The 60,948-nt window shown below is 42.0% G+C and overlaps 2 protein-coding genes and 1 pseudogene across 2 annotated transcripts; all 3 read left to right on the top strand.

Annotated features, from left to right (window-relative positions):
- The first annotated feature begins 229 nt into the window (after positions 1 to 229).
- LOC138611190 (zinc finger protein OZF-like) lies at positions 230 to 17,247 on the top strand (annotated as a pseudogene).
- Positions 17,248 to 20,468: 3,221 nt separating this feature from the next.
- LOC138611152 (zinc finger protein 2-like) lies at positions 20,469 to 35,309 on the top strand. Its single transcript, XM_069684124.1, has 2 exons — positions 20,469 to 20,733; positions 33,474 to 35,309. The coding sequence occupies exons 1-2, from the start codon at positions 20,565 to 20,567 to the stop codon at positions 34,787 to 34,789; spliced, it is 1,485 nt and encodes a 494-aa protein (XP_069540225.1). The 5' UTR covers positions 20,469 to 20,564; the 3' UTR covers positions 34,790 to 35,309.
- A 3,830-nt stretch (positions 35,310 to 39,139) lies between these two features.
- On the top strand, positions 39,140 to 49,852 carry LOC138611114 (zinc finger protein 83-like). Its single transcript, XM_069684051.1, has 8 exons — positions 39,140 to 39,305; positions 41,279 to 41,305; positions 44,988 to 45,007; positions 46,496 to 47,129; positions 47,382 to 47,906; positions 48,225 to 48,322; positions 48,671 to 48,865; positions 49,187 to 49,852. Exons 1-8 carry the CDS (start codon positions 39,140 to 39,142, stop codon positions 49,325 to 49,327), a joined length of 1,806 nt encoding a protein of 601 aa, XP_069540152.1. The 3' UTR covers positions 49,328 to 49,852.
- The last annotated feature ends 11,096 nt before the right edge of the window (positions 49,853 to 60,948 follow it).

Genomic DNA, 60,948 nt, shown 5'->3' with positions numbered 1-60,948 from the left:
TCGCTCCTCGCTCCTCCGAGCAGCGATAAGAGCTTTGAGACGGTCCTCAATATGGCGGCTCCGGAACTACTTCCGGTTCGAGCGAGGAGCGAGGAGCTATCAAATAAGAGACTTGGGAAGCAGCCAGAGACTCGGGAAGCAGCCCTGGTTTCGAAAGCTCTGTCCGGCAGAGCACAGTCAGCAGGCAGCATGTATGGGAGTGCTAGCGTGCTACAGGAGCAGAGTAACCGTAGAAAAGACGTCAGCGTTTAGTTTTCTTTTCCTTCTTTGACTCTTGCATGTGTGGAAAATGTCCGGGTTTCATGATCTTAAAGATTTATTCAGACGGCGGCTGCTCGCTGCGGTTATCAGAGACGAGGCAGGACAAACAACAACATGCGGATACGAAGAGGAGCTCCACCGCCAAAGAAAACAGCTGGATGTGATTTTAACACCTGAAATAAAGCTACGGAGAGCAGGTTTGTTTTCTTTCACTGCTGGAAACGTGTTTCCTGCTAATGTTTCAGGGAGCCGAGCCTTTAGCTAACGTTCATAGACCGAGAGAGAAAATACTTTGTTTACTGGACTTGCAGACTCTTTGGTGATAAAAATCTCGTGGGAACAAGTTATTATCTTGTGCGCCCAATATAATAACTTGTTTGTGTAGCCTGTTTGGTTGTGTGCGGAACCAGAAACTTTTACTTTTGGCTCCAACACTCATTTTAAAGCTCCTGTGAGGATTTTTTCGCTGTTTAAGAAACAGATCACCTTTTGGGATTTCAGGGGCTCCGTGCTTTAGTGGCTGTGGTGTAATGATTATCTGATGGAGCTTCATAGTATTTGTGAAAATCAGTTGTGAAAGTACATTAACTTTTACACACATTCGATTAACTTGTACATAACTACATATTTACAGTTTAAGAAACCGTCTTCTTCTAATACACTTAGGGATGGGTACCTTTCACATTTGAAACGATACGGTACCGATGCCCGGTACCTGGGCATCGGTATCGGTACTCAACGGTACCAATTTTCGGTACTTTTGTGTGTGTTTATGTGGTAATAAATGTTCATTTGTTTAATAATAAAATCTCAAAATGTTTGTATTTAACATATTTATTTCTCAATATATAAACTTAGACAAATATATCAAAACAACATCCAACCGTTTGTATTGTAACATCGCATATGTTTGACAAATTTTTTCAACATGAAAACCCTTAAGTACAACTACGAAGTGTTTTTTCTTAATAATGAAAAATTAAAACCCAGCTCCACGTACTATTATTCCTTTCCTTTCCCCTTTGGAAAAAATGTGTGATGGGGGTCCATGGACAGCAAATAAGTTTAAAACAAATGAACAAAAGAGGATGGAGTAAAAATAAATAAAAGGTATAATATTTTACAAATTGAAGCATTACAAACTACAAATTAAACTTATGAAAGTGAAGCAAACTTCTTTGCTGTTGTTGTGGCAAAAAAGTTCCACAAATTATCTTATCTGCAACTTAATTTCAATCTCCAATAGATAATAAAATCTAAAAAATAGTTAATAAACTTGGTCGAATAAGTCTTCAAATTGAGAAATAAAACTGTCAAAAATAATCTTAGAAAAAATCTGATGCAACAAAAATCTTTATTGATTACAGATAAACTGATACATCAGTAAATCAATGAGTGTCATCCGGATGAGACCACCCACGGGTCAGCCGCTCGGGTCTTATATACTCTAAGCCCCTCCCTCGCTGGGCTTCAGCTTGCCCCAACACCTGTGGCAGCCCCCCGCCCCCCCCCTCGCTCTGGCTCTCTTCCCTCAGTTTGTTTCCTTTCAGTTTTGCCTGACCCATTTCCAACTTTTCTGCAGGACTCTTCCTCACTCCGGCCAATTAGGCGCGTTTATGCACTGTACAACAAAAAGGGAGGGGCTGGGGGGGACACCTGTTTTTCTTGGCCAGCTGCCAACCCTGCACCTGGCTTTTATACTGAGCCCAGCGAGTTTCTCAGCTTAGGATTCTATTTTTAGAGTTTTAACACTTTAGATTATAAAAACTTATAAAACATTAGAATATAAAACCTTAACTATAAAACATTTGACTGTTAAACCTCAACTATAAAAAACTTGACTGTAAAACTTTAACTTTAAGACATTTAACTGTAAAACTTTAACTTTAAGGCTTTAGACTATAGGAAAGTTAACTTTAAGGCATTATAACTAGAAAACTTTAACTTTAAGACATATTAAAACATTTAATTTATAAATCTTATGGTTATATAACTTCAACTCTAAAACCTTTGATTATAAAATTTCAACTAAAACATATAATTATAACACTTTTGATTATATATCATCAACTCCAAAACATTTAATTATAAAGTTTCAACTAAAACATATCATTATAAAACATTTGATTATATAACTTCAACTCTAAAACATTTGATTATAAAGCCTCAAAAATGTTTTCCAACACTGTGAACTACATTTACTGTTTATCTTCGTTCCTTGTTCAGTTCTTTTTCAAGAACACTAACATGTCAACTTTCTCGGGCAAGAGCCGAGCCCGCTCCACACTGACTGTATCCCCTGCTGTGGAGAAAACTCGCTCTGAAGGAGTGGAAGAGGCTTGAACGCACAGATATTTTTTGGCCAAGTTGGCCAGCAAAGGCATCTGATCCCTCTTCTGCCACCACCACAAGAGGGGATGCACTGAGCTGAGGACTGCTGGAAAGCTCTGGTAGATCTGCAGCTCGTTCTTGGCCTTTTCAGCCAACGAAGGTGCACTGATGTCTGCCTCAGTCTGTAGTAGCACTGCCTGGTCTTCATCCTCAAAGAGCTCCAAACAGCCTCATCATGAACCTTGACTTTGAAACGAGGATCTAGAGCAGTAGCCTCCTCAAGGAACTGTCGAAGCTCTTTGTTTGTTTCCTCCTATCAACATTAAACATAAAAAATTGGATAATGCATTTTAAGTGTGAATAATTACACCATTAAGTTGATGATTAACAAAATGATCAATCAATTGAAAGTATCAATTAACTACATACTGAGTAATGATGGGAGAGGTCTGCCCAGACCTTCTCCTTGATGGCTCTCTTGAATGCAGAATCATCATCTTTCACCTCAAACTTGGCCTTCAGTTTGTCCAGGATGGGGAGGATCTGCCCAGCAGTGGCACTCTTATCAGATGAGACTGCAATTGTGGATGTGTAAAGGACCCTCATGGTGTCCACAAAGTCCTCACACTTGCTAATGTCATCATCTGACACTCTCTAATCTGGGAATGAAATCCAAAGCGCAACATGATACAGAATGCTTTATGTCAGCAGAAGTGTAATTTATTTTTTTCTCACTGGTTATATCACAACTTTTTACATCAATGTTCTATACCTGCTGTCTCTGTCCATAGCCTTCTTGATGCGTGGGTCCCTCGAAGCAGCCTGGATGGCAGGGTATTGTTCTATGAACCTCTCCACCATCAGGAAGAGGCTGTTCCATCTGGTTCTCACATCCAGTATGAGGGAATGATCATCAAGGCCTTGGACAAGACAGACAAAACAATTGCCCCAGTGTAACATAGTTGTAAGAATATTAATAATGTAGAAATTGGTGGAATTATTTAAAATCATTTACATGTCTAAAATAGTAAAGATATGACCATCCCATGTGTTTCATTAACCTTCTACCTACCTAGAAGTTTCTGTTTTTCTTTAAGGACAGGCTTGGCAAGACTATTTCTTCTTAGCCACAGCACAACAGCCCGTATCCTCCCTGACCAGTTGGCAATGCTTTTCACACTGTACAGCTTTTGGGCTGCTATGTTCAGGGTATGAGCAAAACACCCCATCTTCATAACGTGCATTTTCTTGACAGCTACATCCATGTTGGCAGCGTTGTCAACGGTAATAGCTACCACTTTGGACTTCACCTCAAAGTCATCTAGGATGCTGTCTATCTCTTCAGCTACAGCAGACCCTGTCTGGGAGACATATACTGCTCTTTTATGGAGGACTTTCTCTCTCAGCTCTGCCTCCACTACATAGTGGACAGTGACTGTGATGTAGTGACTGTGTCTTGAGCCACACTACTCCATGCATCTGCAGTCACTGCAACATGATCTACTGCTTTCAGCTCCTCCTTCACATGAACCTTTTCAACATCATACCAAGCTGGTATTAATGTGTTGCAAAGATCCTTTCTGTTGGGGGGGGTGTACTTTGGATTCAGGGCCCTTGTCATCTCCCTATTACAAATAACAACAATAAAATAATAATAAACATAACTGCTTTTTCATCAGCTTGCTCCATCACATACACATAATCACTAATTTTATGCAGTAATAGTTTACCTAAACCATGGGGTGTCCACTGTGGTACAGGGCAACATGCCTTTAACCACAAATTCAGTCACAGCCCTGTGACACTCATCTGCCCTCTGACGGGAAAAGGCTGTCTCCTTGGCTTTAGTAAAGGGAGTCACTGTTGCAGCTCTCACTCTTACTTTAGGGCGGGTTGACAATGGGTCAGACGGACCTGTTAATGAAAACAAGCATTTACATTTACGTTACAAAGTACGACGAACCGAGCTGATAATGATAACTAATGCAAGTTAAAATGCCAAGCTAACGTCATCTTAAACACTAGGCTTCTTTACCTGGAGCAGATGAAGATGATGATGCCTCACTTGCATCGTCATTGTCGTTGTTGCCATCACCAAATGTTAAGGCCATTTCTTCTCCCATGTTGCTGGCTGCAGACGACGAGTCGCTAACGGATGCAGGCGTGCTAACGGTGCCGAATGCAGGAGTTGTAGCCGTAGATCTGAGGCTGTCGAAAATTGTGCACTCTTTAGCCTTGATAAAAATCTTGTGCTTAACCAGGTGCTTCCTCAGATTGGAAGTATTCCCGCCGCTGGCCTGCACTTCGTGTCACAAATATTGCAGCGAGCGTAATCTGCATCGCATTTAGAAAAGTGGAGCCATACTTTCGAGCACTTTCTATCAGCCATGCTTGCTTTGTTGACTGAACCTGCAGCTACTGACGTCATTACGCTCTTGTGCGTGCAATGCTGTGTTCATGTCCGGCATGGAAAATCGCCTACTCTTCCACTCCCTCACAGTCACAAGGATGCGTTTAGGTACCGAAACATGGTACCGTTTGATTTTAGGTGAATCGGTACTCAGTAGTACCAACGTAATTCGGTCAGTACCTATAAAAGTACCGAATTGGCTACCCATCCCTAACTACACTATGTTATAGATAGATAGTTTACGTTTATCACACATCTGAGCTCAGGAAAAGAGGATTTTATAAAGACACGTAGTTCTCACAGGACAATCATATGATGATCTTATCGACCATGATGCATTGCTGTAGAATAAACTAGCCAACATTACATTAATTAGTTAAAATGAGCAAAACCTTTAACAGAACTTTGGTAAATACACAAACAGCATAGAGCCCAAAATCTTCAATAATCCTACACACTCACAGCGAGACTTTAATAAAGGCGAAACACAAATCTGACATTCCTGAAAACAGAGTAATAAAATATTATTCTATAAGGATTATTTTTAATCTAATAATACGTTTACTATTTCATTCATTCTTATTAGAAGAAAACAGAAACATTTAATGGTTTGTGATAGGGCTGGACAATTAGGCTAATTGAATATTAATCCTGATCATGTTTTTTGCTTCCCGTGATGAAATAATGATGACGTTTACAATGCACCACCTTTAGAAAACTCTGCATCATATCCTCGTTAGAGGTCGACCAATTGATCGTTTTGGCCGATTAATCGGCCCCCGATAGGACTTCGCCTTTTTAATGGAGTCTCCATACGCGACATACAGGTAATGCAGGTACCTGGGATAATTAATTAAAGTTAACTTTATAATACAGCTTTATTCACAAATTATGATAAAAATGGGCTTTTGTTTATAGTATTACATTATTAATGAATTAGACTATCATTAACTTTCACTGCTTTTCTGTCGAGCTCATGCTGCCGTCTCTGTTTAGTTAGCAAGCTCGCTACAATTTGGCTAGCAGTGAGTGCAAGCCTAGCACAATTAATGGGATCATATCTGATCATATGAGGGGCACTTTAGCTGAAAATATAAGTTTGCGTGTGCAACCCTCGAGGATACTCTTAACAACTGTTAGAAAACCATGAAATGCCACTCGTATGTGGAGACCGTGAGAGGGGTGGGTGGGGGCTAAACCTTTGCTGCACCGGGGAACAGCCGACAAGTGGTACGTGATTCATATTATATCTGACTCGTTTCAGTTTAATTCTCCCCTCAAAAGTTAACTCTGGAATATAACGTAACAATATCAGCTCTCCACGATACAAGACAGGCAGGCAGGGTGAAAAATAAATCATTTAACTGTTACTTAAATTACTTACCAATTTGGCGTTCTCTCTCCTAAAAAATCCAACCACGTAACGTCAACTGTCCATTCATGACATGAAATCACACTTTTTATGATCCTCCTCACTCCGGTAACGTGCACAAACACTAATAGTTTGTAAGAGTGGTATTTAAAAATGTAACGGGACGTGCAGCATCTGGCCTGATATACGCCACGGAAGAGCGCATCGCCATGTAAACAAATCCAACACATTTCCAATGATGTAATCCAGCAGATCACACTTCAGGAAACTCTCCGTACTTATTATCAAAGTCGAAGTGGCAAAAAATGGGTTTATTAAAAACCGGCGTTTGCATAAGGCTGCTGTAGGAGTAAAGCACGTCACGGCGTCAACACAAACTGTTGTGAAAGACGTGTAGGTAAAGTTAAAGGAAAAGAGCGAGAGACTGACGCAGGGGCGATACGTTTGCTTTTTATATAAGATTCTTATGGTATATGGTATTCTTCTTTGATGCTAATTGAGTTGTGTCTGCTGAATAAGTGTTTCTGTTTTTTTCTCCCAAATATATGCCAGAAAGCTTCCGTGATGATAACAACCATTCATTTGTAACTTTAGTAAAACTTTTCTTTATCAGAAAGGTTTTATTAAACCAGCAACTTTAAGGAAACAACTGCAGCATCATTTCAATTAAAAAAGGATTAATAAAATGCAACTTAAATCATTCATGTAGATTTAAATTAATATTAAATTAATATATTGCGTGCATGTTTCTTCAGCTCTCTCGCGCTCTGTTTAGATACCGACAAATATATAAAAACACACAAATGTAACATCGCATTTGTCAATCGCAGTGTTTTATTTTGAAAATTGACTGGATTCTCTCGTTGTTTCATGTGTGACTTCCTGCCAGGATTGACGCGATCGCTCGCGGCTCGCGCAAAAAATAGACCAGACGCCGAAACGATCGCTGGTGTGTTCCCGGCGTAAGGATATGTAAGAAAGATAAAGATTGTTCATTTACATAGGTTTCTTTATTTTTCGTGGGGTAGGGAGATATCGGCTGATTAATCGGCTATCGGCTTTTTCCTCCTACAAACTATCGTTATTATATCGGCCTTTAAAAAGGGCTAGTCCTCGTGTATGCCTCTTTGTGGTTTTTCATCACAATCTCAAAATATACTACTCCAAAGTCTCTTAAATTGCATCCATGCATCTCTTACTTGCGTCTTTTCCTTCTGTATTCCCTCCCAATCGGGATGCATGGAGAGACACAAGGAAACCAGACGAGGAGAGATGAAATGAGGGAATTTGTTTTGAGGGGCATCTTAATCTCTGAAGCGTCACATGAAGCAATGTCCGTTTGTGATGGCGGCGTCAGCTGATCACAGCTGGATCGGCGGTCAGTCAGCATTAACAGCTGTTTGTGCACCATAGACTGTATAAAAAGATGGACGACATGGCAGCTCCCTAAAGTGAAGCAAAACCCTCTCTGTCGCCCCCTTTTGACTGACTTCAGTAAAGGTCCTAAAGCCTGCCTCCGCCATGTTAAAGCAATTCTTACCTTTCTGGCATTTTTACACTTTTCTTTTGTAATCATAAAATGCTCCTAATAAGCGTATAGCACAATAAAATGTAAAAGAAATCAACTAGGCGTTGAAACTCATCAATATTTAATTCTCATATATTTCTGATAAAAGTCTGACCAATCATTTTATTCGGTCCGAGTAAATGATTTGCCGAGCTTCCTGTCTGTCATCCGTCGCCGCGTCCCTCCCAGTTGCACCGCTGTCACGGATCGCGAGTCGCGCTCCTCTCTGGCAGAGCAGTAGAGCGGTGAGAGAGAGCAAGGAACGGAGACCTGACAATGACTGACCAAGGCGAGCCGCCACTTCCATCATCAGCTGCCCCCACAGAGAAAATTATCAGGACAAAGACTATTTCACAAAAAGCTGCCTTAAAGAAAGAGCTTGATGCGGCAAGAGGCAAGACTGGAGTCAACATCGGCTCTGCTTTCCAGCAATGGAGGAGGCTAATGCAGCTACATCCGGAGCTAAAAAGAGATGAGATGGTCGCGGAGTTTCTGCTGGACAGGTACTTTTAGTTTGCCTAATCCTAGAACACAACATTACATGTGATAACATCAGTTACCAGTTACTATCGTTCTGTAATATTATGTTATTTGTGCAGGGAAATTTAGCCTAGCGTTAGCGTTAGCACCGGTAGTGTAAACAAACTGACTCCACAGCTTGGTTTGTTTAACGTTACACTACCGGTGACGTTAGCTTCAGCGTTAGCCTCAGTGTTTATTGTGAAGTTGTCATTAACCCAGTTTTAGTATTATAACTCCGGGGTTGCGTTTGACTTGTTTGGTTGTACAGTAACCGGAGCTAGTTCAGCACATTGCTAGAAGACTTCTCCGGCTAATAGATAATGCTGGCTAGCTGACATCTGTGTAAATAAGACCGATCTGTCTATGTTTGTGACTTTTTCCATCCTTGGGAAGAAGTACTATTTACCAGTAGGGAATTTTAAATTGTAATAAGTTGATACATACACTTGCTCCACTTACTGTACATTGTGATAACATCACTCTGTGCCAAAGCAGCCTAAGATCTATATCAAATCTATCCTGTTTGAGTTTATGCAATTTATATCCTGTGTCACGTGTCTATTTTTTTTTACTCTTTGTCAAGGTACACCACTCCCACAGTAATGGAGGACATCCAGCACCAGCCAAGACTTGGTACCCCTGGAACTCATGAAGAGCTGAATGTTACATCTAAAAGATTTGTTTGCATTACTTAACAGTAATCTTGCAAGTGCCATATGTTATTTATTTGCTTTTTTATTGGGACCAAATAACTAATTTCTTAAAGAAGACAGCTGTAAAAAAAAAAAGATAAACTGTGTACGATAATAAATGTTTTTCTAAAAAATTGATTTTAGTAATTCACTGCAGTTCATTCAGATGAAGTGGGAATATGAAAAAAGGGTCATAATGGAAGTAAAGCATAATAAACATTACCTTATGTGAGTAAAAAGACAAATGCAATTATATAATACAAGGTTTTATTGAACAACGTTAATAAGAAAAAATACAAAACTATATGAAAACATATAAAAATATATGTATATATACAATTGTTTTCAAACACAAAATGGCTTAAAATTCACACACACACACACACAAAAAGAACATTTCAAAAGCAGCAACAGACATGTAAACATTTACAAGACACTTTTTTGTGCAAAAAAAAACCTCATTCATGTCAATAGATGTTGTCAAGAGCAATAATGTCAACACAAATATAGAAAAGCTGCTGAACATCTCAGCCATAACAACAACAACAACAGCAGTACTGGTAACAACAATAAGATGAGATCGTCAGGACTGAGTACAGCAGGTCCACGTGCCCTCTGACCTCTGGCTCTTGTTGTGGATCTTGGGGCAGCTTGTCTGCTGGTTCCGGGCCTCTCCTCAGCAGATTCCCCACTCCGCATCACCCCACGGCCCTGCTGCTTCTACCCTGGCAGCCCCTGGAAGGACCTGCCCTTCTCGGGGCTCTTACACCTCCTGTGCTGGTTCCTGCTGTAGGCTGCTGCTGTCGGCCCCTGCCTCTGTCAGAGGTCAGGCAGGGGGAAGAGGGTGGGTCTTTGAAGGGAGGCGGAGTGGTTCTTGTTCAAATTTTAGTGCTGAGGGACATGCCAGAAAGGTAAGAATTGCTTTAACAGATGGGACATGAGTCAAACTATGAAATCAAAATACAGGTCAAATACTACTACAAGTGTTCTTTTTTCCGACAAGTTTACTTAATTAGTTATTTGATGCTGTCAAAATGATGATTGACAGCTCTGTTGACAAATACGGCTCCTGCAGCCAATCAGTTCCGGATTAGCAGAGTAGAGGACAAACGGCAAGAGGAGGCCTAACTAAAACAATCACTACAGTCATTGAAGTTTCCATACCTGTGAACGTTAACCTCAGACCAACACAGAGAAGCTGTTCTGCTGTTAAACACTCCTGCGTCCGGGATCCTTGCAGTGTTTTCGGTAAGTTAAGTGTGTGTTTTGGTTAGCGGAAGTGGCTATGGCGGGTGCCAACCGCCGATCTCTACTGCGCAGACTTTGGCTCCAAAATGACATCACCATTGTAACATGGCAGCAGCTATCACGGGCTATTTTGGCATCAAATCCGTACAAAGAGAGCAGATGGAGACGCATCGTCCATCTATATATACAGGCCTATTATTTCTAATAAGATGAACACTAAGTGTTTTTCTCTCTGTATCCTGTTACCTGTTTAACAAACACCTGCACATTAAGAACAGGCTGCAGTCTGTGTTTATACTGTGTCCTCCTTAGAACCATATGGACCTTTTTTACCGGCACTATTTTTTAATATTATTTGGGCCTATTTATTATTTGCATTTATGATGAATGAAAATCTGATTTCAAATTCATTATTTAGTAATCCTAAATACTTGTATGTAGTCACATAAACTTAGAGTTATTCATTAGGCTAAAAGTTTCAGATAGAAATCACGTTATGCTGATCAAACCTGACTCATTTATCATCAGCCTCTCCTGCTCTCTCTGACTTTAATTTAATTCATAATAAAATATAACATATAACTGATCATAACTAGAGATCTTATGTAAATTAAATATAATATAAATTAATCTGTTTTTGCTACTTTGGATGTTCAGACTTGCAATTAACAGATCCTTTAAGGCACCCTTTAGAGTCTGTTTTAAGGTCCGCCTCCGCCTGTATTCTCTATTAAAACCCTGGTGATGTTGTGAAGTTTCGCATCAGTCCGATCAGCTGCAGTGTGCGCTAAGTAACTGATATCCAATTAGGGGGCGTGTCAGCCAGTAAAAGACTTCTGTGGAGGCCGCTCTCATGAATCCTCGCTCATTGCTCCTCTGAATTCCCTCCTCGCTTCTTTCTGCTCTTCGCAGCATAATATCTTTGGGACTACTGTCTGGAACTACTTCTGGTTTGAGCAAGGATCAAGGATATATCAAAGAAAAGACTTGGGATGCAGGGTCACATTTTTAACGCTGCTTGTGATTACGCTGAAACAGAGAGAGTAAATCACTCCTTAAACCCAAACCCCAATCCATCTAATGCAGCTCGTCATCGGTTGTTTTCAGGAATGTATTTAAACCAACACGACTTATTTGGCAATATGATGACTGTATGAAGGAACACTCAAGACGAAAACGTTGCTACTCTGCATACTTGTCCAGCTTGTACAGCGTGATACCCTGTCCACCCAAATCCAAAAGACAGGCAAAAATTACCATTGCAATTTGCATTGCATTTTGCTTCTAGAAGATGGACCAAATTCAGGTTAAGAACCCAGTTAAGTCCTCTTGATGCAAAATTTGCACATGAGCCAGAATGCAGCACAAAATGGAACTGATTTGAGAAGTCACAAACCTAAGGAGCCAATCCCGTTAATGGACGGGGTGGCGCTATGCATATCATTTTGTGCAACCTATGGCAACCACTTCTGCGATGTGTGAGCCAGCTGCAACTACTACTAACGTTAACTAATTACTACATTTCAAGCTTGCTCAGTTTCAACATGTTGCCACTAAACGATGGCAGAGACGTGTTTTGTTTTCGCAATGGAGGGGGTGGTTGGAAATTTGCATAGTTGGGGGGGGACTTTTTGATGAAAAAAAATAAGTCTCGGAAAACAATGGGCCTTCATACCACTCCATAAAGGGGCATAAGACTGCAGGGCCATGTGCACACACAGGAATCACACAGGATTCAAAGGAGAAGTGTAGAGACGTTGGGAATGCCCTAATTAAAATCTAAAAAGGATTGTGCTCTCAACTTTAAATATAAGAAATACTTTAATTGAAATTAAGTAATTTAGCACTGCTGGAATAGAAACACTATTGGGCTGATTTATTGTATTACATTTAGTAGCTCCTGTCAGTCAGGAAGTTGTAGAACTCTTGACAAGTTGAGCTAGGTGAGTTTCCAGTGGAGGATAATCGGGGTGATGGTGTTGAATGCCGAACTGAAGCCCACAAACAGGAATCTTGTGTATGTCCCTGGAGAGTGTTGCAGGATGTAGTGCAGTGGGACTGCATCTTCCACAGACCTATTTGGCAGTTAGGCAAACTACATGCGGTGCAGCAGGGAGCCAGGGATGTCCTTCAGGTGGCTCAATACCACAATTTCAAAGGAGTACATGACCACAGACATTATGGTGACAGGCCTGTAGTTGTTTAATCCTTTGATGGAGGGTTTCTTGGGGTCCTGGATGATTGAGGAAGGTTTGAAACATGACAGGACTATACACAGCTCCAGAGTTCTGTGGAAGATCTGGGTGAAGACAGGGGGCCGCCTGATCAGCACAGACTCTCACAGATACTTAGTGCAGGTGGTCAGAGGTGTGGGGTGAGGGGTTGGTAGGAGATGCAGGTAGTTCTGAGTTTGTGTGGGTAAGTGGTGTGAAGGAGGGGCGTGATTATCTGCAGTAAAGGCTGTTCAGGTCCTCTGCCAGTTGATTGTTTTCCACAGCGTGGAGGGATGGTTTACTGTAGTGGGTGATGTCTTTCAGGTCTCTCCAAACTGAGGCAGGGTTGTTAGATGAAAAGCAGTTTTTATGGCTCTCAGCCCGCGACAGCCGTGGCCAAAGGAAGTATGTTTTCGGGTTGCCCGTCCATCCCATTCTTGTGAACACGATATCTCTCAAACGCCTTTAGGGAATTTCTTCAAATTTTGCACAGCTGTTAACTTGGAGTCAAGGATGAACTGATTTAGATTTTGGTCATCAAAGGTCAACGTCACTGTGACCTCACAAAACATGTTGCTGGTTATAACTCAAGAACTCTGCCAAAGTGTTTGCGTTCCTCCCACTCAGATACACAGCCATGCACTCAGAAAGGGTCTCTTAAAACTGCTCCATTAAAAGTAGCTCACACAACTGGTCAAAAGTCTAAACCTCAGAAGCTAACAGCCATTGACTGAAAAAAAGTAGGAACCTCACTTGCAAATTCTACATATTTTCTGGCACCCCTGAATTTCTGCTGATACGCCTCAGGCACCAGTTCATACGCCTTTAACACTGCCAGTTTTACTTTAAGATAGTTTTCACTGTCTGAAATAGGCAAAGTAGAAAAAGCCTCCTGAGCCTTCCCAGTCGGCAAACAATGTAGCAGCAGGGTCTGCTCAGAATCACTCCAGTTCCTGTTTCTGGCCAACCTCTCAAAAAGCAAGAAAAAACCCAGCCAAAAAACGTAGACTTATATAGTGCCTTTCACGGGACCCAAGGCCACTTTACAGAGTAAATAACGGACAGACAACAGAACTAAACAAGCAAACAAATACGCAGGAAGAGGTGGTGAATTATAGTTCACAGGCTGTGGTGCACAGATGGGTTTTGAGGGTGTTTTTGAAAAGGGAGGCAGTGTTGTGGATCTCTGCAGGCAGAGAGTTCCAGAAGGTGGGGGCAGCAACACCGAAGGCTCAGTTCCCAACAGTTTGGAGGCGAGAGTGAGGGATGGAGAGCAGGCCTGCATCTGAGGACTGCAGACTCCGGGATGGGGTATAGGGATGGAGGAGGTCCTTTAGGTACTGGGGGCGAGGGAATGGAGAGACTTGTAGGTGAGGAGGAGGGTTTCATAGGTGATGTGGGACTTATAAGGGAGCCAGTGGAGGTGGGTGAGGGTGGGGGTGAAGTGCTGCCAGGGCTTGGTGCAGGTGAGAACCCTGGCGGCTGAGTTTTGGACGTACTGGAGCCTGTCCGGGGCTTTGTTGGGAACCCCGAACAGGACTCCATTGCAGTAATCCAGGCAGATTTGGAATGTATCTGGATCCTTTTCTGAAAAATTTGGAACCAACCTCAAGCACCCAGAGACATCAAAATGTGCAGAGCTTGCTGCACCAGGTTCCAACTCATTACCCGTTTTGACATCATCGATCAAACCCAGCCTGTAAAGCTCTAACTGTTGACATTCACACTCCTGCTGTAACTGGAACTGCAGTTTTGCATTACATTTTAACCTTTCCGTTTCAGCAGCGTGTCCCTGTGCCCGAATAGCTTGTTCCCTTTCTAGAGCCTTTTTACTTTGTTTGTGCTGCAAACTCAACAGCTCCTTTTGCTGCTCAAAAGGGAAAGGTGTTCTAACTCCAGCTACAGGCCTCACAAACTTCAGACTGCTCAGTAACACTAACCGGAGGAGTAACCCTCTGGAAGTCACTCTTTTTGGAGGAAGCAGACAAAACCCCAGACTGATCCAAATTTTCTTTTACTACACACAAGATGTGGTCTTTACGTGCCTGACCAGAAACTTCAATCCCAAAATGCACTGCCAGTTTTACTAACTAATCCTTAGTGCAGGCATCTAACAGGCCCTCTCTAGGATTCTGCAAAAAATCCTCCACAGAAGACATAATCACCCAAATATGAGTAACCAAATCACAATGACTCAAAACTCAACCCTTGCGTAACACTCAAAAATGTAACCTGCCATTAAACCTAAGGCAACAGACCAAAAGCCTAGGCGAAGTCACGGAAGTGTACCCTCAGCAGTCAAAATACTCTGGCCACAATACTGCACAAAAATAAACAAAATAACTAACAGTGAGTGCCGTTCTAATGCCTAACGGGAAAGTAGTTCCTGAGTGCCTGAGTAGGCAGTCTCACAATCACACCAGTTCAGGGACAGACAACCAACCCAAAACCCAAAACAAACACTGTTAATCAGGCAGGTCAGCATCAACTGACAGAACCACAATCCACACTGACTGAAACACTCACTTCACCCTTTAACTGTGTGAGACTCCCTAAACTAATGCTTACCGGTGTAGGTGTGTGTGCGTGTGCGTGTGCGTCAGCATAAAAGAAACAATAAAACCAAACAATTCAGGGTTTAGGCCTGTAGGCATGCTGCTCAGTCACAGACAAACAGAGAGTACACCTGCACAGCAGCCCTTTCATAAGCTTGAACCACACCTACAGGTGTGGCCAAGCAACTTGGACGCCCATCTCTGCTGCACTCCAGGAAGGCAGTGAACTGGAGGGAAACAGGATATGACATTAGGAAGGTTGTCGCAACTCCAATCCTATTTCTTTCATAAATATTACAAAATCATTAACCCAGTATCGTGATTCATATTGAATCGTGAGCTGAGTGTACAGTTACATCTTTACCTGCCGGAGATCAGTCCAGTTGACTGTTGGAAGAAGAATTACATGATATTATCTGCCTTTTGCTGAAGTAACTTTCTCGAGTATAAGAAATAAAACTTCAGTGCTATTTGTTGGTACAGCTTCAATGAAGTCTACATGAACTTCATCACATGAACTGTTTGCACTCTCTGCTGGACATTTTCAGATCCTTCAGAACAGTTTGAATATTTGGAAGGCTGGTTCTAGAAACAATGAAACCTCCTCTATTGTAGCCCAGCTGCATGACTGCTGAATGTTGGTCAATGGTTTCATTTCTTAAATCCACTGCTAACCCTGCATAGAGAAGAGATCAGTGACCCAGCAACAGGTTTCACAGTAATTCGGCCAATTTGTGAGGTTGTTGTAAAAGTGCAGCTGATTTTGAGTTTTATTTACTTTTTTTTGTTTACTGTGTCCTGCAGATGTCCAGCAGCTGTTGGTGAGCAAAGAAGAGAAGGAGTGGAGCCCCAGTCTGGACCAGGATGGTATTAAGCCCCCACACATTAAAGAGGAACAGAAGGAACTCTGGATCAGTCAGGAGGGAGAGCAGCTTCAAGGACTGGAGGAGGCTGATACCAACAAGTTCCCCTTCACTATTGTCTCTGTGAAGAGTGAAGATGATGAAGAGAAACCTCAGTCCTTACATCTGAAACAAACTGAACAGATGGAAAGAGCAGCTAAGGGAGAGGATTGTGTGGGAGCAGAACCAGCCAGGAACTCAGATCCAGAGAGACATTTACAACCAGAGACTGAGGTCAAGACTGAAGACTCTTCTGAACCTGAGACTGACGACAGTGATGATGATTGGAAGGAAACCAGAGAACATCAGACAGGTTTAAACTCTGCAAAGAATGCTGAGAAATCACATAGTTGCTCTGAGTGTGGTAAAATTTTCAAAAGTAAACAGGATCTGACGACACACATGAGAATTCACACAGGAGAGAAACCCTTCAGTTGCTCTGAGTGTGGACAAAGATGTCGACGAAAAGAGCATCTGATCAGACACAAGAAAGTTCACACGGGGGAAAAACCCTTTGATTGTTCTGATTGTGGTAAAAGATTTGCACAAAAGTCTGATCTGACACGTCACATGTCAAGTCACAGAGGTGAGAAACCCTTCAGCTGCTCTGAGTGTGATAAAAGATTTAACAGAAAGTCTAATCTGACACTCCACATGGACAATCACAGAGGGGAGAAATCCTTTAGCTGCTCTGAGTGCAGTAAAAGTTTTAATTATAAACAAAGTCTGACCAAACATATGTCAGTTCACAGAGGAGAGAAACAGTTCATCTGCTCTGTTTGCAGTAAAACATTTAATCAAACAGGGCATCTGAGCTTACACATGAGAATTCACACAGGAGAGAAACCCTTTAGCTGCTCTCAGTGCGGTAAAAGCTTTTACCGAAAAGGGCATCTGAGCTCTCACATGTTGGTTCACACGAAAAAAAAACCGCCTTAGCTGCACTGAGTGTGGTAAGAGATTTAAACAAAAAGAAAATCTGACCAAACATGTCTGTTCACATGGAAGAGAAACACTTAAGCTGCTCTGAGTGTAGTCAAAGATTTGCCCACAAGCCTTATCTGACACATGACATGGAACATCACAGACAGTAGAAACACTACAACTGCAGTGTTTGGGACCAAAGAAACTTGTTGTTGGCGGTCAGGCTTGAGAAGGTCAGACTTCAACCAAACTGAGAAGAAAAGAGAGGCAGAAACAGGAGCTGATGGAGATGACTGTGGAGAAGCAGAACCAGACAGGAACTCTGATCCAGAGAGACATTTACAACCAGAGACTGACGACTATACTGAACCTGAGATTAAGACAGTGATGATGATTGGAAGGAGACCAAAGAACATCAGTCAGGTTTGAACTGAGAAATTGTCATGTTCCTGACAGTGATCAGAGAAGTAATGTTCCTGAGAAACCACTCAGCTGCTCAGAGTGTGGTCATACATTAAGATAGTTGCTTAGTTGTTAATTTTGCAGTTAATGATTTTGACAAAGGGCAGGATTTCTGACAAATTAGTTTGGAGATCTTGGATTCTATTTTTTTCCTTCCTGATACTGATTTTGATGCATAGTCTAGAGAATTGGCCAATACAAGGGTTTACAAAATATTTTTCTGTTGGAGAAACAGATTTTTTGGGGGGTGGGTGAATAATTAATGATGGTATCAGATCAGTGCAATGACTGGTGTACTACCTGATACCTCATGTTTGTTGGTTTTGTATTAATATATTAGTTTATATGTTTGTCACTAAACAAGATGTCATTGCTTTGTTCTAATCCAGTTAACATGAAACAATAAATAAGAAGTGAATGCTACTTTGACAATGTGTCTAGCTGGTGTTAATTTATTGTGTTACTTGGTATTTTTTCTGATACAATGACAAAAATGGAAAACACAAATATATTCAGGTGTTGTGGAGTCTTCAGGCTGCACGAAAGAGACTATAGACACTCAAAATAACACGAGATGGCATTCTTTCTCACATCCGTTTATTTATTGCAAGGTTACAGATGAACTGTCTTGAGAACTGGTGCTACCCAACACAGAGGCCTTGAAGGAAACAGAAGAACAGAAAAAAGATGGCAGAAAAGAAGAAGTGTCCTAACACTATAACTGTTTCATACTCTTATCTAGGTGTCATAGATGGTCCCAATTGTTGCTATTGATGAGGATATTGAGGATATTGTTGATGTCGTTTAGGATATTGGTGATTATGATGATGATATTGACATTGTTGATGATGATTATACATGTATACATAAAAAAGTACGTCTTCACGCCCTGTGTCTATCGGCCTTGGGTCAGTCTGTGTTTGCTTTCCTGCCTCTGTTTCCTCCTTCCAGCCTCCCTGGTTGCCTGGCTCCTCCCACCTCATTGAGGGATTGCCCTCGCCTGCTGTGGCCTTTAAAAGCTTGGGGAATCCAAGATGGCTTTTTCTTTCTCCCTCCTGGAAGGCTGGTGCCTTTTGGGCACCCACTTTGTTTTTTGTTTGGTTTGATTGTGATGATTGATTTACTGTGTGGATCTCCCTTCTTTGTTATGCTCTTCAGCGAGCTGGGCATAACACCAGTGTCCGATCGCACTTGAAGCTGTTGCTTGGCACTTACTGACTTTGTTCTCTCCTGTCTTGATCCTTGCTTGTGTTGTATTAGCTCTTGGATGTATATCGCTTTGGGCAAAAGCATCTGCTTAATGAAACTGTAACATTGTAACAAGTGCTCACTAGAGAGTCATGATCTGGCCAGGTGTGAACAGCTGTTCCTCTCTGCAGCTCGTGCACTTGGGTGCAACTCCCCCCCTCTGTGCTGCGAGTCTTCATCATATTTTTATTTTTTATTTGATGTTTTTTAAAGGCTAATGAAGGTGAATCAGGCTCTGTTTTCATTTGCATACAAAGCAGGAAATTAAGATTTGATCACAAATCAAGGAGATGCATTTGGAGACGCCCAGTAGCTCTGTGGAAAAACGAAAAAAACGATACCTTATGGGTCGAGTGTGAAAATAAAGGCATTATTTACCAGACTAACACTTGATAATGTTTAAAGATATTGGTGAGCCCTATTGTGTCAGATACGGCAAAATCTGAATTCAGTTAAAGCAAAAAATGTTGAGCTCCTTAAATATGAGTTAAGAATATGAACATGATTTTGTTTTTCCCCTGCTGGGAAAGAGGTGGACAGAGCGGGAGATATTACATGGATTTACTCACTGCTTTGCTGAATGCTGAGCCTTTTGGGAAATACAGAATTGGAAGAACAGAAATTTCCTTTTATCTTTTGTGTTAAATTTGGAGATAACTTACCAAGATATCACATGACTGATGATGATCACATGATTATTATTCTACTTTATAGTATATTCAGTATTGTAGAAGCTGCATTATCTTATATCTTTATTCTTATTAGATTTTTTTTCCTGTTTACATTACGTTTAATGTGTTTAACACATATTTTCTCATCTGTATATAGTGAGGGCTAAAGGACTGTATTAACTCTTGATTTACGGCTGGGCCTGATTTCTCACTTCGCTTCAGGTGTGTCTGTTAAACACGGATGCAGGCAACTTCTCTCTTTTAAAGGCTTTAATGAGCTTGAGGCACAGTACAGACACGGGCTGTTACGAAATGTGTGAGTGGTTCTGTAAAGAAAGAAATAATATAAATCCAGTCATATGCATGCATAGAACATTACATATCCATATATACACCTACATATGCATTTTAACATGTACATATACACACATCCATCTACTGTGTACATCCATAACAATCACGAACAGTCTGTGAAATAATAATGTCCTCAAAATACAAAAACGACAATGCTCATTAATGAGTTACTGCTAACAGACACGTGCCTCTAATTAGCTAGCTAATACTAGCACAAGTTGCCCAGGTCACATGAGTGATTAACAATCTAACAGAACAAGAAACAGTAACTTAAAGTGTCCAACTTACAGTTCTCAAGGACGCACGCACACGTCACTTCAGTCCGTTAACCTGTACAAAACAACCGTCCGTCCCCTCTCCTCCACATGTCGCTCGCTGCACTCTGCTGCGCGTGCACGCTCCCGGTCTCAAGCGTGCTCGCGCTATACACATCCAGCCCGCGCAGTACGCTGTCACAGCTGATTGACGGTCTTTTGTACAGTATAAGTTCATTTTTGTTGGCAGCCTGAGATTACTTGCCAACGACTGCTTCAATGTAAATGATTTTCATGTGACAATTAAAAGCCTTTTCCAAAACTCACGATCCATCTAAACCTCAAATACAAATAATGGGCCATGAAAATTAAAGCTCTACTTTTATTCTGAAGGCCGGATGAGTGTACCGGAAGTAGTGTTTTTCTTTCCTGGTCTCGAAGGCTCTCTTCGGTAGAGCACAGTTAGCAGGCAATGCATTGAAGTGCTAGCGTGCTACTGCTACAGGAGCAGAGTCATCGTAGAAAAGACGTCAGCGTTTAGTTTTCTTTTCCTTCTTTGACTCTTGGATGTGTGGAAAATGTCCGGGTTTCAGGATCTTAAAGATTTATTCAGACGGCGCCAGCTCGCTGCGGGTATCCCAGACGAAGCAGGACAAACAACAACATCCGGATACGAAGAGGAGCTCCACCGCCGAAGAAAACTGCTGGATTATATTTTAACACCTGAAAGAGAGCCGCAGAAAGCAGGTTGGTTTTATTTCAACAGCTAGAAACGTGTTTCCTGCTAATGTTTCAGGTAGCCGAGCCTTTAGCTAACCTTCATAGACGCACAGAGCGTGTTAGTCGCAGCTAGCTCCTGCTATGATCTACTACGCTATATTGCTAACCATGGATGGATGGATGTATGGATAGACAGACACCTTTACCTGAAAACAGGCGTTGTCTCTGATTTCAGGAAAAAAACATTTTTAAAGATACGTAGTTCTCACAGGACAATCATATGATGATCTTATAGACCAGGGCCCGTATTACTAAATATACTAAATAGTCTTAAGACAATGCATATTATCAACTTTCACATAGAACTGCAGGGAACTCTCATAATTTAATTGTATTTATTTTTTTAACAAACGTAATTCATATGTTAGTCTAATGTTGTCTATTCAGAAATCAAATGAAAGAGAGATAGGTTTACGTCTTCACTGAAGCTGCTCTCTCTCTCTCCGCCGCCTTCCAGAATTAAGCTCAAGATTTTATCATAATAGGAGGATTCACTTTATATTTTATTGAATGTTTGCTAAATTTTATTTTACGTTTTGCTGAAAAGCAATTGTAGTTAGACTTTTTTCATGGTGAGATTTAAAACAGACAATAATGTTTAAACCAAGCGGCAACCTTCGGTGTTGAAAAATGAAGCCAATGCGGAAGTGCAAAAAACTGCAGTTCCTCGAGTGGCCACTTGAGGCTGGCTCCAGAAAACAAGAAATAACATTACAGCAGGTGGGAAAATGCCAATTTTTACAGCTGAAATAAACACGTTTACAGCCTGGTACAAAAACGGTTTTGTTATAAATAGCTTATTGTATTGTTCACAATAACTGTACGGGGGGTGAATTTTTTTATAACACACCCGTTTTAATCATATTAAGCCTTAAATCATAGGGGCCGGATCACTTGATTGACAGGTGGATCCTGCTGGCTGTCTGCTAGACGTCAACACAGACACAGACAGTGAGCTTAACTCCACCTGTTTGTCTTGTTGGAGACTTTTGGGGATTTTTTCATTCAAAGTTTGGACAAATAATCTCTCTGTGGGATTTATGGAACTTTATTGCTGTGCAAGAAGTCTGAGCTCCAGCTTTTCGGTGAGTTATATGTTAGTGTTATTGTGTTGAAATATTTTTAGCACTAAGTAGCAGGTATACTGTGCTCGCTTTAGTTGCTTGTTAGCCTGTTCAGTGTTTATCAAACATTTATTTATCCGTCGGCCAGTAAATAGGAGTCAGGAGTTGTTGGCTTTTCCCTGGAGAGATTACAGCGGACTGCAGTGATGAGAAGATCGGTTATTTTAAGTTTCCCGTTACGTGTCGGCTCGCAGCTCTCTCACCGGGAGAGAGAGCAGCGAGTCCGCTACTTCTTTATTCTGATAACTAAACACCTGCAAGTCAGTCACCGACAGAATCTCCTCCTGGCAAAGTCAAACTAGCTCATACATTATTTATAGCGTCTATGGCTAATAACTGCTAGGTACGCTGAGGAGCATATAGCCTAGCTTCATAGCCATAGCAGGCTGATTCATGCGGCCCGCCTATAGAGCTCAGCCATAGGCTTTAGCTCGGTCACGCTCCGCCTCTTTGCCTGCCTCTGGATTAGCCGGCTCTGGCATTTCCAAATATTGCGACCCCCAGCGGCGGCGCAATTCGGGCTTCAAAACGCTGCTTCAGAAACCAATGGGTGACGTCACTGAGACTACTCCATTATTTATACAGTCTATGGTTTAAACGCACTGTACACGGACAGGCCTGGAGAGAGAGAGCACGAATATGAACAGATGTGCGGACGTAAGAGGAAAACTGGTAATTTAATGATGAAGCTTGATGTTGCTCTGTGTAACTCTCAGGTTTCTCAATGAAGTGTCTGTCTGTCTGTCTGTCTCTGTTAACAGAGACTCCAGGCTGCGGTTTAGTTCAGAGGCAGCCAGTGTCCATGTTTAATCATCACCATGGTCACAGAACATAAGTCTGTTCAGTCTTGATTGAAAATTCTGTTTTCTCTGTCTGCTTTTTCACTTTAAAGAACACCATGTCAACTTTTCCCTGACTCTTATTTCAGTGTCTCTATAACTCTCCTGTCGGCTGGCTCCTCCATGTGTATCCATATTCTCACACACTCACTTGGTTCAGTCACGATGATTATCTGAAAAACAGATTTGAGTAGCGTCATGTGGGGTGTTTTACAACGAATGCATTGGTCTGTGAGTTTCCCCGGACCCCCCCCCCCCCCCCCCCCCCCATCACTATTGCAAAGACAAAAAAGCTGCACAGGTTAAGATAGAAGCGCTTGTCAAAACTATAAATAGGTCCAGGTCCCAATACGATGGCATCTGGGTCCAGATCCAGGCCGCGGCCTGAATATTACTGACCAAGGTTATAGACCATGATATATTGCTGTAGAATAAACTAGCCAACATTGCAATAATAAGTTAAAATGAGCAAAACCCGACCTGCGGACTGTTGGCTGAGCTCCAGACCTCTGCCCCAAGACAGACAGTCCATAGATAGTCTAAAATGTCCCAAACAGAGCAGAATAATAAGAATAGAAACACAGACGAAGGGCAGATCCTCTGCAGATACAGGCACCAGCTCACACTTCTCCTGGATCATGATGATGATGATTAAGAGGGAATATTTAATATGGAAAATCCTGCTCATGAAGCCTTTTATTACTATTATTCACAGCATCAGTCTGTCAAATGAGCTGGTCTGTGTTTAGTGACTATTATCTTTAGCAGCAGTTGTGTTATACTCACTTCTGTTTAATTTGATCATTTTGGTTTTTAAGTTGTTACAGAAACACTATTTTATTTGAATTTTGTATGTATGCATGTATATTTTGTACTTTTCAGATTTGGAATTTTATTCTTTTAATTTTAGATACATTTTTAACTTGTGTGAATAAATCTGTTAATTATAACCATATAATATCTACAATAAACACAAGTTTAACTACAATATATATCGGTCAATATATCGATATCTGAATGTTTTTACTCCCTAATATCAGAATCGGCATCGGCCCCAAAAATCCAGTATCGGTCAGGCTCTACTAACAGGGCTAGCAAATGATGTGATGCGAGACTGCCTGTTGTCTGTCTCCGCTGGCTTCTCCTTGTTCTTTAAGTGCATGTAGTTAAGCATCAAACTACTGTAGTATTTCTATGATATACAAGTTAAACACCACATATCTTGTACAGCACGTTATCGTCGTCTTTTTTGTGAAAGTACTTCCAGAAGTAGTGTAATGTTACTCGTTACTAATGATGTCAATTACGAGTACTTGAGTATTTGTCCCCATCCCTAGTTGGGCTGCACGATTAATCAAAATAAAATGGCGATCTCGATTCATACTTCTAGTCAATCTAATTTCTAAATGACAACGATCCTGCCGCATTTTCATGCGGGACATCAGCTGTATCAAAACAAGAGCTCCCCCTTTCTCCCTCAACAAATGACAACGCGGTGTTACACCACGTGATGCAGAGCAGCAGTAACTGGCCAAAACAAACCGATGTGAAAGAATGACTGTGAGTAAGGTTGAGTGAGGAAACCTTATATTGCCTTACTGTCCTTACTAAGGTCAAATAAAACGACAAAATGAATCCAGAAGATGGTGCTGAGACCAATAAAATATGGTTTGGAGTACTTTTATCGGTCTGATTCCCATCCTGGCAGAAGGGAGCCAGGGATCCATTGTTTACACCAGGGATCAGCTGATGGGACTCTGACACAGCGGCATTACCGGCAAGTGACATGAAATCCCCAAGGAGCTAAGAAGGGAATACTGGGGCTGCAGAGCCGGTAGGAGGCGATGGCTAAGGAACTGTAGGCTCCATGAACTGTCCATTTGTGTAACCACAGCGTTAACCAGCACCGGAACGAGGTGCCGCTGTTAACGGGAATACACTCACTTACAAACCACACCGCGTAACGGAGCCTCGCCATCATCCCGCCGACATTATTTGTGACGTCAGCAGCTCCGTTACATGAGGTGGCTTATAAGTGAGAGTATTCCTGTTAACAGCTTCAACTCGTCCTGGTGCTGGTTAATGCAGCGGCTACATAAACGGACAGTTCACAAATCCAGAATCGTGCAGCCCTGATTCCTAGTAGCAGCACAACTACAGTTGTACCTGAAAACCTCAGGGTCCTGGAGGTGTACAGGTCATGGAGGTCATTACTCTCTCTGCAGAGCAGATAGTACGCTGCAGCCTGCCCTTGTCCATGGAGAAGGAGTGGATTGACTCAATGATGGCAGTTTAAAATTATACTACCAGACATAGCTATGACCAACTTCTTGATTGGTATTTATACGGAGTGCAGCTTACTGACACCAATCGCAGCTGGGCCTGGTCTCATGATGCGCATCCACGTGAACACTCGAAAAGCGGTGACTGTTGCCCAGCAATGAAGATGAGGAAATAATCAAGCATGCAGTTGTCCGATGTACGTTTTTCTTATCTCCCTCTGCGCTCTGAGCTCAATTAGCACCTGCAGGGCAGGGACAGCACCACGTTTCTATCCGACACATGCTGCAGCTGAGGGGAGAGCTCTTTAATTCTTTCAAACAGGACTGGTCTGACAAACGAAATCTGTTGGTCAACTTACTGTCCGATCATGAATGACTGTCTCTCGTTTTAATGCCCCTTTATTTAAGTCTCATCTAAATCTAAGCGGAACATTGGCATCACAGCAATGGCATCTCGTGCGCTTGTGGCATCAAAGAGAGGAGCTGTGGCTGGTGCTGCTGGCGCGGATGGCTGGTTTAGCATATTCCTGAAGCACTGAGGGGACTGAGTTATCATGAATCAGTGATATTTTTTTTTGTTAAATATATTATTGTTATGTTTCAAGTCGGACTTCAACAGATTTTAGCGGACAAGGGAAACCTAGATATTATTTTGTGGGCCGTATGGGAAGCTTTGGCGGGCCGGATGTGGCCTGCGGGCCGCCAGTTGACAATGACTGCTTTAGAGCATTAAGCTCTAAGTTATTTACACCACACCAGGTTACCAGATCAATCTCCCATCTGTAGGCCACTCATCCCCACCAAAGATGAGTCCATTGAGGGTGGTGTCATCTGCGAACTTCAGGAGCTTGATGGACTGATGACTGGAGGAGCAGATGTTGGTGTACACGGAGAGGAGCAGAGGGGAAAGAACACAGCATTGGGAATAACCTGGGCTGATAGTCCTGGAGTCAGAAACATGTTTTCCCAGTTTCAAATGCCGACTCCTGTCAGACAGAAAGTCTGAGATCCACCTGCAAGTGGAGTCAGGCATGTCCATCTGTGAGAGCTTGTCCTGTACCAGAGCGCTGGTTATTGTGTTGAATGCAGAGCTGAAATCCTCAAATAGGATCCTGGCATAGGTTCCTGCTGAGTCCAGATGCTGGAGGATGGAGTGGAGGACCTTGTTGACTGCAATCTGTAAGTGAACTGTGGGGGGTCCAGGAGGGGGGTTGTGATGTTTTTGAGATGTGAAAGCACAGGGAGTTTAAGTATTCTGGAGTCTTGTTCACAGGTGAGGGTAAAATAGATTGCGAGATTGACCGGCGGATCGGTGCAGCATCAGCAGTAATGCGGGCGTTGTACTGGACCGTTGTGGTGAAGAGAGAGCTGAGCCTGAAGGCAAAGCTTTCAATTTACCAGTCGATTTACGTTCCAACCCTTACCTATGGTAACAAGCTGTGGGTAGTGACCGAATGAGATCGCAGATACAAGCGGCCGAAATGATTTTCCTTCGGAGGGTGTCTGGGCTCCGCCTTAAAGATAGGGTAAGGAGCTCGGAGATCCGGGGGGAGCTCGGAGTACAGCCTCTTTCGCATCGAAAGGAGCCAGTTGAGGTGGTTTGGGCATCTGGTTAGGATGCCTCCTGGGCGCCTCCCTTTGGAGGTTTTTCCGGGCACTTCCAACTGGGAGGAGACCCCAGGGCAGACCCAAAGCTGGCTGGAGGGATTATATATCCCATCTGGCCTGGGAACACCTCGGAATCCCCCAAGACGAACTGGAAAATGTTGCTGGGGAGAGGGGCACCTGGGACCCCTTGCTGAGCCTGCTGTCACCGCGACCCAGCCCCGAAAAAGTGGAAGATAATGGATGGATGGATGGATGGAAAGCACAGGGCCCTCAAAATACTTCATCACAGATGTCAGGGGCGATGGGTCTGTTTTCATGAAGTCCTGTGGTCCTTGGTCTTTCGGGGACAGGAACAGTGGGGAGGCCTTGAAGCAGGCTGGCACGTAGTATATTTCCAGTGAGGTGTTTAAAACACTAATGTGCTGGAGAGTGTCACTGTGATGTGAAGTGAAGGGGCCACTGAGCTGGAGACTGTCGTTGAGAGGCCAAAGCCCCTACTGTGCTGGGAGAGGTGGAGTTGATGAGCTATTGAGTGGAGTCATGAGTTACAGGACTGTCCCATTGTCTTTCAAAGTGACAATAGAATCCATTGGAGCTGTTCTGACCTGGTGTTGTGTTGATACCTGATCTGATCACAAGTGGACATCTGTAAGCACAGCTGTTCACAAATGGCCTGGTCATGCGTCTCCAGTGACCACTGTGATCTCATCTCACTTTCCTGCTCTGTATGCAAATGAACACGGAGCTTGATTCACCTTCATTACACTCTAAAATCAACAATGTTTTACATTTTTTTTAAAAATAAATTTAAAAAAGGTGACGAAAAGCTATAGAGAGGAGCGGGTGACAACGGACTAAAGTGATGACGTGAAATGAAAACTTTGCAATAGCAAATGCACCCACATGCCTGTCACTAAATACACCGTAATAAACTAGTTAAACATTCACCAGAAAGGAATAAAACAGTCATTTTAGTCGTAATACAGATTCTCAACATGCCAAAATAGAACAAACTCAAATGATATTAGCAAAATATGATATAAGCGGTTAAATGAACTTTAGCATGAGTATCCATGTGATCAGTTAATTAGCTAATCATGTGGTTAACAATGTAACAATTACAACAAGGATTCAGTTCAATGCACAATAATTTACCAACTCCACTCACAATTCGTCAGTAACACACACAACTCGTACTGCTTGGCTATTGTACAGTCTGCGGTAGTGGTTGACCAATATGGGTTTTTCAATGGCTGATGCCAATTTTTAGAGAGCAGGGCAGCCAATGGCTGATATATGATACCGATATCATGTTGTTGCTTTTTTTAAATAACAAATGAAACACAAAATTGCTTAACTTTAATTAACATTTATTTAACGCTGCGTTATTTAATACATTATCTGCATACTGTCTGTAGTACACTTATTTTAAATTTAAAAAAAAAATCTACTTAATAAATGTCCGCTTGTAATCAAAAAACTAAACTTTGTAAAAAAAAAAGAAAAAAGAAAAAGAAAAAAGAAATTAATATATATGAATGAAAAAGTTGAAATAAAGTTTTAGTGCACTTGAGAGAGAACAAACATTTGTAAACTTTAATAACTGGTAAATTGAAATAAAAAAATAGATAAAGGCGCTCAACAACGGCAGTCCACAGGCTCATTGAGTTGCATGTTACCGGCGGAGCCTTCCCCTTTAAGAACGGTGGCCTAATGGGTGACATATGCATGTGGTGTCTGGCAGGTTTGTCATAGGAAGTAAAATTGCCTGCAGCAGACTCTATGAAGCGCATGCTTGTTAAGTTACAGTAGACAGCATAAAGTGTCCAGATAAGCTCAGGTTCAAGTAAAGCGGTTGTAAAAAGGGCAGTTTATTGTGTTCGCTGCACGGAGTGAATAATGCACCACTTTTATGCAACAATACCACAACGTCTCCCGACCATTCTTAAAAGCATAGTTTGCCCGGACTAGCTAGCAGCTACCTGATGAGCCAAGCTAAAGCTAATTGAATTAGCCTAAAGAAATCAGTGGTGGCTGAACTACGATTCAGAAGACCAGGGCTGGAACAGTAACACATGCAAGAACATATTCCACCTTTAGAGTTTCCGGTGGCATTTGAGTTAATTATTCTCCAGTCTACAGCTCGCTGACATTAACTAGTGAAGATGAAAAGGCAGCAAAACATTGTTTAATTTTTGGAGCAGGTAAAATGGTGAAAGTTTACAATGATAGAAGCGATAAAGAAGCAATACTTTATTAATCCCTGAGGGGAAATTCAATTCAAAAAGTGAAACTCTTATTATATAGATTCATTATACACAAAGTTAAATATTTCAAGCCTTTATTTCTTTTAATATTGGTGATTATGGCTTACAGCTATTGAAAACCCAAAATTCTGTATCTCAGAAAATTAGAATATTGTGAAAATGTTCAATATTGTAGACTCATGGTGTCACACTCTAATCAACTAATTAGCTCAAAACACCTGCAAAGGTTTCCTGAGTCTTTAAAATATCTCTCAGTCTGGTTCACTAGGCTACACAATCATGGGGAAGACTGTCTTCTGGACATCTGTCAAGTCAACAGTCACTGACACCCTCCACAAAGAGGGTAAGCCACAAAAGGTCATTGCTAAAGAAGCTGGCTGTTCAGAGAGTTGAGTGAAGGAAAGTTGAGTGGAAGGAAAATGTGTGGTAGGAAAAGGTGCACAAGCAACAAGGATGACCGCAGCCTTGAGAGGATTGTCAAGCAAAGCCCATTCAAGCCCATTTGGGGGAGCTTCACAAGGCGTGGAAAGAGGCTGGAGTCAGCACATCAAGAACCACCACGCACAGATGTATCCAGGACATGGGCTACAACTGTTACTGAAATGAATTAACTTTTCCATGATATTCTAATTTTTTGAGAAGCACCTGTAGGCCTGAAATACATGCATGCACAAACAGGACTCCATGGACATGCACCAATGGAGAGATGTTAGAGTGAGGGGGCTGCACATGGACATGCGCCCTGAGCAGTGGGGAATTCAATGCCTTGCTCAAGGACACCTCAACGGAACCCAGAAAAGGAGCTGGCACCTCTCCAGCTAAGTTAAAAGAGTTAGAAGTTAAATATTGAGAAATCTGATTAAGTTAAATGAGTTATTGAAGCAACAAACTCACAACGCTTGCTGCCGTTGTGATTCTCAACCAACATTATATGCATTTTCTCATTTCTCACTTAGCTCAGTTGGTAGAGCAGGCGCCCAGAGACTACAGTTCTCAACGCACTGATCGCAGGTTCGACTCCCAGTCTGTCAATCTTTTGGTGCATGTCGTCCCCCACTCTCTACTCCCCACATTTCCTGTCCCTCTTCAGCTGTCTTATAAATAAAAGGCACAAAAAAAGAGTGGCCAATTAAAAATATTCAGCTTTGCAATCTAAGAATTAGTCTTAAAAAAATCTGGTCTTACTGTTTTCTCTCAGGTAACGTTACATGCAGCACAATTTCACAGCACCTGCTGATGTCTGCCTGTAGAATGGCGAAATTGACACAGGGGGGAGCACTAACCTTGTTCCAAAGCAGCCACACTGACAAGGCTGCCTGTGTGTGTTTGTTTAATCGGCCTCATAAGCGCAGACATCGGCCGATGCCGATTATACAAAAATGGCAATCAGCCCAATTAATCGGTCGACCCCTAGTCCGCAGTACCATGTTCTGCAGATATGACTCTTGCTGCACTCGCTCTCTCACTAATGGCACAACTCCATGTGCCTTTTAAGTGCAGTTGTGCAATAGTGCCACAAAGGGGTGCTTAGACCTAAGTCAACAGCCTTTCCTTCATAGCTTGGTAACCCCAATTTGCAGTGCATATTTCTTCTATGATAAGGCAGGCTACTTATTAGGGAGCATCTGATTTCTCATCATCTTCATCCTTGATTTCTGGCAGGACGATCAGACATACTATTATTATAATTTCCTGTATCTTTACCTCTGCAGATCTAATGTGGTCATCTGGGCCAGGAAATACCTACACGTCCTTTGCCATAAGGCTTGTGGGAGCTGCTGGTCCATTAGCAGTGCAACCATTGGTCTTTGCCATTCAGCCCAGGTTTGGTGACTTGGCAGATGGCCTAATCTCTGATGAAGGCAGACCTCAATCAATCAACTAAAACCTGAGAATGTCTCCATCTCCGTTGTCCTAGCAGTTCTGATGCAGGATACACCATCTATGGAAGTGAGCTGTCGGCTCACCCCATAAGCAAGTAATTAGGGGTCACAGCGTCGACATCAGCCACATCAGATTAAACATATCCCATGGGTTTTGTGTTAAATATTCCCCTCAATTTCAACCAGAACGGTCCTGAGCACTTCTTCGCTCACTGCTTGAGAGCTTATGCTGGTGTACAGAGCAGAATTGATGGAGCAAATTTCTTGATCCCACAGCCCTCCCATGTGTGGTGCTGCTGGTGGGTTAAAGCCTTCACCATTTGCTGACTCCTCTCTCCTCCTTCCTGCAACAACTACGGTCTTGCGCGAGATTTCAGCGCGAGACTTCTCCGTGAGCCTGTCAGTAGCAAAAACAAGCTCTTTTAGTGGCTGTATATTGGCGTATACCCGGTGCCCCATTTAGTTACATTGTATGTCATTTCGCGGCTGCCGGCTGGTGCTCACTCCCTGAATACTGGATCGAATTCAGTAATTGTTGTCTCCACTAGTCACTTACACACAAGCACATGGTAAAAATAGGGTCTAGGTTGAAAAATCCCGAAGTTATCCTGTATCCTGTGACATGGTGACCAGTTGTGCTGATGCGTTCTGGATCATCTGCAGAGGTTTGAATGTGCTTGCAGGAAGGCCTGCCAGTAGGGAGTTGCAGTCAACATGTGATATTACGAGAGCCTATAACAGGAGTTATGAGGCATGCTAGGTAGGGTCTGATCTTCTTGATGTTGTACAGGGCAAATCGACATGATCAAGCAATTGAGGCCACGTGACCTGTAAAGGTTTGTCCAAGTTGGATAGAGATATGTGGTTGCATAGAGGGACTGGCTGGCATGACAAAGAGCTCATTCTTAGATAGGTTGAGCTGAAGGTGTCGTTCTTTCATCCATTTAGAGATATGGGCAAGGCATGACAAAACTGTAGTGTCATCTGGTGGGAATGACGGGAAGAGCTGGGTATCGTCTGCAGAGCAATGGTGTGAGAAACAATTGGAGCAAATGATTGCACCAAGTGAGGTGGTATATATTGAGAGTAGAAAGAGACAAAGCACTGATCCTTGCAGTACACCAGTGGTTAAGCTGTGAGGTTTGGGCACTTCTCCCTTCCAAGATACTCTAAAAGATCTCCCTGAGAGGTAGAACATGAACAAGTGGAGGGCAGATACCATGATACCAAGCTCAGAGAGTGTGGAGTGGAATATTTTGTGGTTCAATGTGTCAAAGGCCGCTGACAGATCCAGCAGCAATAAAGCTGAGGACTGTCCAGCAGCTTTAGCCAAACGCAGTTATTTTGTTACCAACAGTAGTGCAGTTTCGATAGAGTCGCCCTGCTTAAAGCCAGACTGATTTGGGTTTGTTCTTGGGTCTCTGTAAAACTTTCTGGTTCACTAAAAAAGTTCCACAAGAGGACAGGCGGTGTTTAATGTTCCTCTCTAGTAAATGTGGCCAGAAAGTATGAGAGAGCACAGTACCGAGGCTGCAATCCACAGATAAAACAGATTGTTAGTTTACTAATTCTTAGTGTGGTAGTTGAGAGTTAACACAACAGAAAAACTACGAGCAGCACAGTTGGAACTCGGGGGTCAGCCAACATTATAAAACAATGCAACAGTTTCACGACAATATAACATTATCGAGGGGAGTATATTTGGCGACTAATTGTATCATGGTTCTTTTTTATCTTGTCAAAGGTCATAATTCGAAATCAATTAACTTACTGGACACAGCCCTCGCACACATGCTGAGAAACACAGAGAGAGAGAGACATCTGCTGGTACGTCCCTGCTGTAAATGCATTGATTGAGGTGCCATGTTTTATGTCAAATATTGACCTTCTCATCTTGTATTAAAAGATTTTAAGTGCAGCTGTGTAGTGTTATAATTATTTGTCAGTTTTGATTATTTCGACACGCAATGTCTTTGACGACGAGCCTCCTTCACGTGTGATTCAAATTGTATCATTTTAAAACACGTGTTATCAGAAAGTATCGAAATCGATACTGTTGATACTATCGGTATCTATATTTTGACAACCCTACAGGTGATAACTGCAGGGGGATTCTGGGATTCTGGCTCATTGTGTTGTTTTTCAATGTGGTCCGTCTTTGTTCAGGCTAATTTTCCTTCCATGTAGGCCGCTCTGTGTCTGAGCTCATGGTAAGTTCCCAACACCACAGATTAGACACACAAACTGATTAGAGCTGAGCATGAACTAAAAGAAGCAATTTAAGGTTAGAAAACACCAAAATATCTCTGGAAAAGGAAATAACTTCGATATTCAGTCCATCATCAGATTCATTTCAAGCAGGTAAACCAAAAGAGACAAAAGAGAACCACTCAATTCACTCTCAGAGGCCTAATTAATGAAGGCTCAGCAGCTTTTCGTTAAAGTTAAGTTCATCTTAAATGGAATGCAAATCAGCAGAGTTTCCGCTTACTGAAGATTTGGAACAAATTAGGCCTCACCATCTTTTGTTATTCAAATCCAAGCCTTTCTTTCCACCTGGCGGATTTCAGTCCAGTTTCCTTTAGGAAGAAGTTGGGGTTATCTGCCTTTTGATGATGTAGATCGATCCTATTTCAAATTTGCATAAGCACTTAGTGGTGGTTTTCTTTAACATATGTTTTAATTTGTTCACTGTGTCCTGCAGACGTCCAGCAGCTGTTGGTGAGTAAAGAAGAGCTTCCCCCTGAGCAGCAGGAGTGGAGCCCCAGTCTGAACCAGGAGCCCCCCCACATTAAAGAGGAACAGGAGGAATTCTGGTGCAGTCAGGAGGGAGAGCAGCTTCAAGGAGTGGAGGAGACTGATACCACCAATTTCCCCTTCACTATTGTCACTGTGAAGAGTGAAGATGATGAAGAGGAACCTCAGTCCTCACAGCTTCATCAGAGACAAACTGAACAGATGGAAACAGGAGCTGATGGAGAGGACTGTGGAGGAGCAGAACCAGCCAGGAACTCAGATCCAGAGAGACATTTACAACCAGAGACTGAGGTCAAGACTGAAGACTCTTCTGAACTTAAGACTAAAGACAGTGATGATGATTGGAAGGAGACCGGAGAACATCAGACAGGTTTAAATTCTGAGGAAAACTTTAAAGATAACAGACCAAAGAATGATAAGAAATCACATAACTGCCCTGAGTGTGGTAAAATATTTAAGTGTAAAAAAGCTGTGTCCAATCACATGCTAGTTCACACTGGAGAGAAACCCTTCAGCTGCTCTGAGTGTGGTAAAAGATTTAACTGTAAAAAAAGTGTGACCAATCATATGTTAGTGCACACTGGAGAGAAGCCCTTCAGCTGCTCTGAGTGTGGCAATAGATTTCGACAAAAAGAGCATCTAATCAGACACAAGAGAGTTCACACGGGGGAGAAACCCTACAATTGTGCTGATTGTGGTAAAAGATTCTTACAAAATTCTGATCTGACACGTCACATGGCAAATCACACAGGAGAGAAACCCTTCAGCTGCTCTGAGTGCGGTAAAAGATTTTACCGTAAAGGGCATCTTAGCTCACACATGAGAATTCACACAGGAGAGAAACACTTTAGCTGCTCTGAGTGTGATAAAAGATTTTACCGAAAAGAAAACCTGGCCAGACACATGTTAGTTCACACAGGAGAGAAACCCTTCACCTGCTCTGAGTGCGGTAAAAGATTTACCCAGAAGTCTTATCTTACATGTCACATGGCATATCACAGAGGGGAAAAACGCTACAGCTGCAATTTATGTGACCAGAGATTCTCTTGGCTCTCTCAGTTAAAAAAACACAAGTGTGTTTGCAGTCAGCCTTCAGAGCTTCATCAAAACCAAACTGAGGAGCAAAGAGAGGCAGAAACAGGAGCTGATGGAGAGGACTGTGGAGGAGCAGAACCAGCCAGGAACTCAGATCCAGAGAGACCTTTACCACCAGAGATAGAGGTCAAGACTGAAGACTCTTCTGAACCGGAGACTGAAGACTGATGATGATGATTAAAAGAACCCAAGAACATCAGTCAGGTTTCAACTCTGAGACATTTTGAAGTTCCTGTTCCTGATGTGAGAAGTAATACTGGTGAGAAACCACTCAGCTGCTCAGAGTGTGGTCATACATTCAGCTAGTGTTACTCACAGAGGAGAGAAACTACTTAATTGTTAGATTGGTTTACAACATTATAATATAGATCTTGAATTCCAAGTTTTCCTTCCTGATGCCGATTGTTATACCTAGTCTTGAGTGTCAGCCAATGTGGGGTTTGCAAAAATATAGTACTATTGGAGAAACGTGTGCTGACATTTTATTAGCGTTAACTAACATTACACGCTGTAGTTTTTTGTTTTTGTGGGGGGTGGGGGTAATAATTGATGGTATCAGATTAGTGCATTGACTGGTGTACTCACTGATTTTGGTGCTTTTGTATGAATAAATTAGTTTAAATGTTTGTAACCAAACAAGATGTCATTGTTTTGCTCTGCTCTAGTTAACATGAAACAATAAATAAGAAGTGAATGTGTCTAGATGATGTTAATTTATTGTGTTGGTGCTTTTTATTATTCAATAACATGGAAAACTCAAATATTTTCAGGTGTCATGTAGATTATACTCTTCAGACTGCAGGATGACTATCAAGGGTTAAAAGTTTTCAACGAAATCAACCTCGACCTAGTCTGGCAATGGTAGGTCTGCAGCACGATCCCCCGAATCCCTTTTCCTTACCAAAGACACTCTTTAAACAGAAAAGAAAACATGATGAAGAGCAAAATGTCCCTTTCAGCATGGAAGAATTAATAGATATAGTAGGAAAGACTGCCCCTGGAAGAGACATGTCATAGCATGCTTAAACATCTAAGTGAAGGAAGCTTTGAGAAACTTCTAATGATAACAAAGTGTGGGATGAGAGAAGAATGCCAGGTAGCTGGAAAGAGGCAATAATGACTCCAATAAGGAAACCAGGAAAAGATGCAAGCAAGCCTGGAAACTATAGACCAACAGCATGAACATGACACATCAGTAAAGTGATGGAATTCATAGTAAACGAGACACTAATGTATACACTGGAAAATAGAGGTATGGTGGCAGCGTATCACAGTGGCTTTAGGAAGAAGTAAGCTACTATAGAGCCAGTGTTGTGTTTAGAGGCAGAAGTAAGGAAACTAGTATTACAGCAAACAATACGTCACCCTATTTAAAGAAAGCTACACTGTAATTCCATGATAACTGTGCTTCATTCTTCTCCAGCATCACAAAACTACTTTAATCTGCTCACCTTGCTTCTCTTCATTATTTATTCGTTATTTCTCCCCACACACCTTCACCTGCTGTACCTGCACACAGCAGATGTTTCTGTTTCTCTCTCCCTATCTGCCTCCTATGTTAACATTCATCATGAACTGTGAGTTTAACAAAGTCGCAAAAATTACACAACTTGTGTTTTGAATCTTTTAAACCAAGATCTTGTTTTTACAGCTGCGGGTGAGCTGCGCATGTTTCATGTCGAAAAGGATCGCAACCGACTAATGAGACCGACACTACACATCTGCATTTAAATAAAACAGAATGATTAGGTCAATATTTAACAGAAAATGTCACATCTCAATCAATGTATTTACATTTACAGTAGGGATGCACCAGCGGACGTCTCTCTCTCTCTCGTTCTCTTATTGGCATGGGAACCATACGTTTATGTTGCCAAAGCAACAAATACAAATTATGTACAATAAAAGAAGATAAAGACTAAATGTGCAAACAGAGCTGTATAGCACTGCAGCATTATAACCACTGTGAAAATATTTTTTTTACAGATGAGTAAAGATAACTTAATATAAAAATAGATAAGTGTCGAAAATGTAGTAGAAAAATTAGCAGTTAATTACAAACAAATCAAATGTGTAAACCAGAACAGTTTTTTTTTTGTTTAAAAATGTATTTACAGTTCTTTGTTCTTTGTATGTACAGATGTCTGTATACAGAGATGAGCAGTGCAGAGGGTCAGCGCAGGTGTACACAGGTGCTGAAACAGTCTTCATGGAGGCTTTGGGCTGTTGGACGCCCTCTGTCTGTCACAACCGCTCACACACCTTGCTGCTGTGTTTGCACATTGCTGTACTTCACCCAGCATGTATGGGAGTGTCTGGGTGTTGGTCATGTTGTCAAAGTCTTTTTGGGTGTGTGTAATCAGTGGGAAGTGTGTGTCTCTGATGTCCTGGTACACTTGGCAAAGTGGTTAAAAAGCGTAGCTCTGTCTCCGCCACCTTGAGTGCAGTGGGTGCAGAGTCTGTCCTCTTCAGGGAGCCAGGTCTGCCTGTGGCGGCCTCTCTCCATGGCCAGGCTGCTTACTGAGTCTGTACAGAGTCAGTGTGCCACTGTGTACTCTCTGTTTAGGGTCAAATAGCATTCCAGTTTGCTTTGTTTTTTTGGTTGATTCTTTCCAATGTGTTAAATAGTTTTCTTTTTGTTGTTTTATAATTTGGTTCAGTCTAATTGGGTTTCTGTCTGGGGCCTCTGCTTGTCAATGGAGGGTTATGTTATGGAGAGTCAGGGTTTCTTTGTTTTTTGATGGTTATAAAAATGTGGTGTTTACTTGCCTGGATGTGTAAAAAGGGGTTTAGAATAGCTTACTTGAAAATGAGGAGAAGTAAAACCAGAAGGTGGCAGTAATGCAACTGTATGGATGCCGGCTGGCGTAAATCACCAAAGAAGAAGTGGGGGGGGTGTCCTCACCTTTGCCATAATCTCTTATTAGGGGCCAAGAACAGGTTACAGTGGATCATAAAAGTTGTAACTAAGATCATTGGCATAAAATAACCTGATCTGTCTTACACCTTCTCCAAAAGAGCAACATCTAAGGCTCGAGACATCTTACAGTATCCTCAACACCCTCTCCATGGCACATTTGAGCAGGAGATTTAGCACTTTCCTGTTCACTTCCAGGAACTATTTATGGTTTTTTAAATTTTTGTTTTAATAGTGGTTTTAATGATGGTTTTGCATACCCCTTTGTCACTTGATGTTTTCTTATTAATTCGTATGTGTTTTAATGTTTTTGTAACTGAGTCTGTGTTTTCTAATGTTTTTTGTCTTACTTGGCTGCTAATAATAAAGTCAATCAATCAATCAATCAAATTTTATTTGTATAGCGCCAAATCATAACCAGAGTTATCTCGAGACACTTTACAAAAAGAGCAGGTCTAGACCGACTCTTTGTTATGTTATTTAAAGAGAGGCCCAACATGAATCACCATGAGTAGCACTTAGCAATATTCAGCACATTGGCAGAAAAACTTCCTTTTAACAGGCAGAAACCTCGAGCAGAACCAGACTAATGTTGAACAGCCATCTGCCTCGACTGGATGGGCCGAAAATGGGATAGAAGGAGATGGAGGATAGAGACAGGCAAAGAGAGCAACAACAACATATGTCCTTGTTACATGAACAACAACAGACACATACTTATGGTTACAATGCCAATAATAGTGATAGACTAGGGTGAAGATTAGCTAAATACGTAAATTAGCGAGAGAAGCAGAGTAATGATAAAGGCTGAGGTAATCGTAATTGTAACAGTTGAAGTCAACAGGTCTACTATGAGCATTAGCAGCAACAATAATGATACTATGGGGAAGGCTGAAAGTTAAAGTTAAAAGTTGAATTTGAAGTGAAGGAGTCTTGAAAACCATTTTCCTGAGGCACTGTGCACTAAATAAACATCTGAGAATGATAGGGAGACACCATACAGGTTGTGTGAGGGGAGCCAGGGGGAGGAGTCAGTGGAGCATATTATTCTGAGGTACGGGGCACAGGTACAAATGATGAGGAGCAATTTAAGGGCATATAGGCTGCAAGAATTCACTTTAAAAGCATTACTGAGAATGGGGGAACGAGCACGGGTTAGGGTATAGGTAACTTTCTTAAGGGATACAGATCTATAGGATAAGATGGATAAAAAACAGGGATAGAGTACCCAGTGGATGTCATGGGATGGGATTTTGTGATAGGATTAGGGTATAAGGAAACATCTTAATTATAGGTTAGGGTATGTATGTGCGGGTTATAACAATTCAGGTTTTTTGTTTGATTGATTTGAGGAAGGGACGTACTGTAGATTGTAAGCGTATTGTCTGTTCCACACTCCGGAGCAGAAGGTGGCGGTAATACACCAAAAAGCTGGATGCCAACCGCAGTGAAACAAGAAGAAGAAGAAGAAGATCTCTCCTGTAGAGCACAGTTAGTTAGCATGTACTGATGTGCTAGCGTGCTACAGGAGCAGAGTAATCGTAGAAAAGACGTCAGCGTTGAGTTTTCTTTTCCTTCTTTGACTCTTGGATGTGTGGAAAATGTCCGGGTTTCAGGATCTTAAAGATTTATTCAGACGGCGGCTGCTCGCTGCGGTTATCAGAGACGAGGCAGGACAAACAACATGCGGATACGAAGAGGAGCTCCACCGCCAAAGAAAACTGCTGGATGTGATTTTAACACCTGAAATAAAGCTGCGGAGAGCAGGTAGGTTTTCTTTCACTGCTGGAAACGTGTTTGATGCTAATGTTTCAGGGAGCCGAGCCTTTAGCTAACGTTCATAGACGCACAGTACGTGTTAGCCGCAGCTAGCGCCTGCTAAGAAAATACGTTTACTGGCTTCATAGCATTTATGAAGCATTATCAGTGGTTAGAATACATTACATTTTATACAGATTCGATTATCTTGTAAATAACTAGAGTGTGTTAGAACCCTTCTACTACACTATATTGACACACACACACACACACACACACACACACACACACACACACACGGCAATAATGCATTGCTGTAGAATAAACTAGCCAACATTATGGTAATTAGATAAACTGAGCAAAGCCTTTAACAGAACTTTGTGGTTGGTGGTAAATACACAAACAGCATAGAGCCCAAAATCTTCAATAATCCTACACACTCACAGCGAGACTTTAATGGAGGAGAAACACAAATCAGGCACTATTCCAATGATCTTTTTCACTATTTCATTCACTCTCGTAGAAAGAAAAAGTGAAAAGGAGTTTCAGAAACTTTGAATTTGCAGATCTTTCAGATATTTTATTAAAACACTTTAAACTCCTTTGAAAATAACTCAATCAGAATCTGTGTTTGTAACCATGTTGGTTTACACATAAAAGGAATTTGTCTTGTGTTATTGGTGCATTATGGTGAGCATAATATTAGATTAAAAATAGGAAACAGAGTGTACAGCATCAGATACAATGTACAGTGTCAGATACAATGTAACTAGGGCTGACCCAAATGCTTTGAAGCTTCAATCATTGCCGTGGTAATTGACAGCAAAAATCAGTATTCAAATATTCTTTCTCTCTTTTTAACCTCCAAAATAAAAACTAGCCCAGGAAATAAAAATGAGTTTATTAAAATAATTATAACCCAACATTAATCATTGCAGTGACTTTTAAATTTAAAAAAAATCTAAAAATTCAATTTCCTTGCAGAAAATGCGTGGGAGTGCTGAAAGCTGAAATGCTGCTGAAAATACAAAACATTGTTGAAAATGCAGAAATGTGAAACTGCTGAAAGCTATGGAAAAGGCTGTAAAAAAGGTGAGGAAGATAAGGCAGAATGTGAGAAATTAAGCTTAAAGTGAGAAAGAAGCAAGAGGTGAGGAAGATGAAGCTTAAAGTAAGGAAGAAGATGAAGGTGAGGAAGATGAAGCTTAAAGTGAGGAAGAAGATGAAGGTGAGGAAGATGAAGCTTAAAGTGAGGAAGAAGATGAAGGTGAGGAAGATGAAGCTTAAAGTGAGGAAGAAGAAGTAGAAAGTGTGGACAAGATGTCTGCCACAAGAAGCTTATATGCAACATGAACTTCACAACTGCCTCCATCTGCTCCTATGTTAATTCTGACAACAAAGTTCTAGAACACACAAGATGTGAGCATTCTTTTCTATCGCCAGCTTGGCCACATTTCTGGCATTTATGACATGAAAATTATCTGCGTGTTCAGCAGACTCTCAGCTTTCTACTGATGTTCTCATTTTGATGATAATAGTTAAGGGCTTCACCCGACAGCAGAAAATTCTGAGCTTAAATCTGCAGGAAATCAACTCTCACCCAGGAGTCACACAGAAGTTACATCACCCAGCTTTTACACTTAAAAGACAAGTCAAAAACAGATTCTGGTCCTCTTGAGTGGTGGAAACAAAATGCGGACCGACTGTAGCCAAGCGCTTGCTTTGCATCCCTGCTACTTTAACACCATTTGGAGCACATATTTTTGAAAGCTGGATTAAGTGTAAATAAATCAAAAAATCCCCCACCACCATCACCATTGTAGCGAAGCTTCAAATACAATGAATGGATTTATAGCTGCCGAAGCCTCAATGCCCAAAAAAGGTATTTGGGACAGCCATAATGAAATATAAGTGGACTAGGCTGGGAGCGAGTCTGTGTCATGGTGCTGGGGTCATGGCCATACTGATGAGGCTGGCAGCAGATGTAACAATACTTTGTGTAACATTAGGTTTAGGTCCTGATGGACCGCAGCCTCCTGTAAGGAGGGAGAGTTTTGAATAATTTGTGTCTGGAGAGAGAGAGGGAGGTTACAATCGATCCTGAACACCTCAGGGTCCTGGAGATGTACAAGTCATGGAGAGATGACAGACTGCAGACAATTACTCTCTCTGCAGAGCAGATGATATGCTGCAGTAGGGATGGGCAGTACACCAGTCACATTCTGACACGACATGTATTTTGCAATACCGTCAATACCGTGATAAACAAACGTTTTGGTTTATGTACACGTTTTCCATTACTTATTTACAGGAAAAGTCTGTCTAATATCAAATTGCCCATCTCATCTACAGAGCACACAGAGACCTGACGCTCTGTGTGTGTGTGTGTGTGTGTGTGTGTGTGTGTGTGTGTGCGTGTGTGCGTGTGTGCGTGTGTGCGTGTGAGTGCGTGAGTGCGTGTCACCTGTTATGTGCGCGCGACGCTGCAGCGTCATATATGATGTTGGCGGGCTGATTAAGGCAGACGTGCGGTTACACGAGTCGAGTTTTCAGTGAATGTGTTCCCGTTATTCGCGGAACCTCCTCCCGGTGCTGTCTAACGCTCTGGCTGCATGAACGGACCATTCATGGAGCAGAGGTGGCATGGAGTGGCTTCACCTGCTGCACACACTAGGGATGGGGATGAATACTTGAGAACTCAGGTTCTCGTTGTTGGCAAGTAATTCATTCAGTGGATTAAAACACTTTATAACTCACCTACTGCAACTGTCATCACCAACAATCACACCTCAGGCACTGGACAAGGATGTCAACTCTCTCCATCACTTTTTGCTATTTTCATCTACGCTCTCGCAACATCTATTTGTCAAAACAGTAATATTACTGGAATACAAACAAAAGTCCACCATAAAATCAACTTACATGCAGATGACATACTTTTATATTTAACAAATCCAACATCTTATTGAAATCTCAAATGTTATCTCCAATTTCTCAAAAATATCAGACTACTCAATAAACAGGTCCAAATCAACAGTTCAGTCACTTTCTGGAAAAGACTGGAAGGTTGCAATGAAAAACCTACCGGTCACAATAAAGACAGGTATTATTATCTCCACCAAGCTGTCAGATCTATTGCCCCTTAATTTCCATTGCTGAAAGACATTGACAAAGAAACGCTGGAATAATTGACAAATCTCATTATTAGGAAGAATAGCAGCAGTGAAAATGACACCAGTACAAGCCAAATCACTCTGGTTTAACACCCTAATCTCCACCCAACACTGGGAAAAGACATAGCTGTAACCACTGATATAATTTTTTGGAAGTTAATCTTCAATAACTTGTTCAATGATGTCAAATACAAAAATATAAATCATTCATTATAAGACCCTGCATAGTGTACATCACACGCAATAGAATGGGTTTCACAGACAACAGCATATGCAGCCACTGTACACTCAACACCACCGACGACTTCTTTCACACTACCTGGCTCTGCCCACCTGTTCAAACATTCTGGAAAACTGTCACTCAAAAGTTATCTTCCATCTTAGGTTGCGCCTTTCCAATCTCTGCATCCATATGTCTGTTAGGAGAACTGTCCTCATTTGAACCACCACTTGACAACATACTGGCAACTTGGATTGCCCTAACAATCGCCAGGAATACCATTCTACTCAGCTGGAAAAATAAACAAAACCTTTTAATCACCCAGTGACTCAATTTACTATCAGAACACATCACAATGGAAAGACTAACAGCATTAACTAAAAATCAAGTGACCAGTTTGATTCGTCATTAGGCCACTTTAACACAACTTGGAAGTTCTGCAGACCCACCGGTACAACTCGCATACACAGTGCATAATACATTGTCACAGTCACCAATGACTTAACATCAATTTGCCGGTGAAGCCAATGATGCACACACAAACAACAAATATCAGACAGAAATCATGCGAAATCATTCACATCCCTGCAAGATGGAGGGGCTGTGGTTGGCAGGTCCCATTGCAGTGCGCTGGGGATAGGGAAACTGGGATAATGATAGCCAAGGAACAGCAGTTTGGGAGGGGAGAATACAGGAAATGCAACCTCCCTAGGATCTGGGCACAGCCCAAACGGGAAAAAGAGGAAAACATGGACAAAGTTCAAAATAAATGAATCAATCAAATAACAATCTGAACCTACCTGAGGCCACCATGGCCTTGGTGTCTTGCATTAGCCCCTCCCTGACTCCCCCTCCTCCTCTAATTCCCAGTAGCAACTAAGGTTGCTGTGGAAAGACTGTGGGGTGAGTCGAGCTGACCTTTATGTCCTAATGTGACTTCTTAGGCTCCCTTAGGTTCCCATGAGGTCTCCTCTCTACTGCAGGTAGAGAGCTTATTTTCTCACCCAGGTGAGAACTGCAGGGATATTCTGGGATTCCGAGTCATTGTGGTGCTTTTCCATGTGGTCCTTCTTTGTTTAGGCTTCTTTTCCTTCCCTCTTTGTTTGAGCTCATGGTGAGGTCCCAACACCATAGACCAGACAACAGAACCAACCTGTTAGAGCTGAGTGTGAGCTGAAAAAAAGATATTTCAGATATTAAAAACATCAATCAATCTCCTGAAAAGGAAATACATTTGATTTTCAGCCCATGATCATTCACGTAGAGAAGGAATTTTGGAAACGCAAAAGAGAACCACTCAATTCGTTCTCAGTGGCCTTATTTATGAACAATGATGAAGAAGGGTTCAACAGGTTTTTGTTGTGGTCATCTTAAATGACCAATCAGCACAGTTTCTAATGGTGCTGAAGATTTGGAACAAATTACACCTAACCATCTTTTGTTATTTAGATCCAAGCCTTTCCTTCCACATGGAGTTCCACACAAGTTCAGACAGTTGACAGTTGGAAGAAGAAATTTGTGATGTCTTGATGTCTTGCTGATGTAACTTTCTTGTGCAGAGGTTTGTTTTACGTATGTTGGTCTTTCTCAGTTATTGCAGATGTGATTTGTTGTTCATATTTAATTTATTGAAAGGATCAAATCTGCAGTTCTTTTTGTTTGAACTGCTTCAGTGAAGTCAGTCGGTTCATTACATGAACTGTTTGCGCTGTCTGCTGGACATTTAAACAGGTTAAATATTGGGAATAATAAAACTGTCTCTATTGTACTTCAGCTTCATGCCTACTGAATCTCAATCAATGGTTTATTTTATTAAATGTAATTTTTTAAAAATGTGTTGATCATATCTTTTATGGTATGTAAGCAGGTGTTATCCACCATTAACCCAGCAACAGGCAGGAGTTTCATATTTTCATTAGATCAATTTAACAAGAACAATAACTTTATTGATCCCCAAAGGGAAATTCACATGTCTGGCATCTCATCTACCATTTACTAAGAATTAAAAAGTCTGATGGCTGTGGGTACAAAAGATCTTCTATATCTCTCCGTCCTGCAGCGAAGAGAGAGGAGCCGTCCACCGCCGCTGTTTCTTTGGTCCATCAAGGTGTTATGAAGTGGATGATCCATGTTGTTTAGAATGGCCTCAACCTTCTTCAGTGTGCATCTCTCCACCACATCCCCCAGTGAGTCCAACCTGGCTCCAATCACAGAGACAGCTTTCTTCACCAGTTTGTCCAGTCGCCTTGCATCCTTGTGTCTTATACTGCCTCCCCAGCAGACTGCAGCATAAAACAGAACACTTGCCACCACAGACTGTCTAGAGATCAAATCAAATCAAATTTTATTTGTATAGCACCAAATCATAACCAGAGTTATCTCGAGACACTTTACAGAAAGAGCAGGTCTAGACCGACTCTTTGTTAAGTTATTTAAAGAGAGGCCCAACATGAATCACCATGAGTAGCACTTAACTTTTTGTGACTCCAGTCACTGAAGGCTTTTATCAGATCCCTATATTCTGATGCCTGTCCATTCCTGATACACACCACAATAGCAGTGTCATCTGAGTATTTCTGGATGTGGCAGGACTCAGAGTTGTATTTGAAGTCCGCTGTATACAATGTTAACAGGAATGGAGCTAGGACAGTCCCCTGTGGAGCCCCGTGCTGCTCATTAATGTCCCAGAAACACAGTCCCCAACCTGACAAACTGTGGCCTTTCTGTCAGGTAATCTGTGTTCCAGGAAACAAAGGAAGGATCCACTCCCATCTGTATGAGCTTGTCTCTGAGTATGATGGGTTGGATTGTGTTGAATGCGCTTGAAAAATCAAAGAACATGATTCTCGCATAAGCGCCAGATTCCTCCAGATGAGATAGGGCACGGTGAAGCATGTAGAGGACAATATCACTTACTCTAATCTGTTCTTTGTATGCAAACTGCAGGGAATCAAGTTTGTCTTTGACCTCAAGCCTCAGTAGGCGTAGAATCATCCGCTCTAGGGTTTTCATGATGTGCAAAGTAAGGGCCACCGGTCTGTAGTCATTTAGTTCAGCCAGACATTTTATTTTTGGTACTGGTACAATACAGGATGTTTTCCACAGAGCCGGCACCCGCCCCTGCTGTAGACTCAGGTTAAAGATCCTGGCAAGAGGTTGACACAGTTGGGCAGCACTGTCTTTAGGCAGCCTTGGACACACACCATCTGGGCCAGCTGCCTTCCCAGAGCAAAGTCTAGCGAGCTCCAACCTCATACCTGTCTCTGTGACAGACAAGGATGGAGGCACAGGTGTGAGAAGGGGAGTAGCTGCAGCAGTGGAGATGTACACTTGTGTAGGAGAAGAAGGAGCTGCGGTGGAGATACCCACATGATGAGGAGAAGGAAGAGGAACAGTGGAAGTGGGTGTAGCCGCAGTGTCAAACCTGTTGAAGAACTGGTTGAGTTCATTGACTCTTTCAACATCACCCACTATCGGCTGCTTTTTCTTTTTGTTGTAGCTGGAGATGGTATCGATTCCTCTCCTTCCTGTTGTAAATTCCTCTCTATTTTCTTTTTGTATTCCACCTTTGTCATCTTTAGTCTCCTCTCCAACTCATGTTGCACTTCACCGTCTCTAAAAGCTTCCTTTTAGCTTCCTTTTTTATGAGATTGACATAAATCTACAGCTGACAACAGTCACCAGCTATGAAGAAAACGTTTCTCTTTCTTTAATGCTCCTTAATTTTCTCAGATTTTTAAACATTCAGCGGTGGTTTTTCATTACATGTCAATAATTTTACTTTACTGTGTCCTGCAGATGTCCAGCACCTGTGGAGCCCCAGTCTGGACCAGGAGGACACTGAGCCCCCCCACATTAAAAAGGAACAGAAGGAACTCTGGAGCAATCGGGAGGGAAAGCAGCTTCAAGGACTGGAACAGGCTGATACCACCAAGTTCCCCTTCACTCCTGTATCTGTAAAGAGTGAAGATTTTGAAGAGAAACCTCAGTCCTCACTGCTTCATCGAAGACAATCTGATCAGCTGGAAACAGGAGCTGATGGAGAGGACTGTGGGGGAGCAGAACCAGCCAGGAACTCAGATCCAGAGAGACATTTACCACCAGAGACTGAAGAGTCTTCTGAACCTGAGACTGACGACAGTGATGATTGGAAGGAGACCAGAGAACATCAGTCAGGTTTAAACTCTGTGAAAAACTTTAAAGATAAGAGGCCAAAGAATGATAAGAAATCACATAGCTGCTCTGAGTGTGGTAAAACATTCAAATGGAAACGGAATCTGATCCAACACATGATAATTCACACAGGAGAGAAACCCTTCTGCTGCTCTGAGTGTGGTAAGACATTTAACCAAAAGTCCAATCTGACTCGTCACTTGGCACATCACAAAGGGGAGAAACACTACAGCTGCAGTGTTTGTGACCAAAGATTCTCTTGGCATCGTCATTTAAAACAACACAATTGTGTTGCCATCCAGGCTTCAGAGCTTCATCAAACCCAAACTAAATTACAACCAGAGACTGAGGTCAAGACTGAAGACTCTTCTGAACCTGAGACTGAAGACAGTGATGATGATTGGAAGGAGACCAGAGAACATCAGTCAGGTTTAAACTCTGCGGAAAACTTCAAAGATAAGATACCAATGAATAATAAGAAATCACATGGCTGCTCTGAGTGTGGTAAAATGTTTAAAGAGAAATGGAATATGATCCAACACATGAGAATTCACACAGGAGAGAAACCCTTCAGCTGCTCCGTTTGCAATAAAACATTTAACCATACAGGTCATCTGAGCTCACACATGAGAATTCACACAGGCGAGAAACCCTTCAGCTGCTCCGTTTGCAATAAAACATTTAACCATACAGGTCATCTGAACTCACACATGAGAATTCACACAGGCGAGAAACCCTTTAGCTGCTCTGAGTGCGGTAAAGAATTTAACCAAAATGGCACACTGACCACCCACATGAGAATTCACACAGGAGAGAAACCCTTCAGCTGCTCTATGTGCAGTAAAAGGTTTTACCGAAGAGGGAATCTAATACCACACATGTTGGTTCACACAGGAAAGAAACCCTTCAGCTGCTCTGAGTGCGGTAAAAGTTTTAACCATAAGCCTTATCTAAAACAACACATGGCAAATCACAGAGGGGAGAAACGCTACAGCTGCAGTGTTTGTGACCAGAGATTCTCTTGGCATCATCAGTTAAATAAACATAAGTGTGTTGGCGGTCAGCGTTTAGAGCTTCATCAAAACCAAACAGAGGACAAAAGAGCGGCAGAAACAGGAGCTGATGGAGAGGACTGTGGAGGACCTGAACCAGTCAGGAATTCAGATTCAGAGAGACATTTACCACCAGAGATTGAGGTCAAGATTGAAGACAGTGATGATGATTGGATGGAGACAAGAGAACATTACTCAGGTTTAAGCTCTGTGAAAAACAGAAAACATGAGAGAACAAAGATGGAAAAGAAATCGCATAGCTGCTCTGAGTGTGGTAAAAAATTCAAATGGAAACGGAATCTGATCCAACACATGATAATTCACACAGGAGAGAAACCCTTCAGCTGCTTTGAATGTGGTAAAAGATTTAACCAAAAGTCTAATCTGACTCGTCACTTGGCACGTCACATGTCACACACACAGGAGATACACTACAGCTGCAGTGTTTGTGACCAAAGATTCTCTTGGCATCGTCATTTAAAAGAACACAAGTGTGTTAGTGTTCAGGATTCAGAGCTTCATCCAACCCAGACTAAATTACAACCAGAGACTGAGGTCAAGATTGAAGACTCTTCTGAACCTGAGACTGAAGACAGTGAGGATTGGAAGGAGACCAGAGAACATCAGTCAGGTTTAAACTCTGTGGAAAACTTTAAAGATAAGAGACCAATCAATGATAAGAAATCACATAGCTGCTTAGAGTGTGGTAAAACATTCAAAAAGAAAGGGAATCTGACCATACACATGAGAAATCACACAGGAGAGAAACCCTTCTGCTGCTCTGTTTGCAATAAAACATTTAACCATACAGGTCATCTGAGCTCACACATGAGAATTCACACAGGAGAGAAACCCTTCAGCTGCTCTGAGTGCGGTAAAATATTTAACCATAAGTCTTATCTGAAACAACACATGGCAAATCACAGAGGGGAGAAACTCTACAGCTGCAGTGTTTGTGACCAGAGATTCTCTTGGCTCTCTCAGTTAAAAAAACACAAGTGTGTTGGCGGTCAGCCTTTAGAGCTTCATCAAAACCAAACAGAGGACAAAAGAGAGGCAGAAACAGGAGCTGATGGAGAGGACTGTGGAGGACCTGAACCAGCCAGGGACTCAGATCCAGAGAGACATTTACAACCAGAGACTGAAGACTCATCTGAACCTGAGATTGAAAACAGTGATGATGATTGGAAGGAGACCAGAGAACATCAGTCAGGTTTAAACTTTAATGATAAGAGACCAGAGACTGATAAGAAATCACATAGCTGCTCTGAGTGTGGTAAAACATTCAAATGGAAACGGAATATGATCCAACACATGATAATTCACACAGGAGAGAAACCCTTTAGCTGCTCTGAGTGTGGTAAAAGATTTAACCAAAAGTCTAATCTGACTCGTCACTTGGCACGTCACTAAGGGAAGTCCAGATTACATCAGTCAGGTTTAAACTATGAGAAATGTTGAAGTTCTTGTCAGTGATATGTAATAATGGAGAGAAACCACTCAGCTGCTCATGTGGTCATACTTTCAGCTAGAGTTACTCACAGACGAGAAATGTTATGTTTGCCGTCAAAGATCTACACAAAGGAGAGGGTTTGTGAATCTTAGGTTCCAATTGTTCCTTTCTGATACTGACTGTGATACCTAGTCTTAAATATCGGCCAACAAAGGGCCAAATATAATATTTAGGGAGAAGCACTGATTTCTGACATTTTACTATCATTAACTAACATTACACTGTCAGTTAGCACCACACTGATCGTCACACAATAGTTATCCTGACACCAGTTGATATTTTTTGGGATGGGGGGGTAATAAATGACGTATCGGATCAGTGCATAGACTGGCGTACTCCCTGATACCAGATGTTTCCTGATTTTGTATGAATAAACTAGTTTATATTTTTGTAACTAAACAAGATGTCATTGCTTTGCTCTAATACATTGAACATGAAACAATAAATAAGACTTTGACAATTTGTCTACCTGGTGTTATTTTTTGTGTTACTTGGTATTTTTTTCTGATACAATAACAATAATGGAAAACGCAAATACTACACTGAACAAAAATATAAACGCAACACTTTTGTTTTTGCTCCCATTCTTCATGAGCTGAACTCAAAGATCTAAGACTTTTTCTATGTACACAAAAGGCCTATTTCTCTCAAATATTGTTCACAATTGTGTTAAAATCTGTGTTAGTGAGCACTTCTCCTTTGCCGAGATAATCCATCCACCTCACAGGTGTGGCATATCAAAATGCTGATTAGACAGCATGATTATTGCACAGGTGTGCCTTAGGCTGGCCACAATAAAAGGCCAACTAAACATTGATGTCACAACATTATTTATAACAGGTTTGCATGTGAGCAGAAAGCAGGCCTGCTGTGGGAAATGTTCATGTCTTACTGTTGAACCAGATTGTTGTCACCTCTGACCTTTTTCTCAGCAGCCATGATTTGATTTTGTTCTGGTGCAGGCTCACCCTGTCATTACTTTCATGAAAACCAGAGATTCACTTTTAAGTTCTCTTTAGTTTTCTTAACAAAGACCAAGTGTTGTAACATTACACGGTTTACTCATTTTAGCTTACGAGAGACCGTTTTCCCTGATTATAATTCTGTCTTAAATCCCATTATCCCATCTGTGACTGTTAGCAATTATACATATGTTAGTACAATACAGACTTATAGAAACACAGTTTGTCAGACCAGGAATAGGAAAAGATTTTGATCGCAGCAGAAATCTATTAATTAACCTGTACATGTTGCCTCTGAGTCAAATCATACAGGACAATAACTTTGCTGGTCACAGTTACGCAGACGACATTGATTTACTCAGCTTTCTCCCAAATTGACTACGGTATCTTAGAATCACTCCGTCAATCTTTAGAGCAAGCAATCTTGGAATCCGCTGGCTGTATTGTGACGAGGATACATGCCTCAGATAAGGATGACCAATTTCTCTGTATTTCTGGTGTCGCCAGCGGTTTGTAATAAACGACTTCCTTTTCCTTGTGTGCATTGTATCAAGATCAAGATCAAGAAATATTTATTATCCCCCAAGGGGCAAATTCTTGTGCAGCCAGCAGAAATACATTTAGTACAACAATAAATACATAAAACACAGCACAAAACAACATGAATTAGTAACATTTTAAATCACATAGAATTATTTAAAAGCCAGATGACAGCAGGGACAAATTAGTTTTTTAATCTGTTAGTCCTGCATTTTGGCTAACAGATTTAAGTTTACAGTCCAGTTAGTAGTCTGAGAAGCGACTGTGTGTTCAGATCAAAGTGAAGGTAAATTCTCCCCTCCAGATATGTCTGCTAAATAATCGCTGTCATGTCTTGGTTCATCCCATCCCTCGGAGGAGCGCCCGTTCATCTGTCTGTACTGAGTCTCAGTCTCACTGTAAACAGTAAGTTACACAGAGGCTGCACTCTGGCTTACTTCAGCGGGACGAAGCCCAAACAGAAACAGATTTTCCTGTGATCGACTTTAATTAACGGCTCTTCAGTTTGCTGAAATAACAACATCATGATGCAGATTAGGAATGTCAACATGAAGCTTTGTCAGGTCTGTCCTCAAGAGGAGAAGAAAACTACTTTAACATGACAAGTTTGAGAGATTCTACATTTTAATGTAGAATGATTATCCAACAGATCTGACAAGCGGGGCGGCTGTGGCTCAGTGGTAGAGTCGGTCGTCTTTCAATCGGAAGGTCGGAGGCTCGATCCCCAGCTCCGTCAGGCTACATGTCGAAGTGTCCTCGGGCAAGACACTGAACCCCAAATTGCTCCTGGTGGCATAGCCAACGGGTATGAATGTGATATGTGATTGACAGTTGGGCACTTTACGTAGCAGCCTCTGCCATCAGTGTGTGAATGTATGTGTGACTGGGTGAATGTGATATGTAGTGTAAAAGCAGCTTTGAGTGGTCGCAAAGACTAGAAAAGCGCTATATAAGTACAGTCCATTTACCATTTACAAGCTGTCAGATGCTACAACTGTGTTATATATTGTCTTATTCTTGGCAACAATTTACTACCTCGGGCGCACAGAATGAAAGAAGGGCTCCTTATGAAGTTGAGATCCTGTGTTCCCTAGGACCTAAAAGTTGATTATGGATATTTCATTTGGCAGAACAAGTCCTCAAGGTAGTGTTTGTAGTCCGCTACTTTACAACATAATGATAAATTATATTTTGTCTCAAGTTGAACAACACGTCAGGAAATTGTTGAAGACGACGAGGCTCTGTGGGTAAGAGGCAACAATGTCTCTTATGTCAGTTAGAAAATATGTGCTGGCAGCCCCTACTTTCTCTACAAAACCAATGCAGTTTAGTGTCTAGTGCAATAACGCCCTTGGCGATAACTGTTTTTTGTCGCTGTGCTCACAGCGGGCTCAGGTGAAAAAAGTTCAACTTTTGGAACATCGCTGCGCTCGTCAATGTCACTTCTCTCCACCGACCAATCAAAACCAAGAAGGGGCGGGCCTTCAGATATCAGCTCTGTCAAAAACAATGGCGTAGAAGGAGCTAATTCAATTCAATTTGACAGTTTGACCCGAAAATATTGTGCATCTATTTGACAATATATGCCAAAAAACATACAGAAAATCATTTTCTTTGTATTCTTATATCAAAATCCGATCATTTTTTCTTCTTGTAAAAAAAAATATATCCCTTATGCTTACGTAGGCTAGAACCAACCAATTTCAACCAATCAATCTGCTACATTTAGCCGCAGAGCACTAAGAACGTTCGGCCAGTTAGCTAGCTACTGCGCTGTGGAGAACGTCTGTCAACGCCAACTTCTCAACGATCAAATCAAATCCCTCTAATGATATGTCCCGCCTGCACGTCCTGTTTCACTCAGAAATACGTCATGATACGGCAGCTAGATACTCTCGAAATGCCGTTTCAGCTCAACTTTAAGCTGGTTTGCCAAGACCAAGATGCACAAGAAGAAGAAGAAGCGTGTACAGGAAGTAGTATTTTTGTTTCCGGGTCTCGAAGGCTGCCTCCGGCAGAGCACAGTTAGCATGTATGGATGTCCTACAAGAGCAGAGTGATCGTAGTGAAGACGTCAGCGTTTAGTTTTCTTTTCCTTCTTTGACTCTTGGATGTGTGGAAAATGTCCGGGTTTCAGGATCTTAAAGATTTATTCAGACGGCGGCTGCTCGCTGCGGTTATCAGAGACGAGGCAGGACAAACATCAACATGCGGATACGAAGAGGAGCTCCACCGCCAAAGAAAACTGCTGGATGTGATTTTAACACCTGAAATAAAGCTACGGAGAGCAGGTTTGTTTTCTTTCACTGCTGGAAACGTGTTTCCTGCTGATGTTTCAGGGAGCCGAGCCTTTAGCTAACATTCATAGACACAGAGCGTGTTAGCCGCAGCTAGCTCCTGCTAAGAAAATACTTTGTTTACTGGACTTAAGACTCTTTAGTGGCTGTGGTGTAGCTTAACTTGTATAGAGATTTGATTAACTTGTATATAATTACAGGTGTTTTGGCCTTCATGGTATTCAGTGAAGGCCTAAGAAAAAAATATTCAAAACATTTGTATTTATTTATTTATTATTATAATCTTTTTTTTTTTCTTCAAATAAATTGTTTTTATTTGTAGTTTTTTTTTATTCACTGAAAGAATAGTTATAACTTTCTGATAGTGAAAAGGGTAAATGGACCAATCACAGTTATTTGTCTGACACCTGTAGGCAGGGACTTCACGAGCTGATACGAAGGCCCATGTAATGCAATGTCAAATTTTGGGTAGATTAATAATAGCACATACGCAACCAGCGAAAGCTGTCAGTGAGTGAAGAGAAGAGAAAGAGAAAACAGCAGAAGAAGAAGTGAAAATTAGAGTGTATGAAGTGGTGGGAGCGAGTGAAGATTGTGTGGCTTGGTTAGTTGATGCTCCATTTTCAAGATTGCCTTTTCAGGAAAAACTTGAACCGATCAGGAAAGGTAGACCATCGCCCACCTTGTCAGGATTAGTCCAATCTGGTAAGAATTATCAACGGCACTTTCAAGCTAGCAGCTACAGCCGCTATCCGTGGCTAACTGGCAGCCCGCGCACTAACAAGCTGTACTGCTGGGATTGCCTGCTTTTTAATCCCGGTAAGGGGCCCTGGTCCAGCATTGGTTTCAACATGTTGAGTTGCTTAACTAAAGCAGCTCTGAAGCACCAGTGCACTCCCAGACACCTGCGTGCCACTGTCTCTCTGAAAAGTTTTGGAGACGCAGAATCCCTTGGATGCATCCGTCTCACCATGGCCTTGTGTCAGTTTGGCTCCATTTTTAAGATTTTTTTAATATCGAGAATTATTCACATATTTATTCACAAATTATGTGTATGGCATTAACAATGATTAAGAACTGTAGAAGACTCCTTGCTGAATCATAGACAATTTGAAGTTAATAGGTAATTTAGTTAAGAAGTTATTGCATTTTTAAATTAACCCATACTGCACTTTGTTGAAGGTGCATTAATCGTAGGAAGACGGAGATTCGGCTTCATTCGTTCACTAGAATGGGAACTACAGCACCGATCGTTATAAACTTCTTCTTTGTTGCTCTCTGTCATCAGCTGTTTCTGTGCCCTCCTTTTGATTGTGTGCCGTTACGTTCACAATAAGAATATCCAATATTCAACCAAATTTACCTCACTCGTTCAGCCACTGACATGGATTTTGCAATACCGTCATTACCAGAATAAACACAAACTTTTTAGTTTTCATACACTGGAGGTTGTTTTACTTCCCCCAATGCTGATGACCCATGTAAAACCCAGTTGTCACATTAACACTCTTTATTTTTCGGCTACACCTGCAGCGCACACGCAGCGTGGGAGCGCTAACCGTTGTTTGCCTTTTTACAATCATCTGGCTTTGGTGCTCTGCAAAGGCTCTGTGGTATGGTAGGGAAAACCCTGTCCTTCGTGTGTGTCCAATAACTGCATGCCCCCGATAAATGGCAATGAGGGAGACATGCTGCTGTGGCTCAGTGGTAGAGTCGTTCGTCTTTCAATCAGATGGTCAGAGGTTCAATCCCCAGCTCCCTCAGTCTACATGTCGAAGTGTCCTTGGGCAAGACACTGAACCCCAAATTCATACTATGAATGTGATAACTGACTGACAGTTGGACACTTTACGTAGCAGCCTCTGCCATCAGTGTGTGAATGTGACATGTAGTGTAAAAGCAGCTTTAAGTGGTCGCAAAGACTAGAAAAGCGCTATATACAGTCCATCCATTTACATGCCCAGACTTGTTTACTGCACCTACTACATAGACATGGTGATCGCCGACAGACGTCTGCATCCATGCTCACAGTGGGTATACAGGTGTACCTAAGATAGCATATCGCAATATGGATCGATATTTGCATTTTGCATCGATGACGTTGTATCGTCGTTCGAATTGATATATTGGTCCAGATTGAGTATTGTTACACCCCTATAAAACGTGTGTTTATCCTGGTAATGGCGGTATCGAAAATCCATGTCATGGCAGAACGTGACGGTATTGAGACCGGTGTACCACCCACCCCTATCTTTTCCTCTTTTTTTCATAGTCCAGTGCACTCTGTCTTGTTTTTCTTACTGTTGCCCTTTTTCCTGGCATTTTACCAGGAGTAGGAGGATTTAAAAACATTTAACTAGTCCGTGGTAGCTTGCTAAAGTCAATTGGCGTGTTCTAGAATGACCATTGCTTTGTCGGGAGTGCAGTGACTGGCGTGTAAAGTGTTGTTGACAGCAATAGCCAAAGTTCCTGCAGTGATGCTAACATCGGATGGAGATTACAGTGGGATTCTGCATAGAAAACAATCAGTCCCGTCCATTGGGACTGTGAATCTTGGGAGGGCTACTATATTGCTTGTGGATTCTACTGGCACACCGGGCCAAATGCTTTATCTACAGGCCTGGGGAGTTGCAAACTCGGTCCAGTATGTCGAGCCATTGTCCATGATGCACTGTTCATCTTTCAATTCATTTATGATCCATTTATTTGCCTTTCTTTATCGGCATTCAAACAAGTTAATCAAGACAGATTTCAATTTCCATTATGTTGCAGCAATGTTTCCATTGATCAAACATAAGGCGAACTAAACTGACCAGGCACAACACATTGACGGTAACAAAAGTCACAGTCAAAAGGTTTGTCTCCACATACACACACCTGCTCCTCATCACCGGGGGATTACCTATATGCACTCCTATACATGATGCTCCACCTGGTGTTCGATATCAGAACAGCATGATAATACACAGTCATCGTGTTGAATATAAACCCAACGAAAAACTACATTATGACTCCAACAAAAGGAGACTAAAAGAGGAAGTAATGGAGCTCCTTCTGTCCATGGATTGACCATTTAGAAGCATCTGATGGAGAAGCAACTGTCACTACAGAGAAGGAACTGGAGGACTTTTTAAAAGACAAGTCAAAAACAGATTCTGGTCCTCTTGAGTGGTGGAGACGAAATGAGGAGTGGCTGTAGCATTCCTGCCACTTCAACCCCATTTGGAGCACATTTTTTCAAAAACTGGATTTAGTGTAAGTAAATCAAAAAAACCTCCGTCACCACCATCATCAACGTTGTAGCGAAGCTTCAGTTACAATGGAATTATTACTGCAGAAGTTTCCATGCCCAAAAAAGGTGTGTGGGACAGCCATAATGAAACGTAAGTGGGCTAGGCTGGGAGAGAGTCTGTGTCATGGTGCTGGGGTCATGGCCATACTGATGAGGCTGGCAGCAGATGTAACAATACTGTGTGTGTGTGTGTGTGTGTGTGTGTGTGTGTGTGTGTGTGTGTGTGTGTGTGTGTGTGTCACATTAGGTTTTGGTCCTGATGGGCCTCCTTCAAGGAGGAAGAGTTTCAAACAGTTTGTCTCTGGAGTGAGAGAGGGAGGCTACAATCTTACCTGAACACCTCAGGGTCCTGGAGATACAGGTCATGGAGAGATGACAGATTGGAGGCAATTACTCTCTCTGCAGCGTAGCTTTGCAGTTGTGGGAGCAAGGTACCATACTGTGATGGAGGAGGAGAGGATGGACTCAAGGATGGCAGTGTAAAAGTGCACCATAATTGTCTCCAACAGGTTTAACTTCTGCAGCTGCCTCAAGAAGAGCATCCTCTGCTGTCCCTTTGAGCTGATGTTTGGCTCACGTTTGAGGTCCTGGGTGATGATGGTCCCCAGGAAGTAGAAAGTCTCCACAATGTAAACTGGGGAGTCACAGAGGGTGATGTTGGCAGCTGTGTTTTTCCTAAAATCCACAACCATTTCCACAGTCTTTAGAGCATTAGGCTCTAACTTGTTTTCCCTGCGCCAGGTCACCAGATATTCAATCTCCCACCTGTAAGGCCGCTCATCCCCACCAGAGATGAGCCAATGGAGGATGGTGTTGCCCACGAACTAAAGGAGTCGAGGGACTGATGACTGGAGGTGCAGCTGTTGGTGTACAGGGATACGTTCAGCTGGCAGAGCTTGTCCAGTCCGTAATCCCACTGCCTCAGTTCAACAAGCGCTCCTGGTTGCTTGCTTCCCTCGTTGCTGTCTCTACAATCAACAGCTTTCATTAACATCAACAGAACTCTCCATTTCCATATAAAGACAGGAAAATCCGACACTTTTCAGATTGGAGGACCTTGTGAATTTTATCAACAACTATTACAACAAATGCGCAATGGATACCAGAGACCTGGGGTCAGTTTCAGAAAGCGGGTTTAGTGAAACCCCGGGTTTGTTAACCCTGAAATGAGGGAAACCCCGGGTTTGCCGTTTCAGAAAGAGAGGTAACTTTAACTCTGAGTTGGTTACTATGGTAACTGAGTCTGTGAACCTAACCTGGTCGCGAGCAGATTTTCTTCAGGAAACACAGAGTTTCGCTCTGTCTCCTCCCTCTAGAATATAAACCCCTCATTAGACTTCCTCATTCATTCAGCCCGTCTCACGCGTGTGTTTAAGCGGTTACCGAATTAAAAGAAGAAACGTTGCGTCTCTGTGCTGCTCTGACCCCTTTGCAAAAGTCTTTTATAATTATGATAAAAAAAAGAATGATATTTAATCTGTTTAATATTTAAAATATGATTGAAGTGAGGTTCAGCCATGAGCCTGTTCTGCCTGAGCCGCACCTTTGAATGATGTTCTGGTATTTTATTTTTAACTGCTTCCATGTACGTTTTTCTCCCGCTGGATTGCTCCTAAATTAATATAAATTTTAGCTTCCGGTCGTGATTAAGTATTAAATAAATAGACCAGTTCAAACTTGCGCATTTACTCGAGCAGCAGTTTCTTCCCACGCCGCTTCTCTCTCTTTTGCAGCTGCAGCCGTGTTACTTTATTTTTCTAAAAACATGCTCGTATTTGCTGAACATCCGCATGAGGATTTCGAGCTCCACTGGTGTGACGTAGGAGGACCTCTTTTTGTGTCCCGTTGCCATGGTGAATCGTGGTATAGGGGCTCCATTAATGCTGGCTTTTTAACTCCGGCTGAACCTACTCAGACTTGATTGAACTAGCTGATCAGCTGTTCTGAAACCAAAAAGCCAGCGAATTTTAACTCAGAGTAAGTCAAACCACAGTCCGGGGTTAGACTGAGGGTTTGTTGAACCTCCTTTCTGAAGCGGACCCCTGGACAACCAGCGCAGCAACCCAGCAAAAAGAAAAAAGAGCTCATCCAACGACACTGATGATCTCATCACCACCGATATCAATGTCAGTGTGCTTGAACCTATCAATAAAAAACTTGACGCTTCAAGCATGCTCCACCACGAGATAAAAGGACTAAGAACACGTTTACATTTCACTCACCAGCAGACAGCCGACCTCCAGAGAGACAACACACAACTACAACATTCCGTGGAAATACTCTCCTCCCACATGGACACAATCAAAAATAAAAAACAAAACACTGTAAGAAACCGTCCTCGACATACAAACAACAAACACCACCACAACCTGATCTTTTGTTTAGATTTTAATATACAGAACAAAAACTACAATAATAGACCCAGATGGCCGCTTTGTTATCAATAATGGACTTATTTACAATATGAAAATAACAATAGCCAGCATCTACGTGCATTATGACGATAACCCAGATTTCTCGCCCAGCCCCTAATTTATCAACAAACAATGATGGAGAAATGCTCGCCAGATTTTTGTTGAGGTTTTGTTAGATCTTATTATTGTAACTGGTTACTATCAGGCTGCCCTAATAAGTCACTAAAAACTCTGCAGCTGGTACAAAATGCTGCAGCACGTGTGCTGACAAGAACTAGGAAGAGAGATCACATCTCTCCTGTATTAGCCTCTCTGCACTGGCTTCCTGTAATCCTCTAGATTAGAATTTAAAATCCTTCTTCTTACTTACAAAGCTCTTAATGGTCAGGCACCATCATATCTTAAAGAGCTCATAGTGCCATATTACCCCTCTAGAACATTGCGCTCCCAGGATGCAGGCCTGCTTGTGGTACCTAAAGTCTCTAAGAGTAGTGTTGGAGGTAGAGCCTTCAATTACCAGGCCCCCCTCCTCTGGAACAATCTACCAGTCAAGGTCCGGGAGGCAGACACCCTCTCTTCTTTTAAGAGTAGACTTAAAACTTTCCTCTTTGATAAAGCTTATAGTTAGGGCTGGCTCAGGCTTGGACTAGCCCATAGTTATGCTGCTATAGGTTTAGACTGCTGGGGGGATCTGACACACCAAGCTTCTCTCTCTCTCTCTCTCTCTCTGACTCTCTGACTCTCTCTCTCTCTCTCTGTCTGTCTGTCTGTCTCGCTACGCTTCTCTTGCTAATTTATTTATTTTGCTAATCTTCACCCTAGTCTACCACTATTATTGCCATTGTAACCATAAGTATGTATTACCTGTTGTTGTTCATGTAACAAGAACATATGTTGTTGTGGTAACAAGAACATATGTTGTTGTTGCTCTCTTTGCCTGTCTCTATCCTGCATCTCCTTCTATCCCATTTTCGGCCCATCCAGTCGAGGCAGATGTCTGTTCAACATGAGTCTGGTTCTGCTCGAGGTTTCTGCCTGTTAAAAGGAAGTTTTTCTGCCAATGTGCCGAATGTTGCTAAGTGCTACTCATGGTGGATTCATGTTGGGCCTCTCTTTAAATAACTTAACAAAGAATTGGTCTAGACCTGCTCTTTCTGTAAAGTGTCTCGAGATAACTCTGGTTATGATATGGCGCAATACAAATAAAATTTGATTGATTGATTGATATCTTTTCTGGTTGACAAATATGTAAACAGGAGTATTCCACCATTAACCCAGCAACAGGCAGGAGTTTCATATTGTCATTCAGCCAATTTATGAGATTGTCACAAATGTACAGCTGACAACAGTCACCAGCTGTGAAGAAAAAGTTTCTGTCTTTCTTCAATGCTCCTTAATTTTCTCAGATTTGCTTAAACATTCAATGTTGGTTTTCCATAACAGCTGTTTAAATTTTGTTTATATACTGTGTCCTGCAGATGTCCAGCAGCTGTGGAGCCCCAGTCTGGACCAGGAGGTAACTGAGCCCCCCCACATGGAACAGGAGGAACTCTGGATCAGTCAGGAGGAGTGAGAGCAGCTTCAAGGACTGGAGGAGGCTGAAACCAACAAGTTCCCCTTCACTATTGTCACTGTGAAGAGTGAAGATGATGAAGAGAAACCTCAGTCCTCACAGCTCCATCAGAGACAAACTGAACAGATGGAAACAGGAGCTGATGGAGAGGACTGTGGAGGAGCAGAACCAGCCAGGAACTCAGATCCAGAGAGACATTTACAACCAGAGACTGAGGTCAAGACTGAAGACTCTTCTGAACCTGAGACTGAAGACAGTGATGATGATCAGAACTTTTGAAGTTCCTGTCGGTGATATGAGAAGTAATTCTGGTGAGAAACCACTCAGCTGCTCAGAGTGTGGTCATACATCCAGGTGATTACTTAATGCCAAGTATCCAGACTGTTTTCTTTTTTATCTCACTTGAGAATTGAGATCATAACTCAGTGGCCTGTAAAACTGTT

The sequence above is a fragment of the Semicossyphus pulcher genome, unplaced genomic scaffold (assembly GCF_022749685.1).
Source record: "Semicossyphus pulcher isolate SPU_LCO1_2020_fin unplaced genomic scaffold, fSemPul1.0.p SCAF_11, whole genome shotgun sequence".
NCBI classification, from domain to species: Eukaryota; Metazoa; Chordata; class Actinopteri; order Labriformes; family Labridae; genus Semicossyphus; species Semicossyphus pulcher.
This window is presented reverse-complemented; position numbering and strand designations above follow the sequence as displayed.

What these genes read in the sequence shown, in the direction of transcription:
- LOC138611114 (XM_069684051.1), top strand. Translation starts at nt 39,140, where the DNA reads ATGTCCGGGTTTCAGGATCTTAAAGATTTATTCAGACGGCGGCTGCTC. An exon ending in CCAAAGATTCTCTTGGCATC is followed by an intron (nt 47,130 to 47,381) that starts GTCATTTAAAAC and finishes AAATGTTTAAAG; the next exon opens with AGAAATGGAATATGATCCAA. An exon ending in CTCGTCACTTGGCACGTCAC is followed by an intron (nt 48,323 to 48,670) that starts ATGTCACACACA and finishes ATGAGAAATCAC; the next exon opens with ACAGGAGAGAAACCCTTCTG.
- LOC138611152 (XM_069684124.1), top strand. Translation starts at nt 20,565, where the DNA reads ATGTCCGGGTTTCAGGATCTTAAAGATTTATTCAGACGGCGCCAGCTC. An exon ending in AAGAGAGCCGCAGAAAGCAG is followed by an intron (nt 20,734 to 33,473) that starts GTTGGTTTTATT and finishes TGTGTCCTGCAG; the next exon opens with ACGTCCAGCAGCTGTTGGTG.